Raw genomic sequence first — 71,741 nt, forward strand, 5'->3', positions numbered from 1 at the left:
ATATTTTTATTTCTATTGACATAATTACTTTACTAAAATTTAACCATCTTGCTAATTTTATTAGTTTAAAATATCAAAACTTCAACAATTTTTAATAATTTTATTCAATTTTCAATGCTTAATTGTTTTCTAATCTTTTCACTTCTTTTAATCAAATTATCATTTCAATAACTATTTACGATGCTTAATGTAATTATATAATATTAAAAACTAGTTTTATTAATTTCTTGTTATTTTCTTAATTCTTTTGTTCATTTTAAATTTATTATATTTTAAATTATAAACAAGATACAGGATAAATGGAGATAGAATTAAAAACTCATTGACACGGATTTCTGGAAAGTGCATTATTATTGCATTCAGTTTAATAAGAATTTTTTTCTCAAAAAAAAAAAACAGTTGAATACACTTTGACCACTAAGAATAAAGTGTTTTCTCAGCGGTCAGAGGTTATTTCAATGCAAAGAAACGACTCTGGATCTCCTGCCTACGAGAACCCTACCCACAATACACCACCCCCCGTGAATTGAGAACATCTCCCCCTGCATAATGCTATGCAAAGGGTCAGATGTTCTCCATGTGTGGCTGCGATAAACGTGGGCAGGGTTCTTGTGGTCAGGAGATCCAGCCTCCAAAGAAACGGCCACACGCTCTCTCTCTTTCTCTCTCTCTCTCTCTCTCTCTCTCTCTCTCTCTCTCTCCATCCCACACATTCTCAATAGCTTAAATAATATAATAAAGTATTTAATTTTATGTAATAACTTTAAAATAAATAAATTTCAAAAAATGAAAAATTTTAAAAATTTTATATATTATTTCAACATTTAATAAATAAATATTTTAAATAACAAAATATTTAACATGGCTAGATTTTAAATAGTTAAAGTAGCAAAATTATGTAATAAATTCAAAAAAAAATAAAAGTACATTCAAATTAATAATAATTTAATATTTTACAAAATTAATAACAAGATTATGTAATAATAGTATAAATTATAATTTTATGGATTATTAAATACAACAAATCATTAATTTTTTAAAATTTAAATGATTATATTATTTTAATAACTAAATAATATTGTAAATAACTAATTTCACTTATATCAATTAATAATTATAGAAAATAACTTTCAAAAATTCATATTTATTAATAATAATTTTAAAATCTTAATCTTTATTTATCTATACTATAATTAATATTTATTGTATTTTCAGTAATTATTTATTTTGTTTTTTATTAAATATGTTTTCAATAATTAAGTATAATTTATTTTTATTTTGTTATTCAATGGAATTTTTTCAATAATCATTGAAAATAAACTATTGTTATTTCACTTTTTATTAATTTATTGAATTTATTGTATTTTTGTTATAATTCATTGATTAATATTTATTAGAGTTTAAACTATTATCTGAGATAACACTATTTCTTGACTAATTTAATATAATTTTAGTATTTATTGCATTTATTAGTTATTTATTTAATTTCCACAATCAATATAATTTTTAATAATTATGTATTTTCACTATAAATTTTTAATAATTATTGGAGATTAAACTATTATTATTTATTAGAGATTATACTATTAATTTAGCTGAAATTTAGAGTGTTCATGGGTTGGTTCAAATTGGTTATAGGTTGTTTGGCCAACCAAATTGACTTGGTCAGATTGGGGAGTTGGTCACCTGAAACCAACTGACCATTAGTGAAAATTGGCCAACTCGAGTTATACCAATTTAGGTCAATTTTTGGTTTGGTTGGTCAGTTCAAAAGATTTAAAACTTAAAAAGTTAAAAAAAAAAATTAAATTTAAATTAAAAAATACAGTGGCAATATTAAAAAAAATTAAAACTTAAATTTATAATATAAAATATTTTAACTAAAAAATATGGGAATTTTCCTACTTCCTGTATTAAAAATATTATATTAAAAATATAAAATATTAATATATACATATATACAAACATATACCTGGTTAGGTTGGGAAATTTTTAAAGCAAAGCCGACCAAAAATACTATAAAACTGACTAACTCGAGTTGATTTGGTTGCTTTCATTAGTTTGATGAACAACCCTGGCTGAAATTAATTATTATTATTATTTTTGTATTGTAAAAAAATATTAAAAGTAATATATAAAATATAAATAAGTATTAATTATTTAACAAGTTAAAAATATAAAATAATTGTATACTCTTATGTGTTTCAATTGTTTAGCTTTTGCTTAACAAATACCGTGCATTGCACGGGTCCCCGCTAGTTAACTCTAGAAAACTAAATGAAACAAAGGCATATAAAAAGCTAATGGATTTTAAGGAAAATCTACAATACCTAAAAGATATGATTACAAAAGATCAAACAAAGAAAAACTTTGGTCATTGGGGCCAACATCCTGGGATGTTGAGAATGTGTTTGGACATGACAAGTTACCATGGGTGGGGGCAAAAGAGTAATTGCCCTCAATATTCAGTCTGACCAAAAAGACAAGGAAGGAACCATTACAAAGAATTTAATATGACCTTTGTCATGCCCAAAAAGAGATCAGCTTCAGTCAGTGCAACGTCTGTTCCAACAGCTTTTACAGCCTTGTGTCAGGAATATCTACATACTAATGAGCTTTTATTTCATAGTGAGATATTCCTTATACAAGGCTGCAAGAGAGTGTTCGAATAGTGTTAGCATGGACTTAAACTGACTGAAGCCGAACTCGCCCAAAAATAGGAATGGCAACGGGATAGGTTTGGGGCAGTGACCATACTCCCTTATCCCTACCAGAGACAAAAATAACCCTCCATCCCTAATTTTGGATGACCTGAATCCCTGAAACTTTTAAATTAAAAGATTTCTATAAAACAGAATTACTTAAAATAAGAGAAATTTTTAAAAATATAAAAATGTTTTAAATATATTTTGATATATATATATATAATATAAATAATATAACTTATACCATAAATAATATATATCATTGGAGTTGGAGTGGGGCAAGGAATTCACTCACCATCCCCGACCCAATGGCATCGGGGAAACCAGTTACCAGATGGGGACAGAAAATTTGCCATCCCTACCCAAAAGCCTTCCCAATTTCTCATGAAAACCCCCAATCGGTTGATTGGTTACAAGTTTTTCCAATATCATACTCAACAAATCATAGCCCTGAAATTTAATACGATAATTTGTTGATGTGTGCTTGTGTGTATCCGATGCATGTGTCAGTATGTGTTAAAGATTTGCCAAACAAGCCCCAAAGTCTTAGGGCCATCCCAAAAGAAAAATCTACTGGTCATCTGGTGAGTGGTGAGGAGAAAGCACCTTGTCCAATAGTCCAAGGCATCTCCATTCTCCAGTGTCATGAAACAAGATTGTATCATAACGGGCACTTTGACAATGTGCATCAAAAGTCAGGACCAAAGGTTTACCGGGGCAAGTTGTCATTAAAATTAATGAAGAACCGGGCTTACTGAACCATGAAATAGTGTGAACTTTCTAATTCGATATTTCGATGGTTACAAACTTCAACGAGCAATTTTTTTTTTTTTCCATTTATTTCAGTCTCATGGAGCGAATTGAGACTACACAAGGGTAACCCATCTGGCCATCCCTACGGAACTCAGTTTCAATTCTTACAAGACCGTGATCACACTGTCCCCACAGCTACTTACAAATATCTCCCTATGAATAGAAAACAGAAATATTCCCAATATGTAATTGCAAGTGATTATGAATACAGTGTGAGCGTACTGAATCCGATCTCATCCCTACCAAGGCGGGATTCAACCACAACAGGGCTAGTCAGTTGGCACTTGGCTCCTTGCACTTCAACGAGCATTTTTCTTACACAGACAAAACTAATTTGGATTTGTTCCTCACAGAGTGCACGGTAAGGTTGGTATGAGGTGCACTTTGTGAGGGCAAGAATGTGTATTTAGAACAGAGAACAGTAGGTGTATTGGGAGCTAGGTTTTTGGTAAGAGATCTTGCCGATGAAAATTGCAACTTGCAAGTGTAATTATAAGGTTGTGTTTGGCATTCCTTATTTTAAGAACTTGTTTTCTTTTGGCAGTTAAAAACTCGGTGTTCATAGGAACAGTTTAATGACAAAAAGGAGACAAGTCATTAGCCTAAAACATATTTCATTTATCTAGTTTTTTTGTGCCACAACTCCAGGTGGAGGCTATTTTAACTTCAAATCAAGGTTGAAATTGTTGATACTCACGATGTGAAATTTGCATATCCTGAACTTTCAAATCCGGATCTGTTCCTCACACCGACCTCAAATGTGCCAGCCATATATCAGGAATGGGAGATGTTCCCAATACACGGCGGAATGTAGCTGTGGTCAGGTCAGTGTTAGGACTGAGGAGCACTCGGTCCCAATTCTGAATTTACAACAATAATCCTTTTTTTTTTTAATTTTTCATTTTCATGGACATTTCAAATTATTAAAATGCCTCAACTCAGTATTTAGCATTTCTTTATTTGATGTCCAGTATTTATCATTTCAGTAACCACGACACAATACTTTGATCCTTGGTTCGACATGTGAACTGGCTATAACTTTTGGTTCGCCAGACTTGTAGAAGCATCTCAGAAAAGGAGACGCTTATTAGTTATTACTTAGAGACCAGATTGACCAGCTCACCACATGGTTTACACCAGGTAGTATCAATATGAATTTTGAAACTGGCACTACCATCCACATATAGTAGATTCAGTTCCTTTTCCATGAACATATACCAGACTCAGATACTTTTCTAATGTTTCGACCAATCATGCCGTCCAACGAGATGATCCCACATCAAAGGCTGGATTCAAACTTCGAACAAAAAGTATAAATCAAAGATTAAAGCAGATAACAAAAGGCTGGATCATATTGCAACTGCAACTTTGAAAGGGACTCTATTTCTTGCTTTAAGTTTATATTTTCTTTTTTTAATACAGTACAGCGTAAACCAGCCTTTGAAGTAGGATCATTTCATTGAAAATATCGAAGTTCAGATCTGCTACAAGCCTACAACCACAATTCAAGCACACCATCTTACTAGTTTTAGAACCCCCCCCCCTCCCAAAAAATAAATCAAGCACACCATCTTAGCTCCGCCTGTATTTCTAGGGTGAACTGAACAGTAAAAACCCCTTTTTTTAAAGCAATGAATATCATATCGATGTTTTATTAGGGGAAGGGGGTTTAAAAGAGCTCGATCTACTGACCACAAAACGCTGGTCTCAATCCAATGCACAAGACATCATAGCCGCACATTGGGAATATCTCCCAATGCATGATAATAAATTGTACAGTGTTTTGTGGTCAAAGCAGATCTGAACCCGGCTCCAAAAAGTTTTACGACCCCAAATGCAGAAGAAAAGAAACGATGGCAAAGGGAAAATTAGCCTCCTAGTCGTAGGTAGACTAATAGAAAATATACAAATCTTACCTTCAACTCAAATATCGGGTTAAATTTCATTTTAAAAGATAATAAGTTAAAGATGAAATGAAAATAGAAAAGTATAACTTAATATTATATAACAACGTATATACAACAAAATAATATATATACAAATTTCAATTATAAGAAAATTTGTTTGTTCCCAAACAAAATAATGAAATTTCAAGAACTCGACTACGAAAGAGTGAAAGTATCATGATTAAAAAAAAACTATAAAAGAGTAAATGCCACTGATAAATTCAAGCCAGTGAGTAAAAAAAAATTATAAATTCAAGCAAAACAGCCTTTATATCCAACCCCTCGGGAGGAAGCAAGAAGGTTTGCATGTTCATATTTCGTTTGTAATTTTCGCTATAAATGAGGGGAAATCAGAATAGAATGCAGCGGAACAATTTCGTTTGTCAAAATAAATTGACTAGTGCAAAAGAAAGACCTGCATTATTTTCCCAACCTGACTGGAAACACATCATCTATGTGCGATGTCCAAGCTGGCTGTTCATATATGCTCAAAACTCCAGGTCAGGTCCCTGCTACAAATCCCAATGTCTCTGCACGAAATCAATAAACAGCTAAAAAATAGGGGGAAATTACTGGCATGGGCATTTCTAAATTTTCAGTAAAACCAAAGGGATGTAACTTGCAAGACAAAATCTTTATAAAAATTTCCTCCAACTGAAACTTGCTGTGCCCATTAAATCGTTTTTTTCATATTTAACTTCTACCCAACTACTCCTAAAATGGCTGTTTTAGATACCAATAGCATTCTATTGGCTTTTATTATCTTTAGGAAATAGTATGTTTTATAATGCTAAAAATATAATTTTTTTATATTATTTTAGTTAATTAGTCATTTATTATGTAGGTACTGGACAACATATATTTCTACAAGGCCAAGTTTCATTCCTAACAAGTTATAACAAGGAGAAAGTTGGCGGGAGCCTCATGCACTGGGCTGCCCCTTTTTTGGCTGCATAGCAGGGATGTAACCTCCATATCTTAAAAAACCAAATTTCAAATGTGTTTCCACTTGGGCTCAGTTTGAAAAGAGTACAAATACAAATATGTACAGCGCAAATACATATAAAATAATACAAAATACAAGGTTTTGTACTCCACAAATTTATATTTGTACTCCTTCCAAACTGAACCCTTAGGGTGTAGGCAATATTAACAAACCCTATTCAATCCTCAATGCCAGCAAATTTACTCTCAAGGATAGTCCAGGCTGTCCTCGTGTGGAAGTCATTACAGCCACATTGCAATAGCTGTACATGTATATTATTTTCCATTCAATCTGAAGGTGCAGAATAAGTGGTAGATATGGCAAGGTTTTGAAAATTATAATTATATATCATATAATCATAGAGAAGGTTAAATTGAGTTGAACTACAACATAAGTTGTAATATTATTTTTAGAAATTTATCATAAATTAAAATATACAGTAAAAGATCAAGCATATAGAAAAAATGAATTTGACTCCATTTTTAATCCACAATCAACCATATATTTAGTTATTACAACAAAAGTGGTACAACCTACAATATAGTAAATTGACTTTTCAATCTCATATAAGAGTTCATCTCAGCATAGGTCATGGGTCATGGCAAGCACGCTCCCAAAATGAGACACACCCATGCCATTTAAAACACTGAACAAAACTTTGGTTTTTGGTTGCAGCATGAGAAGACAGTTAAAAATGTGTTTGATTATTCATCAGTTATTTTGCAAGTGTGTGTAATTGTTCAGTTGTGGACTTGCCTAGAAATATGCAAAGGAAAACTTCTCTGAAACTTGTTTGATCATCATCATGAATACTAACTTATGTAAATTGAACATATCACTCAAGAAATAAACCAAAATAATCCAATAATTAGCATTGTAGTAGGTAGACCATTATCTAAAATTTTCCCCATTTTCACAACGCAACGTTCAGAATTTTGTCTGGAAGGATGTTTTCTCTAAATAACAGACTGAATCCATCATCCTACTTTATTTTAGTACAATCAATCACTAAAAGAATGGAGAGGCCTAATTTTCCATGGCTACCAACTAATAACTCAGAGAAAAAAGGACTTGGAACTGGACGAGGGCCTACAATGAACAATAAAGGTCACCACTCATCTTTTCCAAGTTAATGAAGAATTGTATTTTAAAGCACAATATGTTTAGAGGTTTTCTCTCAGATAGTTATAAGATGCCATCATCTCTTTGGGCTTTACGAGACTCCAAGGTACTACCCATATCCCCCATTCTTGTAATATATTTGTTGAAAAACCACCACCAGATACAGATACAATGACAAAACTTTTTTTTCTTTTTTCTTTTGGTGGGGGGCGTGTCTAGTTACTTAAGAAACTTTCCTCAAGATGAGTGCGTATTGCCAAGAAGAAAATCCATCCCAAGCCACTAATCAGATATTTTATGAAAAATCAGATTATTAAGGTCATTTTTAATGTTATTTGCCTGCTATTCTGTCCACAGTCCATTTCATAGACAACTGATCGAATTGCCATCCTAACCTAATGGGCTATTTGATAATGACTAACTAAACTAATGACTTACTGCTTTGTTTTTGATGGAAAAAATAGTGATTGAATAAAATATTTAGGAGCATAGGAATCAAACCAACATGACATTCAGTTCAACCACTTCAGCCATTATCAAACAACCACGAAAACACACGCACACACAATGATGGAACTAGAAGCTCATAATTGCATTATCCAAAAGGGTAAGATTAATTAAACTAGCTGAGCCCTAATAAAGTTATCAACAGACATTCCATTCTTGAACAATATCAATAACAGTGGATTCCTTTCACATGGACACAGGGTTCCTCTCACTGGATTCCTTTCATTGGCCCTAATTTAGTCAATTATTTATGCTAAAAAGAAGAAAAAAAAAACATAAAGAATTATTTATGACAAAGGAAAAACCCTGTTTTTTCTTTTTTTTTTCTTTTTTTTTTTTTTTGCTTTTTGGGGGTAGAGAGGAGGAAAAAGGAGAAATATTTAGGATTTACTAGGATGCAAAAGAGTAAGTATAGAAATAAAATTCCACACAAAGGATACCATGATCATCAAATCCTCAAGTTAGATATCTGCCATTCTAGTAACAAAATTCCACACAAAAAAGTAAGTATAGAAATTTCTCCTTTTTTTAGAATTTTTTAATTTTTTAATCCTGATCCACGTCATTTTTAAAACTACCAATTAGAAACTATACTTTCCCCAAAAAAAAATCTTCCTAAAATCTCTCTCTCTCTCTCTCACACACACACACAATTTCTCCAAAACAAACCTCCCCCACTATCCCCAACTTTCTCCTAAGTTATCTCTAATTTAGTAGAGAGATTCTCTCCTAAATTATCTCTAATTCTTATTTATCTTCTCCCCCACTTTTTATCTACATCTATCTAAAGAAAGTTTGAATTAAAAAAAAATAAGAATTATTTAAATATTATAACAAAATTATATATGTTTAAAATATTTATTAAAAAGACAAAAAAAATTATAATCGATTTCATAAAATTCATATTATTAATAATTATATATTTTTACAAAATCCATCACGAAATTATGTATAAACAATATGAATAATGATTTTCTGCATTATTCAATCTAAAAGTTATTCAAATAATAAAAATTAAACATTAAAAATGAAATATTATTTAAATATTTCAATAAAAATATTAAAATTAATATTTTAAATCAATTAATAATATATTTTAAATAGTTATTAAAAAACTTTCACTTATTATAAATAGAATAGGATATTAAATATTTAGTTAAATAACAAAGTATTTTAAATAACAAAATATTTAACATAACTAGATTTTAAATAGTTAAAATAACAAAATTATGTATTAATAGTACTATAATTTTATGGATATTAAATTCATCCAGTAATTAATATTTAAAATTTTAAATAATGATATTATTTCAATAAATAAATAATATTGTAAATAACTAATTTTATTTATACCAATTAATAATTCTAGAAAATAAATTTCAAAAAAATAATGTTTTATTAATAATAATTTTAAAAACTTAATCTATATTTATTATATATTTATATATACTAAAATTAATATTTATTGTATTTCATTAATTATTTATTGTTTTTTGTGATAAATGTATTTTCAATAATTATGTATAAATCTATTTTTGTTTTGTTATTTAATAGAAAATTTTCAATAATTATTGGAGTTTAAACTATTATTATTTAGCTTTTTGAATTTAATTTATTGTGTATTTTTGCTATAAATTTTTAATAATTACTGAAGACTAAACTATTGTTCACGGGTTGGTTCAATTCAGTTGTGGGTTGTTTGGCCAACCAAATCGACTTGGTCAGGTTGGGGAGTTGGTCACTCAGGTTCTATCAGTTTGGGTCAATTTGTGGTTTGGTCGGTTGGTTCAAAAGATTTAAACTTAAAAAAAAATTAAATTTAAAAATTAAGTTTAGATTTTAAAAATTACAATAGCATTATTAAAAATTAAATTTATGATATAAAATATTTTAGCTTAAAAAATATTGGAATTTTCCCTCTTTCTAGTATTAAAAAAATATATTTAAAATATAAAATATAAATATATATCAATGGTTGGGTTGTTCGATTTTAGTCAGCTTACAAATGGCAAAAATGAAATTGATCCAACCTAGTCAGGTTGGGAAATTGTTGAACCAAAGCCAACTAGAAATACTAGAAATCGAGTTTGTTAGTTACATTATTTTGATTAGGAATGGCAACAGGGCAGGGCAGGGACGAGGAGCCTCTCCCCATCCCCGTCCCTACGAAAATCCCATCCCCGTCCCTACGAAAATCCCATCCCCATTAACGGGGACAAAGTTATCCCCATCCCCGCGGGGATCCCCACTCCCCATGATTCTTTATAATGCCAACCATTATGCTTTTCTTTTTTATTTTATTTAAAAAATAAAAATAATATAATTAAAATTTACAATCCTATTAGAAAAAGATTCAAACATATTCAACCATATTATTAAAAATATTAACATACAGACGCATGTGTACATATATTATATATGCATATATAAACGAATGAGATACTAAGGAATTGGGTTGAAATAGCACAAGCAGGTGTACCTGAAGTTCTTGTAAGCATGGAATGGAAGCCACCAACACGGAACAAACTAAAACTGAATTTTGATGGGAGTTCTCTTGGCAACCCTAGAAGGGCAGGCATAGGGGGTGTGTTTCGAAATTATTGGAGTGTGGTGGTGGCACTCTACTCTGGACCAATAGGCTGAATCTCTAGCCCTACTTCAAGGTCTAAAGATGGTTGAGCAGATAGTAACAACAGACTTAGAAATTGAAGGAGACTCTCTATTGGTCATCTCTTGGGCCAAAAACATCACATCAGCACCTCGAAAGCTCAAGTTTATTTTCAGAGAAATTGACACACTTGCAAGGAAGTTCAACTCTCAGTTTGGTTGGGTTAAAAGGGATGCAAATGGGATGGTGGATACCCTAGCAAAACAAGGGGCAAATAGATCTTCATTGTATTGGGCAGAATTGAAACTGATTGCTAGAGATTGCAATTTCCTATGCAATCTTTAGCTATTGTATCTTAACCTCTCTGTTATTAATGAAAGATTTTTACTGATAAAAAAAAAGTGTATGCGTATATATACATATATATTAGCAAGGATCCCATGGAGCAGGGATTGGGGTCCCCGCAGGGTAGGGAGTGCTCTCTCCATCTCTACCAACGAGGATGAAAACTTCCCCATATCCATCCCTATGGGGGGAAAATCACCCCCATCCCCGCCCCATTCGAGGCAGATCCCCACAAGGATCGGGGAAATGGAGAAAATTGCCATCTCTGAGTTTGATAAACAACCCTATCTAAAATTAATTATTGTTATTTTTGTATAGTAAAAAATTTATTAAAAGTAGTATATAAAATATAAATGATTATTAATTATTATATAAAACAATTTTATACTCTTACATGTTTCTATCATTTATCTTTAACTTAACAAATCCCATGTATCGCACGGGTCCCCACTAGTTTAGGATAAAGCAAAGGAAAAGTATTTGAAAGTATACATGTCTATTAAGTAGAAAATGCCATACCTGAATCCTGATAGACCCTTCGATGCTTCATTCTGGTGTCACCTAGGCACTTTCCCTCCCTTTCAGCTGTCAGTTGAATCAGTATACACTGGAGAAGACTTCCAGAAATGACTTAATGTGCCTATGAAAGCTTCTGAATAACAACAAGATGGAGCTTTGAAGAAATTAAAAGAGCTACTAAGCATTAACCAAGGCTTTAACATTAGGATCCTGAAACATGATCCTCAGGAGAAGAATCCCTAGATACGTGCTCATCATCTTCATCCTCTTCATCTTCATCATAATCATCAGTAGTGGCAGGCTGGGCACTAGGATCCACATCTACACCATTCACCTGCCTCACAAACTGTCCCCGCACACGTGGCCTCCTTTCAGCAAGTCGTTTTCGATTGACATACCTAATCTTCTTGTCAAAACATCTGTCTTTCCTCTTCTGCCTAAACTTGATCAATGCTGCCTCTCTTCTTTCAAATCGACCTGTTTTCACTTCAGTGGAAGATGAACTTCCCATTGACTGCCAAATGTGGCTTGTGGGCATTTGATCTGGTTGTAGACATACACTTACTGGGTAATAGGGGAAAGATGCCATGACAGGTAAATGAGGACATTGTGGAAGATGACTATACTGAGGCAGCATAGGTGAATGCTTTGGCAAATCTTGGAGGTTCTGTGGGTAAAGTTGCCCTGATGATGGCATGATAACTTGATTCATCATTCCTGACAAATAATATGATGGAGTTTGTAATGGTATACCAGAAACATCAACTTGGGACTCATTGCTTGGACGCAAAAATAACATAGAGTGTTCTTCCTCCCTTAAGTTCAGGGGAGTACAAGATCTCTCAGCAGAGGTGGAATCAAGACCATTATCACTGCTTTGACGACTAAATCCCCTCGAGGAGTTCTCCCACCCCTCTCTATTTTCACATCTCTGTGCATCATCACTTGCTTCTTTACACCAGAAGGGAAGTTTGTCCCTGCTGGAGTATACTGATTGAGCAGCATTGTCATCTATGGGACCAACCTTCTGAGAGTTGTTGCTGGGCAAGCTTGATTTGACATAGGTAAAGAAAGCCGAAGACTCACCTACCTTGAGTTCACTTTTCTTTGGACATGATGAAATCTTCCCTGAAACAATACTTGTTGGACTTACTTTTCTTTAGAAGAGCAAAGGGTAAGTAGATGAATCTTTTGACATGAAAGTTCTTGACATTTGGTAGTTTTCAGATTCCAAAAGGAAAAAGAAACGGGAATATATAAAGAATAAAAAATGAAGATTCAGTTTAGTTAATGAAACTACAAATTTCAGCACCTCATGAAATACCAGATATGTCATGAAGAAAATCAAAGATCGGTTTCTTCTACAATATCAACAATAGTTAGACGGTTATCATTTTCTATAAGCAACCAAAAATGACATATAAAACTGGAGTTTCTGAAAAGTGTAACCTGTTAAATTAGCCCTATAAACAAGAAAAATAAAAGAATAAATTAAGCACTATTTGTTAAGTGGGACCAGTTGTCACCTATTTGCCCATTGGTTATCCCTAGCACACCAGGTTGACACTCAGATGAGATTTTCAGCAGAGGCTCTTCAGAGGCAGGGACATTAGTCTGAAGAAGGAAACAAACAGATATACAAGAAACACAGCTTAAACAACATTAATTGAACATGAAGTTAAACACATACTAGTAAAGACACTATTCAGGATAACATAAAAATTGATATCTATAATACTGCAAAAATAACAGCAGTAATCAGCGATTCAGCATGAAACCTTTAGGTAATAAAATTTAGAACAGCATTGCTACCAAGGTTCAAAGTATCGGAAACACAAGGTGTATTGGAAAGACAATTTTAAGAGATGTATCGCGATACACTTTGGATACGAACGAAAAATCAAGATACGCATAAATATAGTAGAAAACTCAAATAAATCCTAAAAAGTATATTACTAACAATAGTTACAAATTTCATATGATTGTAAATAAGTCATTTAAATGTAAAAAAAAAAAAAAAAACATAATTTAATGGTTTATATAAAGTGTGACATATCGGGACACAATTAGTAACCGTTGAAAAATGATGGAATAACTAAAATGTAAAACAAAAAAACTAAAATGTGAATGCCAATTTTCAAAAAAACAATATAATTAATCTTAATATTTATTAGTATATAGATTTTAATAATTAATTGTAGCATTTATTAATAAACACTTGTCACTCATTAAGATAAGTGAAAATTTACTTAAAATTAAAAACACATATGACCATAGCAAACAAATATGTGTGGCTCATTGGCAAACTTGCGGTTGTTAAAATCAAGTGACCAAGGTTCAAATCTTGCTATAGCTAAAATTTGAAGTTTTTACACTAACAAAACAAAATTAATGAGAGGGGCTCATTATTTAAAGGAATTAATGAGAGATTTTGAATTAAGCGCTAAAATTCAAATTTAAATTTAAATTTGCTTTGGAGTAATTGACTAATTAATGAAAGAGAAATTAGACTTAAATATAAGAGTAATGGCATTAATGAAAGGTTCGGTATTAAATATTGATTAACAAAATTAATGATGAACCGAAACGATCAAATGTATCAGACTGTTTTGCGCCCGGATCGGTCGATACAGATCCGAAACAGCCCGATACAGAACTGTAACAGCCGATACGTACGAAAAGAAATGGAACAAAGGATTTATACATGTTCCGTGTATCGGGTTCTTGTCAGAATTATATGTAACGGCCAATACGACCCAATACGTTGTGATATTTTGAACCTTGATTGCTACTACAACAGTATGAGAAAGTTCAACCTTTTAAGTAGATCCTGCTGCATGTAAGATTCCATGACCTTCATAAATAAGCTTAACAGAACAATATCTTGAGGCAGAACCATACAAGAATTCAGACTCATGCTTAGGATAGGATGAAGGATCTCTTTTTAGGGAATATGTGATAGCCCTGGAATTGCTATAAAATAACAATGACCAATGTATTCCTAAATATAGCCTTGAGACCATTATAATATAACAACCACAGGTTTCTAGCACAGAGGAAAACTTGATCATGAATCCCAGTTGATGATTGATGAACTACTTTTATTCTATTCCTATGGCCCAAAAATTACATCTATCAATGGGCAGCCTGTGTAATGGAGAGACCACATCAGTATAAATGCAATTCACATGTGCAGACATTTTAACATGAAACATGCCCATAATGCCTTATCCCTTCCTCCAAGACAGTCTAAAAACGGGCAAGCTACTGATAAGGATGCACAGGAAGGCTACAGCATAAAGGAGCATAAATGAACTGCAATTCAGTGATAAAATAGAGTTTTTTTTTTTGATAAGTGATTAAGTGTGTTAAAATAGAGTTGTGTAAATTGCTAACATGGAATAGTACTTACATCACATTCCTGATTCTTTGAAATACCTATTTCCATTAAGGTATTCTTCTTGGACTTGTCATCAGTGTCATCTGAGAATAGGGTTGTGCTGTTTGTATTTGCATCACTTGGATCTGAGCCTACCAAATCAAAGTCGCAATTCAAGATGTTCTTTTCCACCAGACCAAGCTGAAAACCCAAATGAAAATCACAATTCATCTCTTAATATCCTTTTGAATGGACAAGGTTCATCCATTAGTTAAATTCCATGTAAGGTTACTAATGCAATACAGGGAACATATCCAGGGAGGTGGAATATGCAGCCAACAGACCCCATCCTTGTAAAATTTGCTCACTATTTTGTTTTACTTTTTGATTGCCAGTTCCTTGTTTTCAATGGCTCAGAGGATGCAATAAATATATGATTATAGGCACTAGATAAAATGTAAACAACAGAAATATTAACAATTTATAATAGCACTAATATTTAGCAAAGATCTACAAGGAAGGACTCAGCTAATGGTGGGTACTGATCCCTGCACATGCTCTACATGTACTTGTATCAGTATGTTGTTCATGGGAAGGAACCTTAGATCTTTTCCTTGCATAACAATATAACTTGGAAATTTAACAGCAGAAAAAGACCAACGGAATAGCAAATTGCTCAGGTATAATGTTTCAAACCATGTGTCGTCTTCTCCACATGTGAGTCCACAAATTTAGTAGTTCATTAGTACGTAATGGTTTCACAAGATAATCAGCTGCTCCAAGCCTTAAGCACTTGATGACAATGGAAACCTCATCTTGGGCAGACATCACTAAGAAAAAGAAAAGAAAGAGAACAATGAGGATCAGCCTACAGTCTAACTTGAGAAGAAAAATGGCATGGAAATAACAAGGAAAGAAGCTTACTGATGATGGGAATGTGCCGCAACTCATTATTCCGCATAATGTATTTCAACATCTTCAAGCCTTTGGATATTGGGAGGTCAACTTCAGAAAGTATTATATCTATATCAGGCCCCTCTGCATTTAGTGCATCAATCACCTGGCGTGGTGACCTCACTTTAGTTACTGTAAAGTGATGGATACTCATAGTCAGTACATAAGTTTCTCATTGTCTCATGTAGTTTCAAGTATATTAAGCAAAAGATAAAAGGAATGTGGAGATCTGACCCACTGATAAGTAACATACAAAGCACTCTTAAAATGACAAAAATAAGGAGAAAGGGAAAACCTTTCTCTCATATAGAAAAGAAAACGAGAACAGCAAGAAAACCAAATTCCCAATGTTGGAAAAGATTGGCAGTGCAGACTTGCTCTCGGTAAAATTTCTCTAAGGATACACAAGCTTCGAATTAGAGCCAAGGACGCAATTGTCTAAAGCACCAAACCACCTGTAAGGTACTAGGAATGCAAAAAAAAAAATAATATATAGTTGAGTAAAAGCTCCTTGGGTACAGGGATTCAAGCCCCTTTTCTACATTTGGAAAAAGATATAGCACTTAAATAAGTCAACCCCTTGCAATGTCTTATACAATCTAAATTCTGATTCTCTTCCTCTAGTTGTAGATATTTGTGAGCTTCACAATTTACACAAAAGGGTAGATAATTAATAAGAATAAAGAAAGTAAATATATATTGTGCTCACCCGTCTTTACCAAATAAAATCTTGCCATTATTTTCTAACCAAATTACAATTTTTTCAGTAATTTAATCCGATAACAATAAGTCCCTAATAATGCCAACAAAATTGAAAGTTATCGAGTTTGAAAGAACAATCAACTTTGGTTCAGAAAGAAAAAGAAAAGAAAGTAATCAAGTCCAGGCTAAGAAGAAGATAGTTCCCATAAATAAGGGGCGATACAAGCGAATAGTGCACAAAAAGAAAAATATACCTTGGTAGGAGCACTTGCACAGAAGTGCAAAGACCTCTTCAGAGTTCTTAGCATCATTATCACACAAAAGAATCCTTACTTTGCTGCGATCGAGAAAGGGATTCTTATTGATGTTATTACTACCGTCGCCTTTGTTCAGTATATCATCCTCTTGACAATCCATGGCAATGCAATTCGATGGAATCAACAAAAATCAAATTCTCACATCAGCCATTAACGACCACCATAGAGTATTGCCGCAAACTCCAATTAAGACAAAGTCCCCCCCCCCCGGCGCCCCACCCCAATTGGACACCGTTAATAAACTTTACAAGCACGAAAAAGGGGCACAAAGGTCGTCGCCCTTCTTCGTTTCACTAAAACTAGATCCAGCAGAACCTGATCAAATCTTTTCATCCTCCCAAAGACTCTAGTTCTAGCTTTTTTAATAGTCTGAAGGAGAGGAACAGATTAGGGTTTCTTCATCTTCTACTGTACCGATCACCGACGACGTCTCCATTCGCAACTAAAGATCAAAGCGCAGAGGTTTGGCTTAAAATGTTTTGCGTCCCTCGGAAAACAAAACCTAATTCTTGAAGGAGCGCGAGAATGGAATAGTTGTCGGTATTATCCTGTATACATGGTTGGGCACGTTATATCTAATCCAAAAACAGCAAGAGAAAAATATAAATAAATGCATACACGGTAGTAGTCAGAGATGTAAGACGACTAACCGACAATTCCAAATCTAGTAATAGTTTTAGTGCCGGAAACCGTTTTATCGGAAAAGGAGGAGAAACAAAATAGCAGCAATATCAAGAGAAGAGAAACCAAGAAGAAGAAAAACAAACAGCAATATCAGATCAACTGAGGGAGGAGAAAGAAAAACCTATTGCGAATCATTAAAGGGTGCTCATGTTAGCATCTTCACCCGGGCACTTGATCGAGTTGGAATAAGAAAGTGTAACCGGACGGTAGAATAGATAGCCAAGCGAGCGAGTGGGATTTGAAAATTCTGAAGCTTCTTCCGTCGTCCCAGATTTTTTTATCCTTTTTTTTCTGCTTCCTGAACTTGTTATCAACGATGGGTTGGTTTATTTACTGAAACCGCGGGCTGACTCCGCCGGTGGCTGAGAATGGTGGGATTGTTTTGGGCGGGTGGAGAGGACTGGTTTGAGACCAGAGAGAAAGAGAGGGAGGGGAAAATAAAGTAAAAAAGAGACAGAGGAAAGCTGAGGTGGCACACTGTGTATATCCATCTTACTTAGAAAACACGAGAGAGAGTAGCGAATAGGAGGCAAGGAAGGAAAAGAAATAAAATGTGGAGTTGAGAGTTTTTAAGGCTAATGTTTGGTCAGCTTTGAAGCGATAGAGAAGAGGCCGCGTCACTGGAAAATCAGGGGGAGAGAGAGAGACTTGTATCTTTATTCCTTCGGTCAGAGCAAAGTCCGTTCGAACAGCCTTTATAGCCTTACATCGAGAATATTTCTGTACTTCTATGCTTTATTTCATAATATTCTCAATGCAAGGCTATGATGGCTGTTCGAATGGACTGCTCTGATTCCAGCTTTAATATGCTGTATTAAAACGCAAAAGAGATGCATGCCACACGTGGCGCGAAACCCTTTCCGAGATCTCCAGTTTTCACACTTTGGCCTCGTGAAATCGTGAAATCATAATACCTTGCGTGGTTTATTGCCATGTGCCCTTTCCATATCCTGTCTCTCTGTTTCTCACTTTCTTGCCGTTGCCGGGCCGGCTTTCTTATCCTCATTGGAAATTATGATCAATCATTTTATAGAGTAGTAATTGTACACGTCACAAATTTAAATAATGATAATAATATATCAATTTTTTTATAGATTTTATGTATTTTTTATTTTCTATTTTTAAGTGGATGCATATTGTAAAATCTAAATTTGATTATATAAATATTTCATCCAAATATGTAATAATTATAACAAAGTTGTAGAGTTTCAAGTATTATTAACAAGTCTACCTGCTTGGCTAGATTTATTTTTTTTTGTAATGTTTATCTTTTTGGTGTATTTTTTTTCTTTTGTTCATTTATCAAAAAAATGTAAAACTTAAGTAGAGGGACTAAATTTCAAAAATGATTATTTTAGTCAAAATAAAGTTTCACAACCTTATTTATATTTTCAATAGTAGTGTAAATATAGAATTATAGATGTGTTCAATTTTTGTTATAATTTTTATTGTTTTTTTGCGTATAAAAAATAATGTTGATATATCACACTTACTTTTTATTTAATATGATAAATATATAATATTATACATATGCCCAAATGTTTTTTTTTTCTGCAAAAATAATGCATTTTTTATTTTTTATAGTTTTATATTTATTAATTTTTATTATTTATTTATGACATCAAAGGTTAACACATTTAACTCAAAAGTTGAACTATTCATTATTAAATTTTATATTCCATTGTCAATAAAAATATATCTTGTTTATTACACTTATTTTTTAATTTTGGTTAATAAAAATATCATAGACGTGTCTACTTTTTTTATATTTTTATAATTTTATATACTTATTTCTATTTTAAATTTTTATTACCTAACTATGACTTCATAAATTGATCAATTTGATTCACATGGTTGAATTGCTTAGTCACCACTTGGATAAAGAATGATTTTGTTTTTTAGTCATTTGTAAAACATATGGGTTTATATTATTAAAAATATTGATATAGATCTAATTAGTAGCATTTATTAGTAAAAAATAACTCAAATATAGGATTTAATAAGAGAAAATGAGGTTTAATAATGATATGTGATTAAATGGGGTGAAAAGTAATAATTGAATTTGCATTTTCAACACTTACAATTAGAAATAAACTAAGGCCCTATTTGCTTTTCGGTAAGTTACTTACCCGGGAAACATTTATCTAGGTAAGTACATTTACCCATGTTCTTTTATTTCCAATGTAAATAAGGTAATGGTCACTTTAGCCATAAAAATTCATTATTAAAAGGGGCATTTTTTGTCCCATTCAAGTGTTGGCAACTCCCCCCACCCCATCTACGAGTCCCCAAGAAAATAATCTTTCATTGGTCTCCACATAAATCTAAAAAAAGAACATGGGTTTATTGGTCCATTGACCAACTTTCTCCCATCTCAAAATCCAAAAAAACAAATACACAAATATAGGCATTTTAGTAACAACAAAAGTTGTAATAAAATAACCTTCATACCCTTTGTCAAACAAAGAAATAAAGGGTAATTTTAGTCCAAAAAAATTTCGCATTGCATCCACACTTTTATATATAGTATACCCCCCACCTTGCTTACTTTTGAAACCTAATAATCATTTTCTACAAATTAACCTAGCAACATTGGAACACATTGTATTCTGCTTTTAATTGCATTTGGTTAAAATTTGTTGTGGTGCAAATGCATGGGAGTGCAAATAAAATGGGTGTAATTGCATGGTAATGCATTCTTTGCTAATATATTGATCTTCTTGTTTGTGAAAAGTAAAAAAAACAATAAGTAAAATGATCTATCCTCACCTTATATGCAAAGAGAATGGAGAGAGGAAGAGGGTTATTTGTGTTTGGGAGTGAGGTAAAAAGCAAGATGATGTGATGGGCAGTTTATATGAGAAAGAATTGAGGTAGACAAAAGTGGTATTAGTTTTGCTATCAGATTTTGAGATGCAACATTTTACACTAACGATGAATGCAAATGTGACAAAAAATATATAAATTTTATATTAAATAAGAGTGCAAATCATAGTTGCAAACAAAAGTAAAACTGAACAAGGTGTATAGTTTATATTAGACTGCAAACAACGCAGCTTTTAGATTTTTTTTAGCCATATTTTGAAGGCTAAACCCCAAGGCTCTGTTTGGTTTGATAGAAATGAAATAGGAAATGGGTGTTCTCTGTGTACAAAAAATGAGCGAATAAATTCCACGTGGGAGCAACCCAGGTCTGTAGTAAGGACAGTATTTTCCTTTAACTACTGACATTACCAATTATAAATAATTACTGTTATTTATAATAACAGTAATTACTGACTATTACAAATAAATACATCTATTTATTTTATTACAGTAACCATCGAAATATCGAATTAGAAAGTTCACACCATTTCATGGTTCAGTAAGCTCGGTTCTTCGTTAATTTTAATGACAACTTGCCCCGGTAAACCTTTGGTTCTGACTTTTGATGCACATTGTCAAAGTGCCCGTATGATACAATCTTGTTTCATGACACTGGAGAATGGAGATGCCTTGGACTATTGGACAAGGTGCTTTCTCCTCACCACTCACCAGATGACCAGTAGATTTTTTTTTTTGGGATGGCTCCAAGACTTTGGGGCTTGTTTGGCAAATCTTTAACACATACTGACACATGCATCGGATACAATTATTTATTGTATAAGTTATATTATTTATATTATATATATATATCAAAATATATTTAAAACATTTTTATATTTTTAAAAATTTCTCTTATTCTAAGTAAATCCGTTTTATAGAAATCTTTTAATTTAAAAATTTCAGGGATTTAGGTCATCCAGAATTAGGGATGGAGGGTTATTTTTGTCTCTAACAGGGATAAGAGTATGGTCACTGCCCCAAATCTATCCCGTTGCCATTCCTATTTTTGGGCAAATTCGGCTTCAGTCAATGCAAGTCCATGCTAACACTATTCGAACACTCTCTTGCAGCCTTGTATAAGGAATATCTCACTATGAAATAAAAGCTCATTAGTATGTAGATATTCCCGACACAAGGCTGTAAAAGCTGTTGGAACAGACGTTGCACTGACTGAAGCTGATATCTTTTTCGGCATGACAAAGGTCATATTAAATTCTTTGTAATGGTTCCTTCCTTGTCTTTTTGGTCAGACTGAATATTGAGGGCAATTACTCTTTTGCCCCCACCCATGGTAACTTGTCATGTCCAAACACATTCTCAACAGCCCAGGATGTTGGCCCCAATGACCAAGGTTTTTCTTTGTTTGATCTTCTGTAATCATATCTTTCAGGTATTATAGATTTTCCTTAAAATCCATTAGCTTTTTATATGCCCTTGTTTCATTTAGTTTTCTAGAGTTAACTAGCGGAGACCCGTGCAATGCATGATATTTGTTAAGCAAAAGCTAAACAATTGAAATACATAAGAGTATACAATCATTTTATATTTTTAACTTGTTAAATAATTAATACTTATTTATATTTTATATACTACTTTTAATATTTTTTTACAATACAAAAATAATAATAATAATTACTTTCAGCCAGAATTGTTCATCAAACTAATGAAAGCAACCAACTCAACTCGAGTTAGTCAGTTTTATAGTATTTTTGGTCGGCTTTACTTAAAAATTTCCCAACCTAACCAGGTATATGTATGTATGTATATATTAATATTTTATATTTTTAATATAATCTTTTTAATACAGGAAGTAGGAAAATTCCCATATTTTTTAATTAAAATATTTTATATCATAAATTTAAGTTTTAAATTTATTTTTAATAATACCACTGTATTTTTTAATTTAAATTTAAATCTTTTGAACCAACTGACCAAACCAAAAATTGACCTAAATTGATATAACTCGAGTTTTGGTAACTATCACCACTTGGCCTAGCTTCCAACTCATTTAAACTAAGGTAATTGATCAAGTCTTCAACATAGGAAAGAAGAGTTGAAAATTAGTGCTCATCTTCATCATAATGCATCAAAGGATGTCAAAAAGGCAATCCACTAAACTTCAGTTTCAGTTTCCCAAAAAACAAACTGTAAAACAAGAACGAAACCAATGAACCACATTTTCTAATTTGAAATATTCAATATACAGCCCAAAGAGCAGAGACTAAGAGAGAATCTAATTCAGCTGAAAGAAATGTGATAGATTGATCTCCTTTTAGGGTCTTCAACAGTTGCAACATAATGCTGTTGAGTTTGGAATCTTCTAGCAAAGACCATCTTACAGTAGCTTCCCCATACTCACAGGAAAGGAGGTAGTATCACCCATCGCCGTGGATACTTTGGCCTTCCTTCCTTCCCATCAAATAACTGCAAGAAATACCAAGCCATAAAACAGTGCGGATAACAAAGAAGTTCTAGACTTCTAGCATTTCCATTTAGACCACAGATAAGGGAATTTATAAATGGCACCGCTTAAACTATGTATATTCAGCAGACAGGAACCAAGCAAAGGATGTATTAATCAAAACTCAACCTGATTAGCTGGTAGAGTTTATTTCAATAATCAAACCACATCAGTATTTAGATTTGACAGTCAATCAGATTGACTTTTTGCTACATGGCTGTTTTTTTTTGGGGGGGTTTCATTGGGGCTACACAACCGAGGGGGGGGGGGGGGGGTAGCCCATCAGTATTGCTGCTGTATGATCTTAGGAAGCTTATAAACCATCAACAAAGCCCTTATCCAAATAGCGCATGAGCAAGATATTACAAGACAAATTAGTAAATCCCACTATTTATCATATTCACCAAAATTTTCTAAATGAAAATACAGTAGCATGTAAAAAATAGTTACCTTCTTCAATCTGCGGTGCTTTGCAAGGGCCCAATTACTCATGATGAGGGCAGCCACCACAAGGAATATGTAGCCAGCAACTGTTTGTGTTGCAATATTGAATCCCAGCCACTGGTATATCTCAGTGGTGTAATTAGCACAAGTCACTATATTGAACAAAAATCCCCGTGGTATTTGGTACCCTCCACTTCCAGAAAGGCTCCGCAGGTTCTTCAACAAGATATGGCAATAGAAGTTTGACAGTTGGCATATCAGCCCAAACCCAAATCCAACCTTCATCTGGAAGTCACTCACTGGGGTGTAGAGAGGGTGGTTCACATGGTAAGCAATGTACAACCCAAACGTCCAATAGTAAGCACAGTTTCGGAACACATTGGCGAGAGGTGAAGTTGCATGGCTAAACCTATGGACAAAGAATGTTTCCATTATACGTTTGAAGTAGTGAAAGCACCAATAGTACATAGCATAGGTCTGGACTGGGTGGATGACACGTTCTCCTTTGTAGCCGAAGTACTGGTACACAGGAAAATAGTAGAACATGGGGTAGATAAGCAAAGGCCCCAAGTATTCCCAAAAGAAAAGGGTCCTATACGAAACCTGTGGACCAAGGTCCTTGAACACCACAGTAATTTCTTCACTGTTTCCATCACAATAGTCTCGGACATTTTTCTTGGGGTAGAGGACAACAGGTTTCTCTTTTGATCCAGGTTGGATGGGAAGAGTGAGACGCTGTCTTGAAGGATAGTATTTTCTGGCTGTTGAATGTAGGACATTACCAAGTATCAATATCTAAATAATATGAAAAAATTAAGTTCATAATATAAGAGAAAGAAAGTGCACAAGATTATATTAAGTAACAGATGACTATTTCAGTGTAAGAGAATAAGATCCAAAAACCAATATGGCCTACCCAATGTTGGTCCCAGATGTTCAAGGCCTTGGGAGGGATGGACTGGATACAGACCTAACCTTTGGCACTTGTTTGCACAAGGTGGCCACTCTCAGACTTGAACCCGCATTCTCATGCTTGTCCACTCATCAGTATTTTACCATTGCACCGAGCGCAATGGCCTATCTAAAAACCAAAAACCAAATAACTAGCTTAAATTTGATTCAATTGAACGAGTACAATACCCATGCCCCACAGTGCAAGAAGCTTAGAGCCTCTAGCTTTGTTTTATCAAATTTTCTAAGTTGTCCAATATGCATCTAGATTCATCCTTTCTCAAGCCAAATGACCTAGATGCATAATTATGTTTACATCTATATGCTAAGTTCCTGTCACTAGATAAGAAGAGGGGATCTGTTAAAACCCTTCTTAACTTCTTTTTTATATTTTATTTATTGAAAGGAACAATGCTAAAGCTTGTCATGCCAACAAATAATTGAAACAAACTGAAATGATAAAAAATTAAACAATCAGAAGCATGTGCCTATTTGTGTGATTGGGAAAAGTTTCTTGCTGATATCATAATGCAATATGAGAGATAAGAGTATTTTTAGCTCCATATGAAGTTCTCATGAAAAGTGAAAAGAAATCCATACTAATGGTCTGATCTAATAGTGAGACTGATATTTACACCAACACTCAGAAATGTCATATGGAAATATTGTAAAAGTTCTGGACATGGTAAAAACATTGTGAATTATGCGGATATATACAATATATTAATATGAAATGATAAAGGAAACATAGACACACCCTTTTAGGTTGTTACTTATTCCAAACCACCAAACAAAATGAAGAAACTAAGATCAATAGAAAAAATAACGCTATGAAGTTATCTTGTAGGTTTCAAGAGTTTGAACTACATAATAGAACAAGTTCAAGCAAAATTTAACTCACAGAAAGCAGAAATGATTCTAATATATCAACCAAATAATCAGTAACACAAACAAAAACTAAGATCGTCACATCCATGAGAATTTCGAATCAGCTCAAAGTGGTCATCATTTCCATTACAAGGACAATAAAGTTGCTATTTCACGATATCTACACAATTGTTACCAACTCATCATGTTATCATACTATCTCATGTAGATGGTAGTTCTCATTAGGAAATATGTTATTGTTGATTAGAGTATACCTAATGAGGGCGGATTTGGCCCTCCAATGACATTGTGACACATGGCATCTCGAAACAGCTGGACGACACCCAAATGCCACCTAGGTGATGATTTGGAGTCCCAGATCGTAGTTCGTCTTCGCCCCGACGTGGCAACTTGCCTTTACCGCCAACCTAGCGACTTCAACCACAACTTGGGCTGGCTAGGAGCACCTCGTCTAAGGCCGACCTGTAGCACCTCGTCACTAGCCGATGTGACCTTAACGCGAGGAGCGACCTCCCTTGAGGGCTTGCCGACCTGACTGAGGTCCAGGAGGCGACCTGCAAGTTGTGCTCGCTGACAAATTTGGTATGCATATCCCGACACTCCCAAGTTTCTCAGAAGTTGGCCCACGTACCGAGTGTTCCGAAGGATGGCCAACGTGAGTGGCGGTTGCCTCCGGGGATCTCGGACCGGTTAGGTGACCTCCCTGAAATCTCAGATGCAGTGCGTGAAGCCCACGCCAAACAAAGCCTATATAAAGGCACCAACCCCAATGACACGACAAGGTACGCGCTATTACTTGCACCCAACCTCTCTAGCATTCATACTTAGCTTGCAAACACACAAAATACTGACTTAAGCATCGGAGCGACCTAACCGGATCTTCCACCCCAGTCCCTCTGAGCATTGTTTTGCAGATTGATCCAGCTCGCCACGCGAGTATGTCCAGGCAATTCTCTAGCTAGGAGCTTCGAGATCGTACACCATCAGTACCCAATGGAAATGGAAATGCCATGGAAATACTAGGAAATATGTGTACACTTTAAAACATGATTTAAAGGCACATTATTCTCCCTTCTCTTTTCCTTTTCTTTCATTAGTGGATAACTTCAACACGAAGAAACCACCACATTAGGTGCAAATCCTTAACAAATCGGGCAACAAGAATCGCTTAGGCTAAGGCTTTTGTCTCCAAGAAAAGACCAAAAACATAGATCTCTTGAAGGCTTCTCCAAAGTAAAATTCTTAGATTCTCCAATGTATTTTCCCTCTTTCATATGGTTCCCCTTTTATATTTCTATTTTTTCCTACCATTTGTATTGTTTATTCTCTTCACATCATTTTTCCTTTTATTAAAAAAAAAAAGCATTTTTCCTTCAAAAGGAAGGAAATGACATATAAAGAAAGAAAATGGGGGCATTTGTATCCCCTAGCTTCAATTTAAAGAATACAAGAAAAATCCAAGAAAGCAAATACTACATAAAAAACGAATCAAGCAAAGTGCATTGCATACTGAAGTGTTGTGAAGTCACCAATTAAAAATTAAACAGGAATACGATCTAAATATTCATTTAATGCCCCTGTTCAACTAGGTTATGAATCCATCATTTTCCTAATCACACTGTTTGATCATCTTTAATGTTTCACTGGAAGAAATAATTAGAACCCACAGTGGGGCCGTGGGGGCTTATTTTTGTGGAGAAGAAAAAAGCATAATCTTACTCGCTAAATATAGCAAGTCCCCAACAAGGAACAGAAAAAGGCTTCTCAAAGAAGAAATTATGAGAGCTCAAATACCTTTTATTCCCTAACACCATGCCTAACTAGCTAAATTTTATCCAGATGCAATCTTATTTCAGCTGGCCATCTAGAACTTTGGATTTGGATTTTGAGTTTGGGAATTGGGATTTAGAATAAGACAAAAGAATTTGGAGGAGTGTTTCTATCTCTACATTGCAATACCTCAATCCGTTTATTTATATTTTCATGTCAATTTAATTGCAGGCAAGGTTCAAAGTATCGACACGTATCGAACCGTATCGACCGATACATATCGTGCCAATGGCTTCCCGATATGCTCCTACAAGGGTTGTATTGGGTCAGACCATGGTTCAGAGGGTAGCTGGGACTTAAACTGACCCCTCTGAACTGGTTTTGAAAAAATAAAAAATAAAACATAAAAAAAATCACCGATACAGGCCGAAAGCTTTGCACAACTTGAACACTAGCCCTGCACAACCTTGATTGCAGGGCTGTGTCGATACTTTGAACCTTGATTGCAGGCCAAAAGCTTTGCACAACTTGAACACTAGCCCTGCACAACCAAACCAAACTTCCCTCCCTTGATATAAATAAGTGCATATAATGCAAAGTAATTGCTTAGGGAGAGTGCTGTGCAAAGATGTAGAGACAAACCTGATGTGTTGGAGGAGACGCTTAGCTACTATATCCTCATACAGTAGAATAGTCAAAAGAGGATTCAAGTAGCAGAGGTCATATAGTTCAGATAAGGCCTTGTTGAGTTGAGACTTTGAAATTACATTGAGCAGTTGAGCCAAATTCTCTGGTAAAGTACCAAATTGATAGATTACACCACAAAAGGTTTAGGGTACTTCTCTAGTTTCATTTTTCTGAAGTTCCAGTTCGTTTCCTTTTTCCATTGATCAGATTACGAATTTGTTACTTTCTTTTTATGTAACAAACTTTCTGTCCTAGAGAAATGAGATCATGGGTCCAATGTGAACTAGGATACCAGACATTTTGTTACATTTCTATTGGCTTTTTGGCAAGTCTAGAAGATTTTTGTTGAATCACAATCTTGCATTACTTGCAGAATTTGTATAGATCTGGACCTATCCTCTTTTGCTTCATGTACTTATGTCAATACCTCTTGATCAATGAAGCACCATGCTCCAAGAGGTTGTTTAGATTACTCATACGCATGCAAGCATTTGTGAACAACAAAAGATAAAAAACCAAACAACCAAACTTGTAACACAGCTAAAAGGAAAACCAAGCTCCCAATGTCCTAAGCCAAAGATTTTTTTTTTTTTTTTGGTAGAAAGAAAAAGCATGGTGCCGTTTGAACAGCTTAGTTGGCTGAACTGAATGGCTTATTGCTTTGTATTTTAGTGAGAAAATGGTGAAATAATAAAATATAAAATATTTCAAGGGTATAGTAATCAACCCAACTTTAGCTTCATCCATTAAGAAGCTCAACTTATATTCATTAAAAGACAAAACAAGAAGTCATTCAGTTCAGCCACTTCAGCTGTTACCAAACGGCCGATTAGTGATGAAGGAAAAGGAAAGATGGAAAATAGGTTTTCTAGGAGCTTACTGAGAAGCTAGAATTCCTAGCACAAAGCTAAACAAAATTTCCCCAATAATCCTTTGATTACAATTTTTCAATTTGAGTCACAGAACATTAAAACTGTTCCTTTCCGTTGTTTTGTGAGTAAGATATAACAATAGAGCATCCTATCTTTTGATTGACAAAATACAGACCGGGAAATGAGTTATAGCTCGATAGTTAGAAAGTTAAACATGAAAAGATGATATCTCTCCAGAATTGCCTTTCCATTAAAGAAAGAAAGAAGAAAAAAATAAAACAACAATTAAGCAACCATGAAAAGTAAATTACTTACTTCGACGGTGAAATGCTTCTTGCAGATCGCTCACCGTAGACTGCAAAGCATCACGAAAAGAAACATAAACTTCAAACTTGACAAAACCGAGGGAGATAAACAACTAAGACTTCCAGGCCAGTGAAACAAGATCAGGAAAGCCGACTTATAATACGAAATCAGAAAATCCGGAAAATTAACAGGAAAAGGGAGAAGAAAAGAAAGAAAGGTCGGAACTTTTAGAAAAAAAAAAAAAAACGAAGCTAACCTTTAATGACTAAATTTGTAGAGATCCACAAATAAAAAGACGAACGGAACAAAGGAAACACAAATTAACTGAGTAAAAACTAAACCCCACATATATTTTGAACAACGGAGAACAGATCAAACAAAAAGTGGGGAAAATCATACCGAAGCGTTGAGCTCAAGCCCGCCCTTGATAATTTCTCGGCCATTTCGAGAAATAACGGTCACCCTCATGTTGGAAGAAGAAAATAGATGAAATGAGAGATACCCACTTCGAGAAACCGAGAGAAGTAGCTAATAAAAGAAAGAGGGGAAATAATAATGGTCACAGAACCCCAGCAAAACCCATCCTCCCAATTAATTGCAGTCGGTTGGAGATATCGAAATGGGTCGCTTTTGATTTGGATTTAATAGCAAGTCTCTGTCTCGCTGCGTCTTATTATTCTTTTAATGGTGTATGGTTGGGGTAGGAGAGCTAACCATGTGATACGATGAAGTAATGAACCCACTCACTCCCACAGGCACAACACAAACTCATTTCTTTGAATATAACTCACAACTGTCCATATGGTCCTTTTAAATGACTCCAGTTCAAGGTTTGAACCTAGAAGCATTTAAATAACTAGCTATTATTTTTTCATTGTTTGTTACCAACTCGGATCTGCTAGCCACGAGATATGACAACTGTGAATTAAATATCTCATTGGAGATGTTCTTAATACATGGTGATGGTATTCTGTGGGTATGAATGTAGGTACAATTTGTGAGTAGCAGATCCCGAATCGCTTGTTACTTGTCACCCGTCCATCAAAATTCATTTGCGAGGTCATTTTTCTCTGTGCTCTTCTCCAGGGCCCTCCTTCATGGCTATCTATCTAACTTAGGTGGTGGTATTTAATAACTGTTAATGTGAACTAATTTGCCAACTCAAAAGGGGCCCTCCGTCATATATTTCAGTAATTGGGGAATGGATCGAGGAGACCTACTGATCGTATTGTTGTGCATGGTGAACTCAGCTTAGGTTGCCCAGTTGGTCGATCAGTCCTTCACCCTCCCCCACTTGGTCCATTCCCATGCCCTATGACCTATGACCCATCTCCGTGTTTGACCAAAAAAATAAATAAATAAGTTATAACAATTTTTTTATAATTATATTTAGTTAAATCTACTTAAACAGGTCGACCAACCATTGGTTCTAGTCTTCTAGATTGGATTGAATATATAAAAAATGTTTGTCATGTGGCATGGATTCCACCTACATGGTTGGCAATGAAAAATGTAACCTTGAAGAAAGTTGTATTTCCTGATACTTTGGTTTGAGTAACAATTTGGTCTTCCAACTTTAAAATATAATAATTCAGTATCTAAATTTTTAAAATATAAGCATTCGGTACCTGCTGTTAATTAGTTGTTAAGTGGTATGTGAAAAGACACAAATAACCTTTAAGTATTATTTAATTTTTTTTATCAATCATTCAGCTAAAATTAAAACTAACCTATAGACAAAAAATAAAGCTAGTTATGCAGAAAATTCAAATTTCAGATGTGAGCTCAAGGCTTCTTTAACCAGTTTTCAATTTCCCCCAGTTGTAAGTGATGAAAAGGATGCTCCTTCAGCAGCTAAAACTAAATCAGAAGAGGAAATCTCAGATATCTCGTTGCTTTAGTATTAACCGAAAATCAGATTGAATAAAAACATGATAAAACAGACTTACCGATTGACATTTTGTGTGTATCTTTTTAAAGACTGTTAATGTTATACATCTCTCTTCCAGCCACCTAAATACTGTTAGTGTATATTGAATCTTCTACAAATACAGCAGAGAAAATTGGACCTGTCAGCTACACACCAACACCAATACCCCTGGCCTCAATTTATTGCCCCGCCCTCTCTCATCTCTTGATCATCCACTTAAATTAATAGCATGCAATTATATTTATAAAGTCGTACTTAGATACATAAAATGAAATGGATCCCCACTAGACCTGATGGCCTGGCCCGCACCCGGTCGGGTTTGGATATGTAATTAGATCCGTGGGCTTGACCGCGGGCCCAAAATAGTAAGTCCGACTGTATTTTGGGCTGGGCTTGGGATTTATTAAAAAAGCTTGGCTCGGCCCAACTCAGCATTATATATTTTATAAAATATATATTTTATATAATATAAAATATATAATATTTATTAATATATATATATATATTAATAATTTAATATATACACTTTTTATTTTTCTTTATAATTTCTCTCTCTCTCTCTCCCTATTCAGTCACTTCAGCAATAGCAGCAGCATGAGCTAGACTTCGGGCTCAGGCCCAGGTTCGGCTTCGGGCTTTTTATGAGGGTCAGGCTCGGGCCTTAGAAAAATCTATTAATGCAGAGTGAAAGCCAGGTCCGGCTCATGAATAGGTCTAATCCCCGCTAACTGTCGGGTGTCAATGGACCGGTTTCGGGTTGGACTCCATCCGATTGAAAGTGTTTATGGATGGATTTAGACGATCCTAAAATTGATATGAACTCGGATCAGTCTGAACATGAATTGTCCATTCATAGAACGGACTGGAAGTGGACAAGGCCAAAAGTTTGGACGAGCCCGCTGGTCCATTCATTTTTGTTTGAAGTTTGAACGTTGAAGGCTTGAAGTGTGGAAACTTTCTAAGGCTAGTTCGGCGTCTCCATTGTTCCATCTCAAAGTTTCGCCAATGGTATTTCGTTTGAAGCTTCGAACGAACTCCAATGGTATCTCCCTTTCTCCAGGATCTTCCTCTCGCCCTTAACCTACGCACCTCCCACTTCTCCATCTCTGCACTCCACTATCACCGTCTCCGCCACAAGTGCCTGACACGCCACCAACAGGTTGGCCTCCATCTCTCTTACGACCACCGCCCCTTGTTTCTGAGTTCTAGGCCATAGGTTCGTAGGCCGTGAGGGTGTCTTCCAAAGAGTTGATACACTCACTACTGCAACAGGCTGATCACCTGACTCTTTCATGGTTTTTGATGAGGCTACAGGCGTCACAGACAGGGCACCGATTTGATGTGCGATTATCATCGCCATTTCTGTGAAAACCCAATAAACCAGAGAGAGAGAAAGAGAGAGAGAAGGTGGTTGCTTTGTTTGTGAGATTGGGAGTAATTTTTGAGGGTGGGGAGCTAGAGCTAGAGGTCTAAGGGCTTTGCTTTATATAGAAAACATCGGCTCTCAGCATGCTACGTGGTGACTAGCAAGGGACAAGCGATGCCACAGGCTACGACTGAGATTTCTCCAAGTTTGTAGGGATGGACGGTGGGATATTATCGGGGGAGGGGGCGAAGTTTCCAGCCTTCCAGGGTCTGTACGTAGTTTGGAAGGAATGTTGCTTTACCAAAACTCTCAACCAATGAAAAGATGACATGTACGTGTTGAGAGGCTGCCGTCCGTTGATTGTTGCTGTTATTTCATAGTGACCGTTGCGGACTCTTATGGATTTTGAGTAGGGAAAACATTTAATTTGGACCGAATTGTGTCCAATCCGGTTCATTTGCATTTCAATTGGGCTGGGCTGGATCCGATTTGTATGGGGTTTAGATCGAATTTAGTTCAGTCTATTTGTAAATGGATCAATGTTGGATTAGACCAGATTGGACCAAATCCAATCCAATTGACAGCCACAGTTTTGCATTTTAGAACAGAATAGAATAATTGAGGGGAGATAATGATAGTGACACACAGATACAGAGGGAGATACGTTGCAGAGCAGAGCTTTGGAGCTGTGAAGAAATTAAACACAGTTGCTTCTTACATATTTGGGGCAGCAACAAATGTTGCATAAAAATGGTTTTGTTATACAGTTGCTTCTCGGCACACACATTGAAGCTATTGTCCATCGACAATCAGGGTGAGGGAACTAGCTAGAAAGGTTTTTGCTTTTTGGGCTTTCAAGAATCTTGACTTGAGTGACAATTTGGTACAAGACTGGGCTTTCAGGACTGATGCCCCAAAGCTTTCTCTCAATTTAGTTTTTCAACCAGATCTCTCTCTTGGTGATAAAGAATTGGGGCTCTGTTTCATTTTTTTGAGGAAGAAGATGATGAACAGTGTATTTTATTTTCAAGGATAATTTTAATATTTTTAAAAATCTTAAATCACACATAAGATCACGTGATATACATAACTGATGATTCATTAATAACAAGTACTAAATTATTATATTTCAAAAATTTAGGTACTGAATTATTACATATTAAAATTCAGGGACCAAATTATCACTCAAGCCAAATTACAGAGAACTGATAAACAATTTTCCCTTTACTTTATTCGTTAGGGTACTCTAATATCCATCCGTCAACAAGTCCACTATTGACTAGGAGAAAACTGTATATAGTTGTTTGAAAAAAAAAAGACTTCCAGTGGATGACAAGTAATTATGGTTGTGGGCTACAGCCAAAGGAATCTCGCTGCTCATAAATGGTGGCAAAAATGGTTGACCTAAACTTTATCCACCTTAACTAACTGAAGCTGGCTTGTTGGTGTGTTTCAGCGTTGATGTAGAATTGAATCCCGCAACTAACATTTTGAGGAAAAAGGGATCAAGAGGAAGTTATTAATGGTGCATGGCATTGAATATATAAAAAATAAAATAAATAAATAAATAAATGAAAAAAAAAAAACTTTATTCACCTTATACCAAAAAGACTAAAACGATTCCATCCAAACCACAGCATTTGCTAAGCTGATGGTAGAAATAACCCCAACCTTCATTATAAATTAGGGGTGCAATTTTTTCGAATTAAGATTGGGATTTTATCAAAATTTTAATGTATCTAACATGAAGCTCGAAGCCAAAATAATGTAAACCGTTAACTCGGGCCAACCCGACTTACACCCCTATACAAATCTTTTACAAAGTTCGAAAAAAACTTCGAACTTCCTCATTTGTCATTTCTGAGATTTCTATATTCATTCTGAAGCATTGAATAAATAAATAGTATGTGGTTCGCTGCATCATTTTGGGCCTATAAAGCCACCGAAGGGTGGCTGATGTGAGAATTGAGAAGACGAAGAACAATTTTAATTAAGCCACTGTCTAAGATATCTGCGTGGTAAATTGTTAAGAAAAAGGTAAAAAAAAAACAAATGAGGGGGTAGTGGGGAATCCCCTTGTATATACATTTCTTCTAGGAAAATGTAATATTCAATCTGATGACACCAATTTCATTAGACATGTGATCAACTCAACTCTCGAATACTCACTCTGGAACCACATTAATAATGACTAACCTTATTAATTGAATTTTCTTAAACACAAATTCAAATGGTGTGAAACTTTTATAGAAAAATAAAGAGACCAACCTAGCTAACTAATTGAAATGTGGCTTAACTAAAAGTATATATCTCTTTCTCTTAATATAGTTTCTTGACTGAAATAAAAAGGCCCAATACTTGATGCTAATGAAGTATAGGGTGGTCATGATCATTATTGTATGCTATGATGGAGGAAGACTTTGATGCCTTATGGGATCCAAAACCTGCAACTTGAGCTCATTACCTAACTTTGTTGCATCAAATTCAATAGTTAGCTTGCCAATACTCAATCCCCATTAGACCATGCTAGCTACTTATTAGTAGTGATTAATCTTGAGCCACAAAGACAGAAAATATATAGGTTGTTATCAAGTAGGGGGAGAAGGTGTTAACTGATTCCATTAATATATAAGGTCTCTGATTACTTGTACGATCAAATCTCACCTTTACCAGGGTTGGGGGGATGAGATACCCACATACACACACATAACAACTAAGGGGGTAAAAACACAAAACCTTTGATGTAAAAGAGATGAAAATACAAGGGATGTTAGCTGAGAGTCTGGATTTGTTGTGACGTTGTGGCCATTGCAGTGTTTCCAATTACCATCTGCTACGTGTGGTTATTTATTTTTAAATTACATTATTAGACATATAAGAAGCCACATTAAAATCATATTAGTATTAATTATCTCTATTAAAAATCAGTCATTATTCATTATTATCAATCAAGCCCTATCACAATTCACAACCGTATGGGTCAGTTACATGAATCCTGTTTTATTATTCCATTATATATGTTTAATGCCATATACGCATGTTTCTGCACATGGTCAATCCAAGTCAATTATGTCCATGGTTTTCAAAATGGGAACAGACTAGATGGTTGAATCAGAAAATTGGGAATCAATTTTGTTTTCCCTAAAAATCGGATTTTTTTTCAAAACTATTGATTTTGGTCAGCGGACCACTGAACCAAACAGTTAATCATTCAAATTGTTCAAACAGTTTTGATCGTTTTTTATTTTTTTGTTAAAATGGGCTGAGCATTCGGTTTGAAAGATCAGACCTTTCAACCCAGCATTCGGCTGAGCATTCGGTCATCAAGTCAGTTTTAAAAACCATGACTATATCTCCAAGTAGAAAATCAGGTCCAATCCTCTGATCCACATGATCCCATCATATACCCTGTCTACATGGCAAGATTTTTTGGGCTGTAACTTACGTCACTAATAGAGGATTAAGAAACATGGGTGGTGTGTGTGGCCATTCTGGCCGGTCCTAAATAACCTTTACTCAGATTAGCAAAACCACTCACTCAAGTTCACGTAAGCTCACTTATATTTGCCATATGGCGGGATCACAGTCAATTGCAACGGTATATTCAGAATATCTTCATACTTATATATTTTTATTTATAGTTCTTAATTAATATAGTGATTGTGAGGGTTGTATTGGGTGACGACTCAATCCGAGTTCCCATATATGGCCCATATCAATGAATATAGTGGCTAATCGCTTGCCATCTCTAACCTTCCATGTTGATTAGTTGATGATAATTTACTTTCCTACTGCGATGAATAATACCTTCTTTATTTTGTTGTTGAAAAAGTTTCCCCTCTTAAAAACATCAATTATCTGACTCATTTACTGAATGCACTGCCCTTTTTTGTTCCATTGCGTTTTAGGAATCCAGTTGATTGATCATGTGTTCACTGTTCAACCACATATCCGTATTAGTCCAGTATTCAACTTCATATTATAGACAATGTTTATCGATGTTTTTTTTTTTTCTTTTTTATTATTATTTTTCTGAATTTCGTTTAGAGATGTCATAGGGGCATTAAGGCCCCGATACGATATGTATCAGTTAATATGGCTTAATACGTATCAAAATTTTGAACCTTAATTGGAGCTTTCTTCAATTAATAAGATTGCTAATATTTCTTAATTATTCGTATAATAGTTGTCTGTAAAAGAAACTCTATTGTGAATTATATGCTGAAAGCAAAAGTCATGCGAGCTGCTCATAGAATTGCATCCAGCTACACATTGAAAACATCTCCCGGTGTATTTAACATATGATAAATATAAGAGATATTCTTAGTGTATAGCTGGATACCGTGCTTTTAGTGTGTTTAGATTCATGTTGCTTTCAACAGATCTGGTTTTCTATTTATAAACTCCAAACCCACTTGCCGGATGTCACCAGAGAAGCCAATTAAACCGCCTGAGAAGCAAACTGCTCCCAATTCCCATAAAACATTGTTGGGCCCAGGTTAGAATGGTTGTGAGTTGTGTTGGGCGGGGGCATGCTTGGGCTAGGAGAGGCTTCAACCGAAAGCTGAGATCATTGAGTCTTACTGTCTTAGGCTGCATTTGGCATTTCTCATATCAAGGACTATTAGTTACAAAATTCAGTATTTTATAGAGACATTTTAATTACGAAAAGTAAATAAATCCTTAGAATAAGAAACGCCAAATGCAGCCTTAATGCCTAATTAAAAGGAATTTGGATTAGCTGAATGCTTTAACTATGTAACAGGCTGTGGAATCAATGAATGGTGTAGAGTTTTATTGTTGGCTCTACAGCCTGCTGAACAGCTATTGTGTTCAGCTAATCCTATCTAGTTTGGGAGGGCTGAGGCTCAATGGTTTATTGCTTTCAACAATAGATTCCCTACACTGACAGCCTTTAAATTCTGCTTGGTGAAAAAAATCTGGAGAGCCCAAATCATTTTTTGGACTGTATTCTTAAGCCTCTTTAGATGGCTTATCTAGAGTATGTCAATGCAGTTGAACTAGCTTAGTTGCATGCTCAACTCAGTCCTTGCTCCTAAATATGCCCTTAACTTTCCAACACTAACATAAGTCATCTTAAATCCCAAACATCCATTAGATATCCGTTTTTGAAAGGGCTTCAGCTTTGATTTAGCTGTGTTGACTAAATCATTTTAAAGAAGCTATTAATAATTCGTTTGGTTCTTAGTTGGAATCGGAATTGGAACTGGAATAATCCATTCTCATAATCTGTTTGGTTTAGACAGGAATGAAAATAAGAATTAAAATCAGCAGGAATGAGATTTCATTCCCAAGGGAGGGGCAGGGAATGGCCATTCCCTCAAATGAGGGAATGTCATTCCAGCAGGAATGAGAATGGGATTCCGATTCTGCCCAACCAAACAGTTGGAATCGGAATAGTCCATTCCGATTCCAGACCCCTATTCCTGCAAATCAAACGGACCCTAAATACCCATTTGAGAGGGCTTTCATGTAGTGGCTTCTAGCTTTACATGAGCTGAGAAACCTTGAATGCCATGAAAACATGTTTGGTAAAAAAAATGCAAATAGGCATACGTGAGCCGCAAAAATAGACTTTATGATGAAACTATTTCAAGTAGCTTATCTAAAGTGGCTCAATCAATGCATCTCAATCAACACAGTCCCTCCTAAATGGGCCCTAGATTGGAGTTGAGGTGATTATTTACAGCTTTTCAGTAGGAGTACAACTTGGGCGGATTAGATCATGCTGAAGGTCAATCCAGGCCTAACCCTAAAGTTGTAAACTTTGGGCGCGAGCCTATCCTAACCTGAGGTTAAGTGCAAGTTTATCAACCCAAGCCCAACCTAAGCTTAACCCATCACAACTTGGACTGGGCTCAAGTTCAGGCTGGGCTGGGTTAATGGGGCCTGAGCAAGTTGGTTGGGTTTAAAAGGATTTATGTATATTACATAGTCAATTTTTATTAGGCTTTATAGCCCAAGTTAAGAGTAGAATTGATTGAAAATATAAACAAATTTATATTTACAAATGTACATAATCATTTTATATATATATAAGGGGAAACATATGATACTGGAAAGACATGATACGATAAAGGTTTTGATCTATCAAAACCCTCCATGAATTCTGATTAAAACTGAGTTGATTGGATATCACTTTTACAATACCAGTTGATTGTTATGAGTCTTTTTGGGACAGGGACCATACTCCCCATCCATGACCAACTATGAAACAAATCCCCGTCCCTAATCTTGATCTTTGTTGGAGATAAAAATTATTCTCCATCCCCGATCCTTGGGGGAAATAAGTTTCTTATCGTGGACTTGAATCTTTGAAAATTTTCAATTAATTTTTTTTTTCCGGAAAATGCTGATAAAAAAGTTTTATTGGAAAATATGTTTACTTAAAATAAAGGAAAAACTTCAAATGTAAATAATATTTTAAATATTTTTTGATATATAATATAAATAACATTATATATATTTAATGTAAATAATACTTTATATATATAATTGGGGCTAGGGCGGTAGAGACTTCAGTCTCCATTGTCATCCCTAAATCAGGCCCAACCCGTGTAAGAAATCGGGTCAGGTCGAACTTGCACAAGCGAATCCCTACATTTTGGGCTGGGTTGGTATTGATCAGTCCCTAAGACTGTGTTTGTTTGCAGTGTAAAACCTCATTGATGTAAAAGTCTATCAATGAAGTTTCACACCAAACGGTTTAAAATCTTTGAGATTTTTGAATTGTTGAGCTTTGAAAAATGTGATTATCGATGTAAAACCCTACTATAAATGAGGTTTTACATCGATTTATGATGTCAAACTCCACTCCACCAAAATGTGGACAAATCTGAATTGAGAATGGAGTTTTATATTAATCTTGATTTACAGTACAAACAGATGTCACTAAAACTGAACCGGCAATAGACTTTTACATCGCAAACAAGTGTAGCCTTACAAAAATCACGAGATACACGTCTAATAAAAACACATAGCTCCCATTTTCATGACGGAATCTGTTCCTCACAAATGGGCGCCTCACATGCACATCCACCATGCATTGGGAACATCTTCAGTGAATATTCATTAATAAGTACGGGAGATGTTTCCAATGCATGGCAGTATGTGCCTGTGAGGTGCCAGTGTGAGGAACAGATCCGATCTCTCCATTTTTTGTGTTTCAATAGAATCGAGATCTGTTCCATACAGAGCGCACCTCACACGAACCTCACAGCCCCATGCCACCGTGTATTGGGAATATCTCCACAAAGGACGGGAGATGTTCCAAATTCATGATGGAATGGGGTCCGTGTGAGGTGCGCTAGTTAGGAGCAGATCCGGACTCGTTCCGACAACAAACGAAGCGGACGTTGCCTCCATTTTGATCATTTGAATTCAAAAGAAGAGTAAAAAGGGTAGGTCTCTACTCTCTACTTAGTATTCTCCTCCTCTCCCGCCTCGTGAACCAGAAAAGATCAAAAGATTAGTAAAGAACTAAAGACAACCCGATTGGTTACTTCCTTTTCCGCCGTCTATAGCTCCGGCACTCTGTTGAGGTCCACTTGGAACTTCGGGAGCTTCTCTTTTGCAAAGTCCACCGAAACCCTATCTTGATAAAATTAAGATGGCATCGCCAGTCCAGTTCTCCGTCGTTGACGACAAGGATCTCGACGACGCAGCGCTTTGGGCTGTGATCGATTCCGCCGCCGCCTCTCATTCGTCTTCTAAATCTCGAAAAACCCTCGCCTTGAAGCATACCAATATTCAGACTCCAAGTCCGGTTTCAAATTCCTCTCCGGCACCCAAATTCTCTCGACATTCTAGGAGTCACTACATGGTGGAAGAAGATGTTAGGTTTTCAGCCGATGGTGAGGTTCTACAGGAGCCATGGGTTCATCCGCGGCCGCAGAAAATTGCAAGATCCTGTGCTGCTTATTCCGGTGAAGAGAATAGGATGGTCGTTGTGAAGCATTTGCAGCGGACACCAACGACGCCGGTGTACTCATCTCTAGATGCCGGAAGGTTTTCTGTGCAAGAAATTAGCCCTGTTTCGGATGGTTCGCCGTTTGATTCCAGGCAAAGTGGTGACACAGACAACATGAGGCATAGCTTGTCTGGCAGGTTTCCTTCTGTTTCTCTTTTCAAGGAATACCAGAATGCGGCAATGGCGGTAACTACCTTATTTCTCTTCTTTTGTTTTTATATTAATTTCTATCACAGTTCTTTTGCACTTTGATTTCATCTTACCCGTAATGGCTGAACCTCTCTAACTAGCTTGAGGAGGTAACCTTAAGGTTGTCTGTTATCGTTCATAAACACAAATTATTTTGTGAAACACTTCCAATTTCAGTATCAGATCATGGCAATTCCCCTTTTTACCTTCCATGTTTTTTCTCACTAACCGGAATTAACTTGTTAAGTTAGTAATGATAAATGGAAATTTAGCTTGTAAAACATCACTCACTCATAGAACTCTTACAAAGTAGGGGATATCAGGACTTCAGTAATATACCGCTATATTTAGATCCCATCATCCCAAGGCAGTAATTACTTTTGCTTTATCTTTGCATTTTAATTGAATAATTCCCATTCAATAAGCTAGGAGTTTGACGTCCTCATTAGTTGACTTGGCATTTGATCTAAGGTGGTGCCCCGGTGATTTAATCATCTAAGCCTTTCTCCTTCCTAGTTTGTACAATATACCTACACTTTAAGCATTGTAAGAGCTATCTAAATAAGGGTCGGATTATTAAGATAGAGGAGCAGTGTTGTCAATGTGGTTATGCGATGACTAGTTGTTTTGGCCTCCCTAGGTGATGCCAACTGATTGATTATAAAAAAATGATATCTGTTTAATACAATGATGCATTCTCATACATAAACTAATAAAAACTGCAAGTATGCAATAAAAGATATGATATAGAACATTTAGTATACAGTCTCTGTTTTGCAAACATAAGGGGGTTGGATAGGCTGAGATGGGGGTGGGGGAGGGCAGCATTTTTCTTTTTTTCTATACCCTACAAAATACATATGATCAGAGATGCTGAAATAAATTGGATTGAAAAATAATATATAGACACACATAATCCTATTTTAAAAGTTTGAAACAAACACAAATAAATGTTAAATTAACTCTGTGGTCAACTAGGAAGACTGGTTGTTAGTTGACTTTGATGATGTGGCTGCTTCTTAGTTGTCCTGGGCGACTGCATCATGGGTACTGACAGACTAGTTGATGATGTAGTTAGTCTGGTCTTCAACTGACTAACCAGTTGATGCCATACTTTGGTAATTCTAAGGAGTACTACAATCCCTTCTCTAGCATGAGACTTCACAAGTGTGCTAAGTGGATTCTCTCTTCAGCGTTTATGCATGATGCCAATGAATCAATGCACTTGATATTTTTGTTTGGCATTTGTAGAAATTGCGTGATCATCTTAGAATCTCTCTTTGTTCCTTAACTAAAGCCTGATATTTTTGGCCATAGCTTCATGTTGTTGTCATGTTCAGTGAGTTTCTACCAAAAGTTCAAGTCTCAAATAATATGGAGAACTTTTTTTGAGATTAATATGTCATTCTGAAACTGGTTTACCTTGGATCATTTCTTTGTTTATGTTTCATGTGTTTTAACTTAGGTTGGGTTTCATACACAATGTGCAGCCTCACATGTCTTTATACAAGTTTGCAAACACTTCTACATATGTACTTTCCTCCAAGTTGTACACTTTTGCAATGGGAAAACTTAACTGTATTCTGTCTCCCACTCACTCTTTGTCTCTCAAAGCTTTACTGCAGGTTATCTATATAGTGTTTCACGTGCTCTTATCACACCTTTTGTCTGCTGATTGTGTATGAAATTGAGACTTCTAACCTTTAACAATTGTACACATGATTTATATCTTGTTCAATCTACCATTCTTTTGGATAGTAAGAACACCTCATCTTGGATTTGAATTCAAAAGAGCTAGGCATGCTTCCCATATTCTGTATATCAATCATAATTTATAAATTATTTTGTTACATCTTCTTTTGGTGAAGTTTATGATAACATATAACCTGTTTGCCTTCTTACCTTCAATTACTATTATATCCTTACTCCTTTTCCATATGTTGCAATTGATTTAGATTTTGTAATATATTATTTTTTTTCTTGAAAAATGCGTCTTTTCTTCATGTTATCTTCTGGTGAATTATTTACCAGGAAACAAAATGATTAATGATACAATTAATAATGGGTGACTGGACATGTTATCTTGGGCATTGTATATTTGTCTTCTGTATCTTTTGGTGATTGGACATCCACTCTACTATAACTTTTGTTTTCACATATTAATAGAATTAATAATATTTTCTTGCTGATAAAAAAAGGATTAATGATACATGCTTCCATCTTTCATGTTTGGCAACTCAATTTCATTTATTGAAAATGTGATACATTTAGCTACTTGTTTACATGGACAGATTTTAGAGAAAACTGATTACACTATCATTTCTGGGAGTCCATATATAAAGAAGTCAGGTAATAATCTAACTTCTGAGTCTTCTTTCTGCCATTAAATGACACAGTTGTTTTCTGGAGTAAATTCCTTATTTGTTCTGCAGGATGGAGGAAGATATCATTTTACTTCAACCTCTCATATGAAATCAAGGATAAAAGCATTGAATTTGATGAAAATCGGAATGTTCAAAGGGCAGAATTTGTTGTCCGCGCATACATGCAGTATGTTCTCTGGTTTTAGCAGATAACTACAGAACAAATAATTTAGTTTTCTAGTCTCTCTTTGACACAATCTTGTTTTAATTTTGCTATTTTGGTCTTGTAACTAGAGGTGGTAGGTTCTCAGATGGTTGGGGCTCATGTGAACGACGTGAGAAAAGATTCTTAAAACCAAACCATGACATTCCCAGCACAGCAGAAACTAGAGCTAAAAATAAAGCATGTCAAGTAAGTCCTTTATACTGATATATTCCATAGTAGAAATGATTATGACTTGTTTGATTGGCATATTATAAATTGATTCAGTGTATTCTCATTTGGTTCTTTTTATATTGTCCAAGGTATAAATGGAAGGTCAGGTCATCCATTCTCTCTCTCTCTCTCTTTAAATTTTTTGCATGACTCCTATAGCTCAATTTATTTCAACATAAAAGGCATGGAAACTTTTACTTTGAAATACATTAACTATATTTCCATCCTTTAATGGTGGAGCAAATATAACCTACATATAAAGACCAATCAAATTGTGATGTAAATGCCATTGTAGTTATGATAGACTTGATCAAGGAATACACCATGAAAGTGTGAAAGATTTACACTTTGACATAGATCCATCATTTTCATGGAAAAAAGTCTTAACATATAGATGCATGGTTGCAACTCTTTTCTTCCCTTTTATTGATTTCAATTGCCTAAATGTGCATTAATTAATTTCTACAATGTTTGCTAAATAAATGGATCTCTACTTTCTTTTATCCTTAATTAATTGAATGATTGCTTCCCACATTCATACAACTTGATTTATTTACTGAACCCCTAAATTTGTCCTTTTTCTTTTCATTTTCATTTATTCCCTAACTGTTTTTTTTTTTTTTTTTTATAATAAAGAGAAAATGTTCATTAAAGAAAAAGAAAGTACACAGAACTAGGTGAAGTGCTTTCACCAAACAAATAGAGTCAAATATTCATTTAATGCAGTACAAACCCAGACTCATCAAGTACCTCCATTACATGGACTTCCCTAGAACTAACCTACTAATATATTTGGTAAAGGAATTAGTAGATATCACTTATTAATATTTAGTCCCAATGATAATTATTACCTGGGTATGCTATGAGTGTGTGTAGATGTGAGTTTGAGAGATAAATATATCAATTAATATTACTAGGGAAAATATGGCAAATAAGAAAAATAAAAAATGAAACGAGTTATTATCTATAGAGGCTCTCAAAGACCAGCCTTATGGGGTAAGAAATTTATTAGCATAGACCAAAGTGGTGAAACAAGAACATATTTTTGTCATTTTTATTCTAGGCTTCTAGACTTCTAGGTAGTTGCCGTGAATTTGAGTTTCCTGCAAGCGTAGGGTGGATTTTCTTGTTTTGGACCCTGTGGTGGTGATTGTCAATCACCAGGTTCAGCTGGGAACACAAGGGCAAGCAGATTACTCTATGTTATCTGCGGTTATAAAAACAGAGACTCCATCCAACTTCAGTTTGGGTGTTAAATTTGCAATTTGATTTTGTATAGAAAAAACTTACAAGTTCTAATCCAACCTTCAAAATTCTCATGTTCTACCTCAAATGTAGCCCATGTATACTCCTTGGTGCCTACCACACTTTCTTCCCATTCTGATGACATCTAAAATGGTTGCTTAAAGAAGGCATGATGATGAGTGAAGGAGTTTGATGCTATTAGAATTTAGACCACGAGAAGGACATTGACTGTTTTCTTTTGAAAGGTGAATATTGTTCTTGGTTGGAAAGGTTGCTCAATTTCCACCAGAATTTTCACAAAAAATGCACTCTGTCAGGGATCTGTCTTTGGAAGGATCAAGTTTTCCAAATCTTTGATTGCTAGATATCTTAGGTGTTGAAATGGGTAAGACTGCAAGGTGTTGTACTGGTTAGTGTGGAAAAGAACATCTGGCGTGAGACGGGAGGTGTGTGTGGAGTTTATGCATTAATTCAAAGTTTCAAGCAAACATCTACCAGGTCTAGAACATAAAACATGCTTACTGAGCAGTGATTTCGTAGGAATTGTTGGAGAAGCCTTCTGATTCTCTCCTCATAATGAATAATGATGATGTCAATGCATAAATGTCTTTAACATGTCATGATGTTAACGTCTTTGATTCTTTTGAACTTTTTCACATACTTGTCTTTGGGTAATTATATTGAGCTGAGGAATTTTAAGTATTTAACTGTATTGTCCAAGTATTGCACCCCTGGCCCCTCTTTCCTCCATACAAGAATGGAGAACTAGAGCTAGAGACAAGGAGAGGGGGGGGGGATCTTTTTCTGCAATGTTCCGTTTAAGAATTTGTAATTCAACTTCATTATTATCACCTCCACTATATGTATGAAAGCTCACGTATCTTCTTTTTTATTGCTTTGGTGTATGCATCATTCCAAGTGGTATCTGTTCACTCATGATATTGTCTCTCGAGAATTAAACTATGTTATTTTGCCTTTTCCATGCCATACCTTATTTATTTACTTGTAAAGAAGGAAGCAAATATATATGTGTATGTGCAGGATTTGCTAGGGATTGGAGAGTACCGACCCTGTGCAAGCAGCGCTCATCGATGAAATCTAAATTCACCAAACCCATAGATAGCTCCTGCTTCAATTTCCTTCACAGTCTAACCAACAACAAGCGGTCGTGTCACCCCTCAAATGCGGTCTTCGTCCAATTCTTTCGACTTCAATTGTAGTTTATACTTTGTAGAGAACTATAATAAGATTGAGAGTCGAAAAATTTTCATTTCGGACTCTGGGAGTGTGCCCAAGCGGGTATGTATCATCCCAAGCCGAAGCTATTGTTTCTACCTTTTCTTCTGTTTTCTTTATTCTTTTTTAATTAATTAATTAAAATTGGGTCTTAGAGGGAGACGGAGACGCTTAAAATTGAGCCTGCTACAGGCTACAGCTTTGTCAGCCCTTTTAGTCCTCTTCACCGTTGGATCAAATAAATGGACGGTAGGTGGCAGGGAAGAGCACCCATCATCGATTCTGCCGGTGCCGGGGCCGGGGGTAGTACTCAAATCATTACGTCCGTCTTGGATGTATTAGAGGATGATTGCGTGTAGGGAAGCTTTGGGCTGGCGGGAAGCTGAATCAGGGTGTCAGGTGGATCAGTTGAGCTGCCGAGGAGACCGAGCTCGCTTGCTTTGTGGACCAAAAAGTGAGAGAAGTGCACTCAAGATGGAAGGCCCCACCTCTCCTACGCGCGTTTTTCTTTTGTTGCCATACAACAAAAGCAAAAAAGCAGCGCCACCGTTTCTTTTCCTTTATTGGATTCTCTCTTCTCTGGTATGTAAGTGCATACCCTCAAATCCTCATCATGCAAACCCACGACGCTTTTGGTAAGTAAAATTCCATGCAAACCCATGAAGCTTTTTAACCACACAAGGAGGAGAAACCATCGTAACCCTCTGCTTTTTATCCATGTGCCTTTCGTAACCCTTGGTGGTTCTTTCTAACTTATCTTCTTTTCATGTCTTGTTGAGTCATTAGTCATGACCCTGGATGTTTGGTAATTGACATGAAGTTCCCCATTGTTTTATGGCATCGGATCTGCTGCCATCCATCCCTCTCGCAAAATTTAGCATACCAATCGAAGGTGATGAGTGTTCTGACAATTTTTGTTCTGGTAATTGCACAACCAGTTAGCTTTCTCTCTCTCTCATGGAGAAGGAAACACAAATAAATGGGTTAGGAACAAGCTTCAAAGTATCGGAAACGCAAGGTGTATTGGAAAGGTAATTTTAAAAGATGTATCGAGATACAGTTTGGAAACGTATAGATACAGACAAAAAATCAAGATACTCATGTATACACTAGAAAATCTAAAACAATTCTTAAAAATATGAATAATAATAAAAATGAGTTTTATGTGAGTATAATTAATTTATTTAAACATAAAAAATATTATTTAATGATTTATATAAAGTATCGGGATATAATTAGTAACCATTGAAAAATAAGAGAACAAAAATGTTTGTATATATGCTACTATTTATTAGTTAATATTTTTTTGAAATCATTTATTAGTTAATTTTTATTATATATAGAATTAGATAATATTTATTATGTATACAAGTTAATATATACCTTAATTTTTAATAAATCAATATAACTTGTATTCATCTTATTATTATATAAATATTAATAATTAAATTTATAGCATTTGTTGGAAACAACCACCACACCAAGAAAGATTAAGTATTAAAAAACATGTCTTTCTAATAAGTAATTAATGTTGGCATAACGGTTAATTAATTATTGTTATAAGCAATGTGATTTTTAACATGTTATTTCACTTAAATAACATTTAATGACATTATTAAATGGGACCTGATACAGATGAAAAAATACGAAACCCTGTAATTAGACATGTTTTGTGTATCGAAATTCTTCTGAAACGATATGTATCAGCCCGTACGTTGCGAAATTTAAAACCTTGGCCAGAAATCTCTGATCTGGTTATTGAGATTTGAACCCCACCTGGAAAATTTATGCAATGAGATTTCCAACTCCCATTTAAGTTTAGCAGTGGGTCGAGGGGAAATGTAATGTAATGAATGGGATGGTCAATTCAGATTTCCCAAACGGAGATATGGGTTGGGACTTGGGATGATTTACGAAAGCCACACACCCTGGTGTGGTGTCAGAATTTAGAATTACTTTTGAGTTTTGGTCCAGTAGATCATAGTTCCGGCCTTCCGGGGTCGATATAACTGATTGCTTTGCATGCCATCCAAATTGAACTGCTCCTTACAGGGCACCTCACAACGACCTTACAATCACATTCAACCATGCAATGGAAACATCTCCAATAAATAATTTATATTTATGTTATTAATAAAAAAGTGAATATTTTTATTTTTTGAACTTTTCATTAGATATTTTTATCTTTTATTTAAGCAAATATACAACGGGCACAAAAAAAGTCATTGACAGGGGTAGGGTTTCGGCCCTTCTTTTTTCTCTCTCTCTTTTTTTTTTTTTTCTAGCTATGATTTTGCCTTCATGTTGGCTTTTCACTCACTCTCTATCTTCCACTCACTGTGTAACAGTAGTAGAAGTATCCATATTGCCTTCCAAGTTCCACCTTCCCAGTTCGAGGCGGGTGCCTGATGAGAAGCGTTGGTCCACAGAATATGGACACCTTCAGTCCACCTAAAAGCTGAAAGCTCAAATAGGAGGAAGCTGCTTGTGCTCGTATTCGTGGTTGCCCAGTTGGTGACGCCCCGGCATTTGAGGTTCCTTTTTCCCGTTATTCAAGGGACATGGTTGGGTTGGGATGATGGGATGGGATCTATTCACACTTCACAGTTTGAGTCATGTCAAGAACAAGAAAGATTGATTGGGAGGGTATTTTCGTAACTTAGGATGATTGCTGCTGCCTCAGCCTCACTCACTCCCTCGAATCGAGTCGAGTCCTGCTGGCTATAGGTTGAGTCCACTGGTAACTGGTAATTTTATCTCGTGCAGCATTTTTTTTTTATTCTGCTTCCTCTTTCTTTTGTTCCGACTCCGAGGCTGCTTCTGCAACGATAGCATAAATAGTGTATAGAATACAAAGTCTTCTTTTATAAAAAGTAGCACCTCTCATCCATTCCTCACTCTCTCCTCTCCTTCGAGCCACTCTTCTTTCTGTTTCTGTTTGTTTGTTTTTTTTATTGAGTTGTTATTCTCTCTTTCTCTGCCTCTGCTTCATCAGCCGATGCTCTTTGGGACTGCATGAAGAACCTCTCTGCGCAGTTGTCTTGTGCAGCGTCTTCGTTCTAAACAAGTTAACTGTTCTGTGCAGTTTTTTTGTTGGTTAAAAGAGGAAAGTATCCGGGGCCTGACACTATCTCTTCCTCTGAGTCTGAGGTGACCTCACTGGGCCTCTCCTTAGTAAATCACTCAGTACTTGAGAAGCTATGGCTCAACAGGTATTGATTTGTTTTCACTTCTCTTTTTTGGAATTTTCCCCGCTAGGCTGTTCTCTGTTCTCTGTGGCTTTCATTATTCTGTAATCTTCTCTTGAACATGCGTTGGCTCTTGTTTGCTTTAGTTTCTCACTTTATTCATATTTTTTCATCAAATTTCTTTCTTCACATTGTTCTACTCTTATGGATTACTTCATTTTTCCTTGATAAATTAAGGACTTACTTTATCGTTTTACGGCAGGACGATGGATGGCCCCTGGGTTTGCAGCCACTAAATATGAGAGTCGGGCTGGTGAGAACTCGTGATTTTTCTGGATCAATCTCCTTCAACACTTTGCTCACCGGTTCTCCAAGCTCCTCCACGGATTCTTCATCAGATTTAGACACCGAGGTCAGTCAAAGCCACCATAAATGAACAAGGAAGAAAACAAACGTACATTAGATAATTGAAGGCCCATTATAGTACTAGAGAGAGATCAGGCAATCTCGAAATTTTCTAAAATCGTATATAGGTGAAAATTACAGAATATATCCCCTGTTCTCTATTTGTTTCTCCTTGTTTGTTTCCTTCATTTACGAATACAACACAACCAACTCTACGAAGCTGAAAAAATCACAACTATATTCGTCTAGTCTTGCTTGGATCTCTCTCTCTCTTGCACAGAATGTTGTAGTTTACTTGTGGGATTTAACTCGTGAATGTAAAACTATCTTCCCCGGTAAACTCTCGCAAATGCAAGTAATATGAGACTAAAACCACCTAACAATTCATCACATTATCACCAAAAGAAGAAGAAGAAGAAAAAAAAAACACCTAACAAATAAGGTAGCTTTGGAAAAACTTTGGAGATTGTGCTTTGTATAGGGCCTAGAGATATCAAGGAGAAGGGAAAAAAAGTAGCACGTAAATAAGTCCACTAAATTGTAGGAAATTCTCCTTGGTTCTACTACTTTTTTTTTTTTTTCTGCAACTTTGAAATGTGAAAGCAATATGGAATGATAAAATATGACAATCCAAAAATTTAGCTTAATATCTCGTGATTGTTTCAGTCGACCGGGTCTTTTTTCCGTGATAAGAGCATTACACTTGGGAGTCTCATCGGCGTATCCAGTATCCTAGATTTCTCAGCAAGATCAGTTAGAGGAAGAAGGGCGGAAGCCTTAAGAGTCAAGAAGAATTATCGACCCAAAATTTGGTTATTTTCATTATGTACTAAGGGTAATGCCGGTGATGTGGATAGTGTAAACAATGCACCATCACTCCGGCATTTTCTTGAGGTGGAGAGGAGAGCTGCCAGCGATTACAGGAGGAATCAGAGCAGTCCTGTGTTTTACGAAGCCGAAGAGTTTGACCGAGCTGGGAGTGCTTCTGAATCAAACTCGTTATTCATTGACGGCCGGGTAGCCCCTCCTCAATCAAGTCCCTGGGTTGCCTCAGACGTTGGAAGAAGATCCGACAGAAGCTTGAATCATGGCAGTGGTCATGGTGTTCCCGTACTGTTGTCGTGTATGTGTGGACAAACTACCAACTGATCATGATGGGGAGGCACCATTTTCACTATCTCACTGAATAGTGAATACTTCTTTATCAAATTTATTGTGGGTTTTGAATTTTATAGTTTAGAAAAAGTGAATAAAACCTCCATCTCATGGAATCTCTTGGAATGTGGACTGTGAACTCACTCTGGAGAGTGAGCTGGTAATCTTTCTGTTTCTGATTCCCTAATCTGATTGGTATGTGTGTGTTTGGAAGAGGGGGGGCAATCTCAATTCTCAAGTAAAAGAAATTCGTGTAGGGGGTAGGGGGCATTACTTTTTCAATTATTCAAATATATAAAAAAATGTTGAGCAGTGTTGCAAAGTAAAGCACGCTTACCATAACCAGTCGCATCGCCCATCACCCATCACCCATCACCCATGTAAAGGAAAGTTTGGGTAACGAGAAAAAGATTCTTGTGCTTGTCCTTTATTTTCTTTTGCATTTACATGGAAGATAGTCAGTTGTATTAGGTATTCGTGTTGGTTTCTTTTTATTTTTTATTTTTAATAATTCCCACTTGTCCTCGTACTTGTGTGCATTGTCTCTACATCATATATCATATGCTATATGCTGCTGGGCTACTACTGGTCCCTTCTGAGTTCTCTGTCTCATAATATGGGAAGAAACCCCCCTTGTTATTGATGTTTTGATGATGCTTTCTACCTTCTAGTCTAGATTTCTGGTTCCTAGTCCTAGATGTCAGGTGTCCTTCCAATGGAGAGACTCCACCGTACTCATATACACCATTCAAGGGTTGCTCATAAATGTAAGATCTCGCTCCTTAATTTCTTGTCCACCAACTCGATCGTTAACCCTCCATCCCACCACTTTTTTCCTGTGTCTAGCGTCTAGCCTACTGGGGTCCGAGAATGAATAGTTTTTCATTCTCTCTCTTCTCTCTCTAAAGTCTAAAGCCCGTGGAGGGTGACCACCTTGAAATTTTAATATATAAGAACAAGGGACTGAGGGAGGGCACTAGGGAGCCCAGCCCGCCTTGCCCCAACCCCACAATAGAAGAATCTCACCCTTAATAACTCAAGCCCACCACCCATTACAATTAAAAGCAAAAGACAACCTAATTCTTATTTTTGTGATCAATGCTAGCTTTGGGAAGAGCATCAGCAGTTCTATTGGTCTCTCTGTCTTCAACCCTCCGCTAAACCTCTTTCAGATAGTAACAAGTAAACCAAAGGAGGTGTGTAGATATGCCATTCATGATGTCCATCAGTAGACTCTTATATTATCACATTCAATGACCACGTTCGTTCTATTCTAGCTATCTCTCACTCTCAACGCATAGATTTCAGCTTCGAAGGAGAGGTACAGATGCCGTCCGTAGAAATTTGAGAATCTAGCCAATGTTCTCAAAACACTTTTAAGCCCCACAGCACAAAACTTAAAATTCCAGCTTTACGAACACAACCTGAAACTTGTCCAAAAACAACGTTAGTTCTAGAAGTTGAAATTGAAGTATGAGGAAAAAGCCTCGACTTATAACAACCATCATCACATGGGGCTAGTCCCCAGTAGGGGTGTCAATGGACTGATTTTGGGTTGGACTCGTTCAAATCAAAATCAATTTAGACGGATTGGACGAACCAATAAGGCATATTGAATCGGACCAGTCCAGACTTAATGGTTCGAATTACTTATTTGATTGGGTCAGATTTCACCAATATCATTGATAGAAAATAAGATTCCCCAGCGTCTGATTCATCCCAATACCAACACGTGCACAAGTGGTCCATTTTAAACAGAATAACAACTAGGTGGAGGTGATCATTACCAGTAGCCCAGTCCAGCAGGCCCGCAAACCCCGGTATGCCCAGGATACCCGGCCCATGCGTAGGCAAACAATTCAGGCCCGGTATGTTGGATGGGCCAGGCCCACGGTTACATTAAGTCTCTTATACCGAGACCCAGTGTCAGGCCTAGCCCATGATCACATCCATGTTGTCAGCTACTCAGCTTCCAGAGAATAGAATCAATAGTTAAAGAAAGACGATATTAGATTGGAAATCGGAATGATGTGATCTGCGGGGTAATATTCTAAGGATCAGCCCCAATGATGGGATGGGTTGATGGCCTTTTGACCAGCCTACCGACATTGGCTTTCATGTAGATTCTGAAATGGAAAATAAAAAATCCACAGATTTCGTAATTTCATCTAAGGGAGGGGCTGTTTTTGGATTAGGGAGGAAGCCCGATCCGCAAGTTGTCAAATTCCGTCAATTTGGTGCCAAAATTGATAACGATTGAGTGAAATATGAAAAATTGGCTGAAGAGGCCTGAAATCCAGACTGATTTTAGAAGCTGTTATTAAACGGCGTAGATTTTCATGTAGGGCAAAACTTAATTCATTAATTTCTTGCCTGAATTCTGCATTCCAAACACAGCCTTTAAGAATCTGCAGGTAACCCAGACAAGCATTTCGAGGTATTCTAGTGCGTCGACGTAACCTCTTAGGTGTCTGTGGATTAATTCTGGATTCTATCGATCACTCTTCTCATCGTTCAAAAAAAGGATATAGAATTCACTCTGTAGTCCGTTCAACCTTGTTGTCGTTAAGTCTGGCCCTGAAACCAACGGATTCAGAAGCGACCTTAGCACTTTAGTCTCCTTGTATGATTGTCCAACTTGACAACTTCTAATTAGTCGTCTAACCAGATGGTGAGTTGCGGAGAAAAAAGACGGTTGATACGAAGCAAGACTACCAGACAGTTTGAGAAGATGAGAGAAACGCTCACAAAATATGGGAGATTATACACAAAAGCGAGGAACCATGATTTTCTCAAGGTAGGAAATAATGGAACAAATATAAGAAACACTTAATGTGTGGGAAGTAGCAGGAATTAATGAATAGAAATAGAAATAGAAAGGAACAAATTCATCAAACAAGGGATCCGCTTGTCGTTAACGATGATGATTTAATTTGGATCGCAGGTGGGGTGGGTGAATTGTGATGCATCTACGACTCTGACTCCCCCTGGTTTGTCCAGTCGCTCTCATTAAGTGGATGGTCCTACATTCACTTGTCTCTTACGTCTGCCTCTCTGTGTGTGTGTTTGTGCGTGATGGGTTGAAGAATCCTCCAAACTTTCTGCTTATGCTTATTTGCTTTTGTTTAATTATACTAATAAAAATCTTTGTGATTAGGCGCATTCAAATGAAGGAAACTAGGAAAGTTCAACCCAAAATGTTGATTATTTAATTCCTGTGAAAGAGTGTTAAAGTGCATCTTATTCTCAAGTAAAAGAAAACGACCCTTCCGCTTTGGTCCACCATTAACCTTGTAGATATTTATGAAGACGGTTTTTCTATATGTATAGCAGCCGCAGAAGCAGCGATAAGCATTGCATCACCATTTGATTCACGGGACGGGATACATTGTGGTGGTCTTGCCGTCTTGACTTGACCAATACCAACTTCATTAATTGTTAATAGATATTATTGGATGACTCAAAACACTTTGCAGCTTGACCTTTCCTTTTAACTCATTCTTTCAATAGACTTAGAAGCCGTGATGTCTAGATATTAATCCTTGTTTTGTTGCCAAATTTTCTAATATTCACAGTTGCTGGGAAGTTGAAGCATAATGAGAGGAGTTCAAATCAGCCCCCCACGACATTTCCCCCCCCCACAACGTTCCACACCACATCTCTGTCGTGTATTGGAAACATTTCCTACAGTCCCACTCATTGATATCATCATTTCTGTTATTATCATTAGGAGATCTTTCTAATACATGGCAGGGATTTGCTGTGGGACATTGTAGGGGATAATCTTGTGGGACTGATTTGATCTCCAATAAGAACAGAGATGGTTTCCAATTCATTCTGAGATCACATCTCCGCTGTATATTGGGAACATCTCTCGATGATGGCATCATCAAGACTGGTATTATCATCGGGAGATGTTCCCAGTACACAGCGGGGATGTGCTGTGGGGCAGCCCCTTGTGGGGCGGAGATGTGAACTCTCCAATTCCAGAGCTTTGGATTGAGGTATATGCAGGATGGGGTTCAATTTCTATATATATGAGCGTGTATATATTATTCCATTTGTTGAAGTCTGTTGCAATCATAGTTTTCGAACTGCCATTGACCCGGATGATCGGACTGTTTGGCCCGGGAACCATCCAGGCAAGCGGTTCTTTTTTACCCCAAACCTGGTTCCTGGCAAAAAATCGTTGAATTAATCAATGATTCATTGACTCGGACAGTCAAATTATCGACCCGTTCAACGGTTTTCGACCGTTTTTTTTTATCAGAACAGGCCATCCATTCATTTGAACCGTGACCCAAAAACCAGTAGCCAGAACGAAGGTTCCATTTCTGAGTCGTTTTTTAAAAGCATGATTGCAACAACCAACTACCAGAGGGAGGCTATTGCTGTTACTGTGACAGGCTGACAGCTACTACTACTACTACCACCAGAGTCTCCAACTGTCCGTAGGCAAGACTTTGCCGTCAATATGCAGCTAGCTCTGCCGCATTAAAATGTAAACTATCTCATTCTCAGCGTATGCTCTGGCTGTGTGTCTTCAACATATATACACTACTACACTAGATAGATATATAAGAAACTATTACCAAAGTATATACACTAGCTAGGCAATGTGCAAACTGCAAACTGTGATTCTTTAGAGCTTTGTAACAAACAGCACTTGAGCAACGGAGTTTAGACTTTAGACCCATTAATATCGTTTATTCTGGGATAACAACAGTCCATTGGATCGGAGTATATTGAAGTTTAGACCCAAACCCAAACTCATCCCTGTGAATTAATTGGCAGTGAATTGAAGGTTTGAGAAAGAAACCCACCAAATCCGAAGCCCCATCTTCTCTCAATTCTCAAGCAAATCAATACGGTTGAGTGTTGACAGTGTTTGCACAGGCGACTTTAATTGTTAAACCGGAAAATGAAAAAGTCTTTACCAGGAAAAAAAGGAAACCCTTGATTGATATACGTGGCAGCAATCTGTGAATCGCCCAAGTCACCATCTGGTCTGGTCGCAACTTTTCAACTCCCCGCAGTAGTTGCAGGCTCCACTGCCCAGCCCAGCCCACCACCACAAACCTTTTCCAATGGGTCCGTCCATGGCTGTCTCCTCTGCCCCCATCAACTATCATCAACTAATCCAAAATGGACATAAGCTACATCGATCCTGGAATCTTGATTGTACATTTCCAGTCTTCTTGGCTCTACGTGGTTTTAAATTACAAATGTACCCTTGTCGTACATAACAATAACATGGCACTATCTCAGCGACCAGTTTGGGGGTTGGGGTTGGGGAACAACTCCTAAAGTCCTAACCCAATTATTAATATCTTTAAATGCCAGCCCCAGGGCCCAGGGCCCAGGCCGGAAGGCCCCAAGTTAGAAAGAAGTAGAGAAGCCCTGCCGCCGTGGCCCATCCCTACCGTATAATTCTTTAGATACAAGAAAACAACAAGCCCCACCAAAAAACGGGACCTACACATTTGTCTTAATTTGGTGAGTTGGCCCTTCTCTCCACTGTTTCTCTGTTTAATCATATCACTTCTTCAAATGTCACTCCAATATCTACTGCTACCACGTTCAATACTTGACCATATGTGATTGAGAGAGACATGTTCCAATCTTTCATCGTCATTAAAATTCAATCAATAAAGCTTAGGGAAGGGGCGTAAAAGACTTACCCCTCTAGAATTTATATAAGCAAAGCCAGATGAAGTGATTAACTATAAACCTCAATAAAAAAATTAAAGAAACTATATCCATTTAAATTTCATTCCCCACGGGACTTAATTTAAAATTCGTGATTTTACAAAAATCCTCTCAAGTGACCTTTCAAGGTGACTCCCAACTCGCTCCCAAGTGTCTAAAATAAATGGGTTTAGCGTTTAGGTAAGACCATTTTATACACAGAGAGAAATTTCTTTTGCTATTATCTCTCTCAATTTAAATTGCTGCTATTTCATAAAAAGTTTTCTTAAAGAATTTTGAACTTCATTGATTATAGTTTCTCACAAAAAGACAAGAAAAAAAAAACTTGTTTTATCTTGAAAACTGATTTACTTATAACCCAACGACAAATTCAATCTATTGAGTGCAAATAAACATTCTTTCAACGATTTTCAACTTTGGTTGAATTTCTTACCCAAAGCTCTACTATATAACCCAACGGCATACTCAATCTAATGAGTGGGGACAGATGATATTCTAAAGACGGAATCTTTAGATACACCCTCAAAGTTCAGAGCTTCAAACTCCCAAGCTCTCCATCTCTAACTAATAGCATCATTAATGGAATTAGCGTCTCTCGCTTATTGCCACAATCGCCTTACCTAGCTGGCACAGCAGCGGGGGATGACTGAGTGTCCCAAACAAGTTCCATGTCTCTCTTTTTCCTTCACTGAAGCACACACTTTCCACTCCAGGGTTGCTTAGAAGTTCTAATGATGTCCATATTGATTTGATCCTACTCTCGAAAGAAAAATCTTGGGAATTCAGTAGTATACCTTCTCGGGTGGAATGAACCACCAACTTTCGGTTTCAAAAATTGATCCCAATTGGAATCGCAGCGTAGCGGAAATTCAGAAAGTAGTAAGAGTTTTTTCTGTCTATCTATGACTTGGGAACGGAGTCTCACAGTCACAGACACGTGGTGCGTACACTAATTTCTTTTCTTTTCAATGCTTTTATTTCTCTGAGTCTCTGGTTCTCTCTCTCTCTCTCTCTCTCTTCATTTAAAAAAAAGCATACACTTATTGACTGAGGGATACATAGGCTAGGCTACACGTTACCCCAATTACATCAACATCCGTATGAGCATTATTCTGCGGGTATACATTGTACAAGAGTGTATCAGTATTAGAGACTCACGTGCACCTACTTCATCTGCAAGTCTGTCTCAGAAATCAGAATATATATCCTGACATTATCAATTCTCCATCTCCTTTCCTTTACATGTATAAAAAAAGATGGAATAATTTTAAATTTTGTTTATAAATTTGGGGGAAACATCAGGATTATCCCAAAAATGGAAGTAATTATTTAGAGAAGTAATCACGATACAATTCATAGCTAGCAGCTAAACAGGCTTTGCAGCTTTACTCTGTAACTTATTATATTTATATAAAAAAAATGATAATATTACATTACATCCACAGGCCACATCCCCCCTACTCATCAATAATGGAAAATAGATGGAGACAATAGAAGATAGGCAAGGCAAACACACATGCCAAGACTTTCGGAAATAAAATTAAAAAAAAAAAGTGCGAAAAGCAAAGGAGTTGGCAACTTGGTTATGGTCTAGCAGCCATATGTATGAATCGGGGTGAACTGTTTTTCTTAGAAAACAAAGATAATTCTTTTCCTATTCAGGGAATAGACAACCCTCGAAAAGACTACTGCTTCTTCAATCTGAAGGAAACAACAAGGATTACAACATTAAGACCCACTAACCCAGACCTGTAAAAGACTTCTTGCTTTATTTAATTTTCATTCTCCTCCCTTTGCTTTTCCATTACCCAAAATCTACATAGTTAACTGAAATTTTTATATTTTCATATATACCCAAATGGATATTCCTGCACCAATTTGGTCAGTCCATCCATAATAACTGCCAGGAATCAAGGTTTGTCCACCCAATCGTTGCTATCAGCAGCAATCCTCCCTGAACCACGGCCACCCATCTTCCCAAATGAACCCACAGCTGACAAACCCTTGAAGCTGCTGCTGCCTTCACTGAAGTTTGATCTCCTCACCCTCCTCATCTTCGAAGAGTTGATCTCCTTGTCCGACTCGCTCTCCGTCTTGACCTTGGCAACCACCAGCTTGGCAATGCTGCTGCGGCAAAACGGGCAGACTGGGGCAGGCAAGCATGCGGTGGTGGGATTGGGTTTGTTATGGCAACAAAGAGCTAGAGTGCAATGTGCACACATCTGGTGGCCACAGTCTCTGACCTCGATTGTACAGACTTGGTCAAAGCAGATACAGCACAATTCCGTGTCGCTGGCCTGCATGAGATTGATTGATTTTTTTTTTTTTCTAAGTGAATTTGATTGCAATATGCAAGTGCATCTGTTACTTGGGCTTCTATAGTTCAAAAGATGGGATGTTTATGCAGAGAATATTCCTCCATGCCCTAAGCTTGAGGCAATTGAATAGCTAACTGGAGGGTACCTAAGGCTAAAGCCTAGAGATCATTGACAGTCTAAGTTTCAGGTTGTCTAGACTCCTACTAGGCATTAGTCATGCATGAAGAACAAGTCTTGAAGAAAATTTTCCTGAAAAAGAGTACAAATACAAATATGTAGAGTGCAAAACTTGTATTTTGTATGTATTTGCGCACTGTACATATTTGTATTTGTACTTCTCCCAAACTGAGCCTTAAAAAAAAAGAAGGAAAACGTAAAAATTACCTCAGACACATTGTCATCAACACTGATATCGGAATGCGAAGGTGATGAAAGAGAGCATGCCATTCCTTTCAAGATGTCTTTCTCCCTCTCCCTGTTTGCTTCCATTAGGGCCCTCTCTAACAGGACCTTTGCCTCTGGATTAAGTTCACTGATGAACTTCAAAGGTGATGGCCACACAAGAGGCTCTGCTGACGATGGGTTTAGCAGGGCAGCACAGGATCTATGTTTGTGCTTTAGGGCAACCATGTATGGTATTCTTCTGCAGAGACATCCAGGATTACAGTTCAGTTAAACTAGAACCCATGATTTCGTTCATCCGATAAGAAAGAGCATAAGTCTACATCATTCAAATAAGATCAAGGGCAGAAGTATTGGGAAATCTAGAAATTCCTGTTGTTTTGGAAGTCTAGTCCATGATTGTCATTTCGTATGCTCCTGCAGATACTTCTTGGACCAAACAGATATCTAATTATAGATCACACAGGGGATGAAACGAAACTAATTATTTCACCAATGTTGAGCTAGAACTTAACTACAGTTATCCGGGGAATAATTGCAATTTCTAGATTGAACCTGATCAAACATCACCATTCAAACATTCACCATATCTTTAACATGAGTTACATATATGCTTACCCAGAAGAATCTCTTTGAAGCCGATCCGCTCCCCATGCAAGCAATTCACGGACACAATCCAAAGAGCCCCCACGAGCTGCCAAATGAAGCGGAGTGCTCCCTGGGAAGCTGCAATTAGGACTTGATCAATGTCACAGAAGCAACTATCATGGAAACCATGGAAAAGAGTGTACTTTGCAAGGGTTTATTTACCCATATCCACCCGTCGAAGAACATACAAGAGCTCCGCTGTCTAACAGGATATGGACACAATCAGGCCGTCTCTGTCGGGCTGCAAGGTGCAATGGCGTTGCTCCTTTACCATCTCTAACATTTACAAACCGCGTAAACCCCCTGTCATTCGAACCCAGCCACAAAATAATCAAAGCCTTGAAACAATTCTCTGCAGAAGACGCGAAAACAAAACCGGAAAAAAAAAATAAAATAAAAATACCCACCAAGAATCTGCAACAGAAGTCGATTGAGCAGCAGCTAGAATGGCTTGCAGGCAGTCGGAATGTCCATGGTACACAGCATAATGCAAGCAGGTTCTTCCGTGAAGAGAATCAAACATTAAAATCTAATAGATTTTAAAGAAAACATATCAATTTCGTCAATACAAGTTCAAGTTTTAACAGAAAAAAATTGAGTAAATGGAGAAAAAAGAATGGAATTTTACATACATTCGCCCCTGCTTGAAGTAGCTTTTCCACGCAGGAGATCTTCCCATGCATTGCAGCTAACATAAGCGGAGTCTACACCGATAAGAATAAGGGGAGGTTAAGAAAAAACATAGCAAAAAATGGGAAAGAAAAAAGGGGGAAGAAGAAAAACAAAAGATGAAGCATTTCACGACCAAAAGAGAACAAAATCCCATCTAGCCACAGAATTATGAGAAAAAGGCTTACCTGTTTATGACGATTCAAGATATCTGGGTGAATAGATCGATCCAAAATCGAAGAAAGAACCTGCCCACCATTAACCGCCATCATAAATGGGAAAACAATCAGAAGCGCAGGTAAAGGAAAATGAAAATAACAAAGCTCAAAGGAAATAAAGAGGAAAAAGTAAAGCAGAGCTAAAACCAACCTCGATCTGACCACTTGCAGCGGCTATATGGAGTGCAGAAAGCCTATCAAAAACAGTGGTTTGATGCAGGAGACTTGGGTCTCGCTCCAACAGAAGTTGAATTTTATCCAAGTCTCCAGCCTGAACGGCAGTGAAGAGCCCATGCTCTTGAGTAGCAATGCAACTGAGCCCCTGACCCATCCCCTCCCGCTCTGACTTGCTTCGATCACGCGATAGGCGGATTACCTTATCTTGCGCCACCTTCCCCTTACAGGTGGTGGCGTCGACCGACGGATCGTCGAAGGGAAACGTTTAAGTAGTGGACGGAGGAGGGAGGGGGAGAAGGAGAGAGAGAGAGAGAGGGGTCTTGGCGTCTTGGAGTTTGGAGCTGCCCGTGAGGCGTTGGGGGCAACTGACCGCGAGAGCTGGGCAGCTGCTAGGACTGACCACTCAGGTCCATCAGTCAGATATTTTTTACGAACCATTAGATTCCTTTTTTTTTTTTATATATATATATAATATATAAGTTAATTAATTAATTGATGAAACTTGAGACTAGTTTTCTCGAGTCTTTTTATCCGAAGTCCGAGTTTACACATGAACGTGCTTCTGCTGAAGAGTAAGAGGCTTTCATTCTCAAAATTAAATAAATAAAAAAAAGAAGGTCGTTTTTGGATCCATTCGGACTCGGTTCCCTCACCAAAAAATCCGGTTGATAGATATATTATAAATGGCATCTTTCAACGATTTATATTTGATAAGCTTTAGTGCTGTTATCTTCTTTTGACTACTTTTTAATACTACTAGTTAAATGCCAATTAACATCCTCCACCTTGATGGCTTGATCCACTTTCCTGCTACACTTATGAGTAGTAACTAAGATGGGTTTTCTTTGTATTCCAATTTCCAAAGTATAAATATTAATGTTGTTTGTGGCATGGTTTAGCCGTTTAGGGCTACAGACACTTTTTTTTTTTACAAGTAGAAAAACTAGAAACGGTTAAAAACAATTTACGAACGAGAGATAAAAACGTGTAAAGCCTTTAAGAAAGAATAAATATAAAAATGGTAGAAGGATGTTAAAAATGAAAGAGTTGAATTCTCAGTTCTGTGTGAAGGACCTTTAGACCCATTATTTATGTCAAGCACCATCAATTTGACTCTTTCCCATGCTTGCTTTCACTTGATTGGCATATTCCATTAATTGTTTTATCCTTAAACTTGAAAAAAAAAAAAATTGGTCTCTCCTCCATCTATATTATTTTTTGTTTATTAATTTATCGATGGATTGAAGTTGAGGTTCAAATTAAGATCTCGAATCAAATAAGGGTGAGCTAACTTCGAACACGTGGCAAGAACTTTTTTACTCTGAAAACTTGCTCCCTCGTGAGAGGAACAGGTAAAACATTGTGCCATTCTGAAGATTCCTGCAACCCCCCATCACCGTTCATCATAATATATGATAAAAGTTTATGTTTATCTCCTTAATTATTTATTTACCACATTTCTTATTTACATGTTTTTTTTTTTATTATTTTAATTTTTCTAAACATTTATTACTATATTAATAGCTACTTAAAGCTAGCCTTTAACGTGCAAGCCAGTGACCCACATGGATGGATTCCTGAACTCAACTCAATAATTCTATTTTTTCCAAACTTTATACAGTAAATCAGAGTTACTGACCATGAAAGTGATGTAGCATATATAATAAAAAGGATGGAGTTCAAAGCCTAAGAAAAATTATAAATTTATGAGCTAGGAAAAGAATCAATCAACATATATTAATTATGAATAAAACAAGGCGGTACATTACATTGTGTATTCTTTTCTTTGTTGAAGGGCAAAAATAAATAACCCCGACTTGAGTCTTGATCGAGAGCTCGTAGATACAGTTGAATCAAGCTTACAGAAACGAATATTACAACATTTCATGTTAGGAGGAAACTGTATATACATAGATATGCATGGTTTGGTCATTATATAAAGATTAAAGATGTAGAGTCATCCTCTTTTGGCAAAGAATAATAGGCAATAAGGGTGAAAGAAGCGCAGGGCAGAATAATTCTCTAGACCCAAACTACTCACTAACTTCACTTTTACCATTCGAGAGGGGAATTAAAGATGCTACGCCAATAATCTACAACAAGAAAAGGAAACGTCCTATGATAAGGTTCCTACTTCCTACCCATGCACTTGCACTAACCTTTTCACAATTAAACTACCTACACTTTGCTTTTTCCCAAAGACCAATTGTTTTACTTTTCAGGTCTGCTTTATTTAACCTCAAACCCATTAATTAAATGCCCCTGACCCGGCCCCATGATTAAAATCAACTTCTTCAATAAATTGTTGACTCTACTTATATAAACCACCTGCAGACCCCGAATGATTGGATCATGAATTAAATTGTCACTTAATTCCGAATTTTGATAATCAAGCAATCCGATATAATAACATCCTTAATACTATTAATTCAAGCCTTTAATATGAAAATATATCCTCTAATCGAGTATATATGTATGAAATAATAAAGATAAATAGATCATGATCAAAACGTTGATTTAACATGCCATAAAAAATTTAATTCCCTGTTTGCATGTATGTATTGATTAGTTGCCAAGCGTGTTTGATGGTAATGAATGAAATTAGACTTAGGGAGGCTTATATATTATTAAAAAAAAACTAAGAATAATAAATATATAAAGAGTGAAAATTTAGAGAGAATGCTTTTTAACTTGCCAACAAGGTTCACAGAAAGTGCAGTGCAACAACATCTACTGCTCTACGGTCTACACACTTTTGCGTGTCTGATTACATAAAATATACTGGAATAAGGTCCATTTCACTTCAGGTTCAGGCGACTGATTAACAAGGTATAATCTGTTTTTATCCCTCTACTCCATCCGTACCCGACATGTGTACGGATAAACTACTCAGCTCTCCTACTTTTCGTTTTACCCCCTGCATATGCTTTCCTTTTGACTGCCCCCCTTTTGTTTTTGTTTTTTATTTTTTACCTTGTATATACATAACCTCTTATTCATCCTGTCTTTATCTATTCTCTACTTACTTAGAATTTAGCAGCATTTTGAAATTATCAGTAATTATTACATTAGAGTTGGGCATCCTATATTGATTTGATTCGATGATTTGGGTTTTGTCTTAATTAGCTGATAAAACTTGCACTGGGGCCGGCCGTATGCACTCCCTTTTATCTTTAGATCAAGAAAATAGTCAAGGAAAGGACGCTTTTTCGCCTTTACGAGGAGACAAAGATGTCTGGTATGGTATGTTAATTAATATGCTATGTATGTATGTGATTATCCCCTCCTACCTTTTAAACGCTTTTGTAAGCGGATTCATAGGAATGAGAATCAAGTATAAACTTGATGATTTATGATTTAAGTGCACGTCGTCTGGAATATTTTCTTCAATAATTAAGTGGAAACAAAAATCCATCTAATTAATTAATTGTTTATCACCATTATCATGGACAAAACTTACCACGTGGTATTAGCTAGGTCAGATAGAGAGCCACCTGGAACATTCAGTGTCCCACAAAACACCATGTCGTCGTTGGTTACCATGTGTAATATAACATTGTGTCTGTGTCTTTGATATTATAGTAAAGGATGCGTAGCGACTAGCGACTAGCGCGTCTCTCCTGTTTGTGTCAAGGGGTGTGTGTGTGTGAACAGAAAACCTGATCTCATAGCTTTTCTCAATGTTTGTGTCAGTAAGTGGAAAACTTGTCCCCAATTTAAAAATCGTATAGCATGGTAAACTGCTTTTTATCAGGAAGGGAGGGAGGTTACATCATGCATCGCTGAGAAATTGTTTGATATTGGAGAGTTGAGAGGAGGAGGAGTGGGCCAACTGCTCAACGCTCCCCCCATGACCTCATCTATATTTTTTATTAAACTTTCATAAATTTAGTTTTAGGGAATCTCATCTCACAGTAGTCAGTAGGTCCTGGTGGAGAAATTTGTTTAAACCCAGTGAAAGAGTCAGCTCCCAGACTTGAGAGTGGTGCTAATAAATACAGAGGATACAATCAATAATAATACCGAAAAACACTGTATACAAAACCCGCATTCCTTGGGTTTTTATGTATTTGTGGATTAATTATCGTTTTTACATTTTGTAATCACAATAGATTAATAAGTGAGTAGGAAATCTGGTTCCACAGTTGTAGTGTCCTGTGGGTAGCAATGTAGGAAGAGTGTATTGCACCAAAAAATTTCCTCTTCTAGATTTTTGTTTTCTTTGAAAGCCTATTTATCAACACGTTTCTACTATGCATATATATGCTTTCTTCCCAATTAACGCAATGAATGATGGATATTAAAAATAAGATAAATTTTATGTTATGTAGCATACGGCTGAACGCGTTGACGTATCAGGTAATTAATTTCATAACCGATCAACAAAGCATTTAATATTTAACATCTGGCTTCCACGTTTGGATTGCGTTGCGTATCTAACAAACAAACACCCCAAAACTCAATCAAACACAAAGAGACTGCTGATACATAGATGTTAAATTAATTATGCAGGTGTTGGGTGGATCTCCACCCTCCCCACTCTCCACTCTCACCATGGATTCCAATCCAACGCAACTAACTTAACAGAAGTTTCATTTAGCAATCAAAAATTAGTTAGGCCGTCACCGGCATACGTTGTTAACCTTAACATACAAGTAAAGAGGTAAGGAGGCATCTCTCACAAAGTCGCTATCCCCCCCCCCCAGTCAATAGTCATACTTCATCATTTTTTGGTTGAAATGGAGCGAGTGTGAGCCTAACACTTGATTTTGCTGGGCCCAGAATCATGTACAGTCACCCTACTTAAGCATTTAATTATAATATAAATCGTGATTTCGGAATATTTGGTGCTGGTAGTTGGCTGATTAGCCTAACTCGATAACTACAAATTTAAGTCATCAATATTATCATTAACAACAAAAGCCACTCTTTTATGACTGAAAGTTGGGCAAATTTTTTCCATGTCTTTGGGGAAAACCGGATCTAATCCCAACACAGATTCACCACACCTCATCTCAACATGCGTTGTATCTGTACATCGGAAACATCTTGCCAATGTACAGCTGCAAATTAAGGCTGTTGGGACCTCACCCCAACTCCTTTGAGGGTAGAGAATGGAACGGGAACTGCTCCTAATGCATGGTACGATCTGCATGTGAGGCACGAATGAGACGCCCTGTGTGACGAGCAGATCCGGTCTTGTAGAGAATGAGACTGTGAGAGTGGCATACATCCCATAAATGGATAAATAACAGATTGGCATTCGAATGTCCTACCCACAAGTATGGGTGATTATAAAAACCAAAAAATTAAACCAAACTCATAAGATCAAACTGAAAATTCTGATTAAGTTGAATCGGTTGCTTTGATGTTTTTGAAAAATCAAAAGTATTGATTCGGTTTTGGTTAACCAATATAAAAAATCGGCGATTAATAAATCAACTAGTATATATATATATATATATGCATTATATATAACTATATATTTATAATATATAATATATAATATATTATTTATTATAATATTTTATATGTTTTTTGTATTTTTATTATATATTTATGTTTTTACTTATAATATATATTTTAAATACCAAATTACTGAAAAACTGATGAATCGAACTGATCAACTGAATAACCGATTAGTTTGAGTTATCAGTTTTTCAAAAACGATACTACTAATTCGATTTAGAAAATAGACCCACAATTTGGATAACATAACCATAAGCACCCCTACCGAGGGGTGTCCATGAAAAACCAAAAAACCGAAAAAAATAAACCAAATAAAAAAATGCGGTTAATCAAGCCAATCGGTTCAGTTTCAGTTTGATATTTTTGAAAATACCGAAGGACTGGTTCGATTTTCGGTTAACCTACAAAAATCCAGCGATTAATTGAACCGACCGGTATATATATTTATATTTATATTATATATATATTTAATATATGTCACATATTTTCTATATATTATATATAAATATATATTCATTATATATACATATATTATATTTATAATAATCTATTTATAAATATATTATAAATATAAAAAACTAAAAAACCGAAAAATCAAATTGGTCAAAAACCAAAACCGACGAACCGATTGTACCGATTCGATTCGATTTCGATTTAAAGAAAGAAAAAACTGATGGTACCAATTCGATTTGAAAAAACTGCCCATGATTCGGTTAATCGACCGAACCATGGACACCCTATCGAAAACTACAAAAACCCTACCCACACCTATTCTTTTGGATGAACTCCCCACAAAGCGCATCCGATAGGCACACCACAGCCCACCCCCGTATTCCCAATACATGGGAGAATGGGCTGTGGGGAATGGTCGTTTATCATGGGACACCACAACTGCACGCACAAGAACCCTACCCACATCTATTCAAATAAAGGAGATGATGTTGCTAATGTCATCTGTGGTGTCTGTGCCTGTGATGGGTACATCAGGAATGTCATATTTTACAAGCTATTAATTAATCTAAAAACTCTCCAATAAGTTTCTCTATTTCTCTTAAAATTTTAGTTTGGATTTTCAAAACCGCTACACGCCCGTGTCAGATAGGAGAAAAAGCGATTAGAGCAAATTTACTATAATACCCGGGGTGCTTCACGGTCTCTCCAGCTGTAGGGTGTCCATAAAAAAGCAAAAAATCGAAAAATAGAATCGAACCGCAAAATGTGATTAATCGGATCGATCGGTTCGATTTTGGTTTGAAATTTTTAAAAAATCGAAGGATCGGTTCAGTTTTTGGTTAACCTATAAAAAACCGACGGTTAACCGAATCGATCGCTATATATATTTTTATGTATATTTTATATATATTTTTAATATATGTCACATATTTTCTATGTATTATATATAAATATATTTTCATAATATATATATATATATATATATATATATAAATATATATATATATATATACTTATATTATATTTATAATGACCTATTTATAATATATTATATATCATTTATTATTTATTATATAATATTATACATATATTTGTATAATATATATTATAAATATAAAAAATCAAAGAACCGAGCCGGTCAAAAATTGAAACTGGCGGACCGGTTAACCGGTGGTACCAGTTCAGTTTCGGTTTGGAGAATTAGAAAAACTGGTACCACCGGTTCGGTTTACTAAAAAGTGCCATGGTTTGGTTAACCGAACCGTGGACACCCCTAGCTCGCTAGTTTGGCATTTTATTTCCTGATTTTTCTTTTTTTTCAATTTATGGGGATTGATATGCTAATTAAGGGGATGTTTGGAACCATGGCCGTTTTTCAAAAAAAAAAAATGGTGCCATGTCGGATTCACATAGGCGTTTCAACAAACGTCCATATATTTCATTGTTTGGTTCAGGCGTTTATTGAAAAATCGGACATGCCTTGTAAATCGGGACCCCACTGACGCATGAAATGTCAAATCTGGTGTTTCATGCATGGTGAACCATTTCCCCCAATGGTTGATTGGTTGGTGATTACGTATATCTTATGTGGTGCTTACCTATCAGCACATACATGAAAAATGATGATGAAAATCACCTTACCAAACAACATAGTATTGCTCACTGTATATGTGAAACACTCCCAAATAAAATTAAAACATTTTTTTGTGAAAAACGAGTCTTGAAAGCATGAGCATTTTTTTGAAAATCGATCCCAATAAACGCCCACGCTTTCAAACACTAATTAAGGTTCTTTTCCAATAAATTTCGTATTTTATTGTTCACCTGTGAAACTCAGAAGAAGTTGAAGTACAAAAACGGTATTGATGTAGCGCAATCTGACTGCTCCCAGTTGGAGGTGATCTGGCTTCCAGTAGACGACGGACTCAGTTGATCTACAAAAAGTGAATCAGAGAACTCGGGGTTGCTTACCCGGCGAGGTCGCTCCGATGCTTAAGTTAGTACTTGGTTGCGAGCTGATAATAGCTTAGAATGCAAGAGAGATAGAGAGCAGAGATTACGCGTACCTTTCACCCCCGGGGGGTGGAGCCTTTATATAGTGGAGCCTTCGCGGGTTTCGTGGAGCGGTTCCGGGATCCTCGTCACGATGAGGTCCGTTTCCGCGTTAATTGGGGATAATGCTGCCAACTGATAAGATTCATCACTTCCACCTGAATTGGACAGGGGAGATAGTGTTAGCTGTTATGAGGCGTGATCCCGTGAGGCGCGAAATCTGATGGCGAGATCTTCGGGGTTGCCATGCAGTGGTCGGTCAGTATTACCCAAGCTAGTGCCCTTTGGATCCGACCTGATACGAATGTCGAAGTGCCTTGGGACAGAGGTGATCTTGATGCGATCATGCACCGAGATGAACTCGTTCCGAGGTGGACTTGCCCCAAGGTGGTTTGGTTATTCGAGCTCGATCCGTTGTAGACTTGGTGCATCGGACTGAGCTGTCATCCAAATCACCTTACATTATGTATATATACCGCCATGTATAGGGAGATTGGACGAATTTCCAGTGAGGATTGCTTGTCTAAGGTTATCTGGAATTAAAAATGTAATACCTTTTTTTTTCCCCCTTGGTAAGCTGAATCTTATTTCATTAAACTATAGAAACAATGTAAAACCCATTTTGTCATTGTGGGTTTTAGCAGGAAATTGGTTTTGGAAGCTATCAAAAGAAGCTTGCAGAATCTAGATATAGGTTATGGCCTTGGTGAGATCCTTTTTCTATTAATTTTAGTTTCTTTAGCCATTATGTTGGATCAGTATCTGCTTTTAGTACTCCACCATTGATAGTGTGTATATTATTGAGATAAAGAGAACTTAGAGTCCTAGACAGACAGCATATCAAAGCAGTTTGATTTTCTAGGTACCAAATTGGGTGTTTTCTAGTTTCCATTTCTCTGAAAACAAGAAAAATAAAAGTAAAGAAATATTTTTCTTGTGCACCTCTGATCATCAACTCAGAGTTGGTTTGTTGTAGCCACTTGATCATAATTTAATAATCTTAATTGATGGAATTGGAAACGATGTTAGTTACAACCATCCTCAATATTCTCCCATGTTCTGGAAGACAACACAACCCCAAGGTTTATATACTTGAACTTTGCTTAGAAAACTCTTTGTTAGAATAGATTACCATGCTCAATAACTGGTAAGATATAATCGTTTAACAACAACAACAATGCTACTACTACTACTAATAATAATAATAACGAAAGAAATTTCATAGTTACCTAAAAGCTATATCTTTATAGAAGCAATGGAGTGTGTCACCCAATGATATTAACTTAAATATTTTGAGCCATTTTTCCATATTGACCACATGATGTCCAATATGGAATTCAATGAAAATTTAAAAGGGTAGGGTTGATTAACTTAAATATTAAAGAATGGGTTAGCCTATCAAGAGAGAAGAAAGATATGCTTTAACTGCTGGATATAAAAAAAGACAAAAAGCCTTTGGGTTTAAATTTTAGATAAAAAAAACTAAAATAAAAGACAAAGCTTCAAAGGAAAACTACCATTCCAATTGAATAGCACCCTCATGTATTTTATGCATATGAATTTCTAACATGTTTTTTTGTATATTTTTTTTTATGCAAGACTTGTTATGAAATTAAAATCTAGAACTCACTTACCACATTAATTTAATTACAATAATCTCAAGTATAAAGTTGAGAAAGATAAAGTATGGTTTCTCTAATTTTCTTACTTATAGAGTTATAGTTGTGTAGTTCGTTTAATAGTTCTATATGCTTTCAAATTTTCCTTCTAGAATTATATTTTTATATGTATTTGTATCTATATTTTTTGTTTAAGATATACGATTGTTTTGAGGACAATTGTAAAATGACATCTATATATATTTTTTGTTGAAATAGTGTCATTAACGTGTTAATATATGAAAATTATTTTTATTACTTGTAGTCATTAATGTATCTATATTTTTTATTTTAAGATATAAAATCGTATTTTGAATATTTTAGATTATTTTTTATTAATTTTAGTGAAATCATTAATATATGAAAATTATTTTTGATGCAAGTTATTAAATGACCCACTAGAAAAAATTCGTGACTAGTCCACTCCTCCCAAACTGGCTTCAAGGACATTTTAACTTTGGAGTATTTGTTTCAGAATTCAAAATGGTCAACATCGTTAAGTAGCTATTCAATATTGGTCGTTTCTGAATTTTGTTGTCCCACCGATCTCTTTGGGTTGGATGTTTGATATGGTTCACTTGTACATCAAGTTTACTGGTGGAGGTATAGTTAGCAAACGCTTTTGGTTTACTATTTATGGCATCAAAAAGTTATGAACTATAGCTTTTGTAGTGGTTGATGAGAGTTTTAGCACAAGCAGAGAGTAGGACAATGGACACGATTAATTAGTGGCCAATTTACACCCAATAATTAATCACAGGGATGATCTTTTCTGCTGGGCCCGCATAACCTGACCCTGCACTAAGAAAAAACCCTAGGCACAGTCGCCGTGGCCCGGCCTATAGCATTGTATAATATCTTTATATATGGTATAATATTTAATTCTTGTTTGTTTGTTTAAACTTTAAAACATTAAGGCTGTGCTCGTTATCGTTGGGATGCAACATATATGGAAAAAACTTTTCAGACTGAAATCCCCCAGCCCGGCTATTGTTTCGCTCATTTTAGGATGATAATGTCATTTTCTTTTTTTAAATACCCCAGAATATTTTTTCAAAAAAGAGGTGCTTTCTTCTTCTTTTTTTTTCTAGATCTAGCTTCATGTTTTTTCCACATGGACGGCTGATGGGAAGAAAAGGGAGGCTGCTTTGGTCTAGTGACCAGGAATCTATTTATTTATTTAGTTGTTATTTTTGGCTGACCAGTCGCTAGGAGTCTAGGATCAATTGTTTGGTAATTAAGCTGACTTTGATTAGAAGCTATTTAAATTGAATTTGTTTAAAAAAAAAAAAAGAAAATGCTTTACGTCAAAAACAGGAGTGGAAGAAGAAAAGGGAAGCCAACAAAAAAAAAAAGTGGGCTCCCTTGTTGAAAACTCAATTTTGTCACAATATTAAATTAAGGGTAAATCTGTGATGTGGGAAAAATATGATGCCAGAAAAGCCTAAAAGTTTCCACAAGTAACTAGTCTTCTACCAACAAGGCAACAACACGCCTCCAAGCCCCCCCTCCCCCCCCCCCCAAAGAAAAGAAAAAAGAACAAGTCTTAGACATGGTTGTTGTCTCAAAAGTATGTTACTGCGAGTATGAAACATGTTTGTGATGCGTGGCTATAGACCATGTTGAGAAGCTCTT

At 36.0% G+C, this 71,741-nt stretch overlaps 5 protein-coding genes across 10 annotated transcripts; 2 read left to right on the forward strand and 3 right to left on the reverse strand.

Moving 5' to 3' along the window:
- Positions 1 to 5,708: 5,708 nt before the first annotated feature.
- On the reverse strand, positions 5,709 to 18,138 carry LOC104594554 (two-component response regulator-like PRR1). Of its 2 annotated transcripts, XM_088898811.1 has the most exons (9): positions 17,708 to 18,138; positions 16,840 to 17,450; positions 15,854 to 16,015; positions 15,626 to 15,759; positions 14,963 to 15,130; positions 13,077 to 13,164; positions 11,740 to 12,678; positions 11,551 to 11,638; positions 5,709 to 5,994 (listed from the first exon to the last, which is right to left on the reverse strand). In XM_088898811.1, exons 2-7 carry the CDS (start codon positions 17,000 to 17,002, stop codon positions 11,753 to 11,755), a joined length of 1,641 nt encoding a protein of 546 aa, XP_088754937.1. In that variant the 5' UTR covers positions 17,003 to 17,450; positions 17,708 to 18,138; the 3' UTR covers positions 5,709 to 5,994; positions 11,551 to 11,638; positions 11,740 to 11,752. The 2 variants fall into 2 exon arrangements, with proteins under 2 accessions (XP_088754937.1, XP_088754938.1); XM_088898812.1 differs by lacking the exon at positions 16,840 to 17,450 and having other exon boundaries at positions 11,551 to 12,678.
- Positions 18,139 to 22,545: 4,407 nt separating this feature from the next.
- On the reverse strand, positions 22,546 to 29,647 carry CER10 (3-oxo-5-alpha-steroid 4-dehydrogenase family protein). The gene is made up of 4 exons (XM_010254888.3): positions 29,230 to 29,647; positions 28,840 to 28,879; positions 23,363 to 24,117; positions 22,546 to 22,875 (listed from the first exon to the last, which is right to left on the reverse strand). The coding sequence occupies exons 1-4, from the start codon at positions 29,296 to 29,298 to the stop codon at positions 22,807 to 22,809; spliced, it is 933 nt and encodes a 310-aa protein (XP_010253190.1). The 5' UTR covers positions 29,299 to 29,647; the 3' UTR covers positions 22,546 to 22,806.
- A 9,571-nt stretch (positions 29,648 to 39,218) lies between these two features.
- LOC104594556 (peptide transporter family protein) lies at positions 39,219 to 46,541 on the forward strand. Of its 2 annotated transcripts, XR_016081964.1 has the most exons (6): positions 39,219 to 40,302; positions 42,597 to 42,654; positions 42,738 to 42,855; positions 42,963 to 43,080; positions 45,391 to 45,648; positions 45,741 to 46,541. XR_016081964.1 is itself a non-coding variant. In XM_019197236.2 (5 exons), the coding sequence occupies exons 1-5, from the start codon at positions 39,757 to 39,759 to the stop codon at positions 45,442 to 45,444; spliced, it is 894 nt and encodes a 297-aa protein (XP_019052781.1). In that variant the 5' UTR covers positions 39,219 to 39,756; the 3' UTR covers positions 45,445 to 45,745. The 2 variants fall into 2 exon arrangements, 1 of the variants encoding a protein (XP_019052781.1); XM_019197236.2 differs by having other exon boundaries at positions 45,391 to 45,745.
- Positions 46,542 to 47,840: 1,299 nt separating this feature from the next.
- Positions 47,841 to 50,497, forward strand: LOC148801874 (uncharacterized protein At3g17950-like). Of its 4 annotated transcripts, none has more exons than XM_088897002.1 (4): positions 47,841 to 48,332; positions 48,581 to 48,797; positions 49,036 to 49,185; positions 49,845 to 50,497. In XM_088897002.1, exons 2-4 carry the CDS (start codon positions 48,786 to 48,788, stop codon positions 50,325 to 50,327), a joined length of 645 nt encoding a protein of 214 aa, XP_088753128.1. In that variant the 5' UTR covers positions 47,841 to 48,332; positions 48,581 to 48,785; the 3' UTR covers positions 50,328 to 50,497. The 4 variants fall into 4 exon arrangements, with proteins under 4 accessions (XP_088753128.1, XP_088753127.1, XP_088753129.1 ...); XM_088897001.1 differs by having other exon boundaries at positions 48,671 to 48,797; XM_088897003.1 differs by having other exon boundaries at positions 47,841 to 48,325; positions 48,671 to 48,797.
- A 6,929-nt stretch (positions 50,498 to 57,426) lies between these two features.
- On the reverse strand, positions 57,427 to 60,871 carry LOC104594558 (putative E3 ubiquitin-protein ligase XBAT31). Its single transcript, XM_010254894.3, has 8 exons — positions 60,449 to 60,871; positions 60,268 to 60,327; positions 60,043 to 60,114; positions 59,818 to 59,939; positions 59,573 to 59,713; positions 59,381 to 59,488; positions 58,745 to 59,003; positions 57,427 to 58,339 (listed from the first exon to the last, which is right to left on the reverse strand). The coding sequence occupies exons 1-8, from the start codon at positions 60,626 to 60,628 to the stop codon at positions 57,953 to 57,955; spliced, it is 1,329 nt and encodes a 442-aa protein (XP_010253196.1). The 5' UTR covers positions 60,629 to 60,871; the 3' UTR covers positions 57,427 to 57,952.
- Between the last annotated feature and the right edge of the window lie 10,870 nt (positions 60,872 to 71,741).

Source organism: Nelumbo nucifera, chromosome 2 (genome assembly GCF_055504915.1).
Source record: "Nelumbo nucifera cultivar China Antique chromosome 2, China Antique-T2T, whole genome shotgun sequence".
Lineage (NCBI taxonomy): Eukaryota > Viridiplantae > Streptophyta > Magnoliopsida > Proteales > Nelumbonaceae > Nelumbo > Nelumbo nucifera.

What these genes read in the sequence shown, in the direction of transcription:
- LOC104594556 (XM_019197236.2), top strand. Translation starts at nt 39,757, where the DNA reads ATGGCATCGCCAGTCCAGTTCTCCGTCGTTGACGACAAGGATCTCGAC. An exon ending in ACCAGAATGCGGCAATGGCG is followed by an intron (nt 40,303 to 42,596) that starts GTAACTACCTTA and finishes TTACATGGACAG; the next exon opens with ATTTTAGAGAAAACTGATTA. An exon ending in GTTGTCCGCGCATACATGCA is followed by an intron (nt 42,856 to 42,962) that starts GTATGTTCTCTG and finishes TCTTGTAACTAG; the next exon opens with AGGTGGTAGGTTCTCAGATG.
- LOC104594554 (XM_088898811.1), bottom strand. Translation starts at nt 17,002, where the DNA reads ATGGATTGTCAAGAGGATGATATACTGAACAAAGGCGACGGTAGTAAT. An exon ending in GTGCAAGTGCTCCTACCAAG is followed by an intron (nt 16,016 to 16,839) that starts GTATATTTTTCT and finishes ATCACTTTACAG; the next exon opens with TAACTAAAGTGAGGTCACCA. An exon ending in GCGGCACATTCCCATCATCA is followed by an intron (nt 15,760 to 15,853) that starts GTAAGCTTCTTT and finishes TCTTTTTCTTAG; the next exon opens with TGATGTCTGCCCAAGATGAG.
- CER10 (XM_010254888.3), bottom strand. Translation starts at nt 29,298, where the DNA reads ATGAGGGTGACCGTTATTTCTCGAAATGGCCGAGAAATTATCAAGGGC. An exon ending in GGCTTGAGCTCAACGCTTCG is followed by an intron (nt 28,880 to 29,229) that starts GTATGATTTTCC and finishes GATGCTTTGCAG; the next exon opens with TCTACGGTGAGCGATCTGCA. An exon ending in AGCACCGCAGATTGAAGAAG is followed by an intron (nt 22,876 to 23,362) that starts GTAACTATTTTT and finishes TATTTCTTGCAG; the next exon opens with TTATTTGATGGGAAGGAAGG.
- LOC104594558 (XM_010254894.3), bottom strand. Translation starts at nt 60,628, where the DNA reads ATGGGTCAGGGGCTCAGTTGCATTGCTACTCAAGAGCATGGGCTCTTC. An exon ending in TCTTGAATCGTCATAAACAG is followed by an intron (nt 60,115 to 60,267) that starts GTAAGCCTTTTT and finishes TTATCGGTGTAG; the next exon opens with ACTCCGCTTATGTTAGCTGC. An exon ending in TTGATGACAATGTGTCTGAG is followed by an intron (nt 58,340 to 58,744) that starts GTAATTTTTACG and finishes AATCTCATGCAG; the next exon opens with GCCAGCGACACGGAATTGTG.
- LOC148801874 (XM_088897002.1), top strand. An exon ending in CATCAGATTTAGACACCGAG is followed by an intron (nt 49,186 to 49,844) that starts GTCAGTCAAAGC and finishes TGATTGTTTCAG; the next exon opens with TCGACCGGGTCTTTTTTCCG.